The 68,697-nt window shown below is 38.7% G+C and overlaps 4 protein-coding genes across 7 annotated transcripts; 1 reads left to right on the forward strand and 3 right to left on the reverse strand.

The window, feature by feature from the left end:
- Window positions 1-4,867: 4,867 nt before the first annotated feature.
- On the reverse strand, window positions 4,868-11,545 carry smg9 (SMG9 nonsense mediated mRNA decay factor). Of its 3 annotated transcripts, none has more exons than XM_008432374.3 (14): window positions 11,407-11,545; window positions 9,669-9,820; window positions 9,505-9,579; window positions 9,130-9,364; window positions 8,339-8,436; window positions 7,957-8,069; window positions 7,017-7,128; window positions 6,818-6,913; window positions 6,596-6,681; window positions 6,313-6,419; window positions 6,097-6,204; window positions 5,749-5,874; window positions 5,520-5,664; window positions 4,868-5,182 (listed from the first exon to the last, which is right to left on the reverse strand). In XM_008432374.3, exons 2-14 carry the CDS (start codon window positions 9,810-9,812, stop codon window positions 5,104-5,106), a joined length of 1,524 nt encoding a protein of 507 aa, XP_008430596.1. In that variant the 5' UTR covers window positions 9,813-9,820; window positions 11,407-11,545; the 3' UTR covers window positions 4,868-5,103. The 3 variants fall into 3 exon arrangements, with proteins under 3 accessions (XP_008430596.1, XP_008430597.1, XP_008430595.1); XM_008432375.3 differs by having other exon boundaries at window positions 9,669-9,805; window positions 11,407-11,542; XM_008432373.3 differs by having other exon boundaries at window positions 9,669-9,838; window positions 11,407-11,504.
- On the forward strand, window positions 10,360-14,483 carry LOC103478484 (uncharacterized). The gene is made up of 2 exons (XM_008432376.3): window positions 10,360-10,722; window positions 12,582-14,483. The coding sequence occupies exon 2, from the start codon at window positions 13,014-13,016 to the stop codon at window positions 14,172-14,174; it is 1,161 nt and encodes a 386-aa protein (XP_008430598.1). The 5' UTR covers window positions 10,360-10,722; window positions 12,582-13,013; the 3' UTR covers window positions 14,175-14,483.
- A 691-nt stretch (window positions 14,484-15,174) lies between these two features.
- kcnn4 (potassium intermediate/small conductance calcium-activated channel, subfamily N, member 4) lies at window positions 15,175-42,722 on the reverse strand. 2 transcript variants are annotated; one of them, XM_081616963.1, is made up of 9 exons: window positions 42,040-42,721; window positions 33,252-33,347; window positions 30,698-31,134; window positions 27,795-27,933; window positions 22,434-22,544; window positions 19,351-19,472; window positions 18,175-18,244; window positions 15,613-15,779; window positions 15,175-15,464 (listed from the first exon to the last, which is right to left on the reverse strand). In XM_081616963.1, exons 1-9 carry the CDS (start codon window positions 42,433-42,435, stop codon window positions 15,461-15,463), a joined length of 1,542 nt encoding a protein of 513 aa, XP_081473089.1. In that variant the 5' UTR covers window positions 42,436-42,721; the 3' UTR covers window positions 15,175-15,460. The 2 variants fall into 2 exon arrangements, with proteins under 2 accessions (XP_081473089.1, XP_081473090.1); XM_081616964.1 differs by lacking the exon at window positions 15,175-15,464 and having other exon boundaries at window positions 15,609-15,779; window positions 42,040-42,722.
- A 963-nt stretch (window positions 42,723-43,685) lies between these two features.
- On the reverse strand, window positions 43,686-50,314 carry LOC103478479 (maternal B9.15 protein). The gene is made up of 5 exons (XM_008432371.3): window positions 50,171-50,314; window positions 46,601-46,783; window positions 46,356-46,493; window positions 45,897-46,224; window positions 43,686-44,784 (listed from the first exon to the last, which is right to left on the reverse strand). Exons 2-5 carry the CDS (start codon window positions 46,771-46,773, stop codon window positions 44,572-44,574), a joined length of 852 nt encoding a protein of 283 aa, XP_008430593.1. The 5' UTR covers window positions 46,774-46,783; window positions 50,171-50,314; the 3' UTR covers window positions 43,686-44,571.
- Between the last annotated feature and the right edge of the window lie 18,383 nt (window positions 50,315-68,697).

Raw genomic sequence — 68,697 nt, forward strand, 5'->3', positions numbered from 1 at the left:
AATGCTAGACCTCATGTGGCTGGAGTGTGTCAGCAGTTCCTGCAAGATGAAGGCATTGAAGCTATGGACTGGCCCGCCCGTTCCCCAGACCTGAATCCGATTGAGCACATCTGGGACATCATGTCTCGCTCCATCCATCAATGTCACATTGCACCACAGACTGTCCAGGAGTTGGCGGATGCTTTAGTCCAGGTCTGGGAGGAGATCCCTCAGGAGACCATCCGCCACCTCATCAGGAGCATGCCCAGGCGTTGTAGGGAGGTCATACAGGCACGTGGAGGCCACACACAATACTGAGCCTCATTTTGACTTGTTTTAAGGACATTACATTAAAGTTGGATCAGCCTGTAGTGTGTTTTTTCACTTTCATTTTGTGTGTGGTTCCAAATCCAGGCCTCCATTGGTTAATAAATTTGATTTCCATTGAAGATTTTTGTGTGATTTTGTTGTCAGCACATTCAACTTTGTACAGAACAAAGTATTCAATGAGAATATTTAATTCATTCAGATCTAGGATGTGTTATTTGAGTGTTCCCTTTATTTTTTTGAGCAGTGTATTACTGACGATTAGACAGACATCGCCTTCCGCTCAGAGGAAACCACTGCATGTCTTGGAGCTCCGCGTGCGAGTAAAGGGGGAAGCGATAGGTGACAACAGACACGTAAGTCACGTTATTGCTCGGATTTTACGGCGCCACCTTAAGTCCCTGAACTTCACATTTTAATGGACAAAAAGAGCAACGCGACTTGGATGTAACGAGTAACGCAACACTTTTGTAGAAATGTAGTGAAGTAGAAAGTACAGATACTTACTGTAAAATGTAGTGGAGTAAAAGTAGAAAGTACCCATTATTAAACCTACTTAATTAAAGTACAGAAAAAAAAAATTGTACTTAAGTACAGTAACGAAGTACTTGTACTTCGTTACTTCCCACCACTGAAGAGAAGCGATAGTATTAAATAACACTTTTGGGTTGTTTCTGCTTTGGTGAATTATATTTCTAAAATAAGATAATCTGGCATCAGTTCTGCCTGTTGCCAGATCCGTATTATCTTTAAAAAAGACTTCTCTTATAATCTCGAGGATTTACTGTTATTTCTATGAGTTTGGATCTCCCGGTAAATAATTTATTTAGATTCTGTAAACCCAAATTCATGCTGGAGTTGTACGTTAATAGTGAGTGCTTGTAGGACGCAGGATTTAGGACCAATGTAGGTCAACTATTCACACCAATCTACAGAAACCCTGTGTTCGTGTCTGTTCATGGTCAGACATGAACCATGTGGAGAAATAGTCACAGCTCACTGTGACTGTAAGGCTGCATAGGCTCTTTTTATTAGCTTTTTTTTGCATTAAAGTCCCACTGAATAAACACTGATTGAAAGGGAAAAATGTTATGTCCCTCCAACCTATCTCAACTGGCAGAGTTCTGCAAGGAGGAGTGGACAAAAATCTCAAACAGATGTGAGACACTCTGACAATGTCGGTTCCTTCCGGTACGTGACTCTAGAGGTGAACAGTAACTGGGGTCATCCGTACTACACCTGCCTCTATAACTTCAGAGTGCATGGGGAGCTCTCTAAAGTTATAGTGAAGATGACTAAAGGCTCAGCGTGGTGGTAAAAGATACAGTCCTGCTCACCATTATTGGCACCCATGAAGTTTAAGTAAATATAATGGAATATTTACTGAAGGAAATGCATCCTTTCGGTTGGTGAGCCCTTTCTTGGCTGATAATGTTGGTTCCTTCCGGTACATGACTCTAAAGGTGAACAGTAACTGGGGTCATCCGGACTACACCTGCCTCTATAACTTCAGAGTGCATGGGGAGCTCTGTAAAGTTTTAGAGAGAAGATGACAAAAAGGGGAAAGTGGTGGTAAAAGAAACAGTCCAGCTCACCATTATTGGCACTAGAGGTGTGCCGATCAATCGGCCACCAATCATAATCGGCCGATTTCCGATCACAGTCTCTTGTTGCCGATCACACAAACCGATCACCTGCATCTAATATGGCATAAAAACAATGACATACTTGACGGAGTTTGGCTTCATCGAGGCTCACTGCAGTAAAAATGACATCAGATAGCAGGTAAAGCAGATAGCAGGTAAAGCAGCGCACAGCTACAAACACTCACCAGGATTAGCATGACGGTCAGAAAGCTAAACAAATAACCCGCAAAATTATTTGTCTTGGAGCTGCGATGTAAGACGCTGGTTCTGCTCTCGCTGTTGAACCGCTGCTACGCGCTACAGGTAGTAATATTTCATGGACGGCGCACCGCTTCTGCTCCACCTGGTAGTGACTCTCACACCGAACCTTTGCTTAAAGCTGCAGCATCTAACTTAAAAAAATTCATTTTACATACGTATTAAAACTTTTGCTGTCCTAACATGAGACAGATAATCTCTGAAAAAATAGATCTCTTCTCTGTTCTGCATAATTACTCCGCTCAGTCAGAAACAGCCAAACAGAACTAGCAGTAATCAGTTAGCCGCCATGCTATCAGGAAGTTTTTATTCAGTAAATCAGGATTGTTTATTATAATGGATCCTGTATTTGCCTTTGAATGTTAAGTTTTATACTTGAACTTTTTCAATAATGTTGAGAGGTTTTATTTTGACTCTTTGCATTCTTTAGTCTCTTCAGAGCCTTCATATGTTTTAAGTCTGTTAAAGATAGTATTACAGATAGCAGTACAATTTGCACAATGCCTGTTGTTAAAAACAAGTTTTTGTCTAAATTAAGGTGAATTTATGGTTCCTTTTTCCATATAATGTAACCGGTAGTGCTTATGATTAAAATAATAATAATTATGTGATCGGTTTCGGTGATTGGTATCGGTGATCGGCCCTCATGGGTGATCGGAATCGGAATTGACAGGAAAAAACCTGATCGGCACATCTCTAATTGGCACCCATGAAGTTTAAGTACATATAATGGAATATTTACTGAAGGAAATTCATCCTTTCGGCTGGCGAGCCCTTTCTTGGCTGATAATGTTGGTTCCTTCCAGTATGTGACTTTAGAGGTGAACAGTAACTGGGCTTCAGAGTGACTGGGGAGCTCTCTAAAGTTATAGAGTGAAGATGACAAAAGGGGGAAAGTGGTGGTAAAAGATACAGTCCTGCTCAACATTATTGGCACCCATGAAGTTTAAGTACAGGTCCTTCTCAAAAAATTAACATATTGTGATAAAGTTTATTATTTTCCATAATGTAATGATAAAAATGAGACTGTCATATATTTTAGATTCATTGCACACCAACTGAAATATTTCCGGTCTTTTATTGTTTTAATACTGATGATTTTGGCATGAAAACCCAAAATCCTTGTCTCAAAAAAATTGCATATTTCATCCAACCAATAAAATAAATGTGTTTTAATACCAAAAAAATCAACCTTCAAATAATTATGTTCAGTTATGCACTCAATACTTGGAGGCAATCAGCCTGTGGCACTGCTGAAGTTTTATGGAGCCCAAGATGCTTCGATAGCCTTAAGCTCACCTGGAGTTTTGGGTCTTGCGTTTCTCAACTTTCTCTTCACAATATCCCACAGATTCTCTATGGGGTTCAGGTCAGGAGAGTTGGCAGGCCAATTGAGCACAGTAATACCATGGTCAGTAATACCAGTGGTTTTATCACTGTGAGCAGATGCCAGGTAGTGCTGAAAAATGACATCTTCATCTCCATAAAGCTTTTCAGCAGATGGAAGCATGAAGTGCTCCAAAATCTCCTGATAGCTGCTGCATTGACCAACACCAGCAGCTGACATGGCTCCCCAGACCATCACTGACTGTGGCTACTTGACACTGGACTTCTGACATTTTGGCATTTCCTTCACCCCAGTCTTCCTCCAGACTCTGGCACCTTGATTTCTGAATGACATGCAAAATCTGCTCTCATCCGAAAAAAGTACTTTGGACCACTGAGCAACAGTCCAGTGCTGCTTCTCTGTAGCCCAGGTCAGGCGCTTCTGCCGCTGTTTCTGGTTCAAAAGTGGCTTGACCTGGAGAATGCGGCACCTGTAGCCCATTTCCTGCACACGCCTGAGCACGGTGGCTCTGGATGTTTCTACTCCAGACTCAGTCCACTGCTTCCTCAGGTCCCCCAAGGTCTGGAATCGGTCCTTCTCCACAATATATATATATATAATGTTTACTGTATTTATTCTAACAAAATAAGAAGTGAAGTCGGTAGTAAACATCAGTCCAACAGCTTCTGCAACACTCTTAAAAAACAGAAAAATGTGAGGGCTGGTTGCTATGGTAACCACTAACTAAAGAACAGCATACAGAACTTAATACATACATCAATAAAAAATATCTGGAGAAACAGCTTATTAAATAAAATTAAAAGAAATAAACAATTTTGACAAACTTCATCTCTATATTAAAATAAAACTTTGCTGTTCATATGAGATATATATATATATATATATATATATATATGTATGTAGCTCCGTCCCTGTAACATTTTGATTGTTTAAATAAGTCCTTTTTTGACCACTAAAATATAAGCTGTGATATGTTCAAATTCAGATATTTTCTATCCTTTTGTGCCACTTAAAAAAGTAAGGGTATCTCTAATAACAGTTAAGGTTGTACAGATGATCGTGTCAATCATAGACAAGGCACAATAAATTAAGCTTGAATAAAACTGAACTACACAATCACTGTCATTACACCTGAGAAAACAAAAAATAAATTAACTTTACATTTGAATTTTTAAAAGCCCCACATCGTGCATAAAGCGTGTACGAACACCTGAAGACTTTATTTACAATTCACCGTAGATTTAGTCAACATTACAGTAAGCATAGTAACGTAACAGTCTTCTATCTTAATAAAGACACATTAAATGGGTTTAATTCAACATTTTTTTTATTTTGTGTTTTTCTTAAAATAGAATTTACAAATTGTTTATTTTACTACAGACACTGTGCTCCACAAGTATTGTCTTCCAACATTCACCACTGTGCTGTGTGGAGCAAGTTAAACTGTTCAGTGCATCATTTGAGTGAATGAGTCCCTCTCTTCAGGCAAGCATTGTTATTTATGTAACTTATTATCAATATAAAATTATTCTGAAGATCCAAAATTTAGCAGAGGAGGCGGCTGTACTCTGAGAGGGCCGATGACTTTTTAACACCATCCCAGATACGTGCAGCATAGTGAAACCTGGAAAGAAAAGCATAAAAATAAAGATGGTGGAAATTAGATTTAAAAAAAAGATGAGGATACAAAGCTCTGCAAGTCCATGCTGACACTTAATGTGGTTATAATTGCAACTGTACTGAAATTATTACGGTTTAACAGATGCAGTAAAGAATACTCAGTTTTTGAGAGGCTATAATGCTTATTAAAATCCAAACCTATTGGGAAATACTCTACACCTTGAAAACAATGTGCTTTTTTGAGATTCCTCTGCTTTTACATTGTGGTATAGGAAAAAAAAAAATCAATGATGGCTAACATAGAAAAACAGAAACACTGAAACACAGTGGGAGATATTTACCAGTTTTTCTCAGTGAGAATGGTGTGAGACAGCTGGCAGCGAGGCATGGCCAGGATCTGACTGCGGAGCTTGGAGACCATGATGGAAAAGGTAGGGTGACCTCTGTAACCCGGCAGCAGAGAGAACAGTGGATATGTTCCTGCTCCTAAACACAGTGGGAAAAAGAAATTAAATCAGTGACAGAAGACAAAATGTTCCCTTTCTGATGTGTGTTTTTTTTTTTATCAACCTGTTTTGTTCAAGTTATCCTCTCCATCATTTTCTTGGACCGGAAGCAGAAACATGTTGACTTCAGTATCAAGGTATTCCTGTGCCAGACCAGGAAAAATGTTGCAATCCAACATAGACAATGTGCCTGTGAAGAACACCAAATATTGGTTGAGAAAATACCTAAGTTTATGCTTTTTATCCTGAAGCATATGTGACGTTGAATCTCATATTACAACAACTGCTTTACTCTGAATAATAAAGACTCAACTGCTATATATCGTCAACAGTTGAGCTTAAAGTGGATATTTCGGAATACTTCTCTTTTAGAAGCAGACATTTTTAGAAAAATATTTGTGGAGTTTTGCACCTTTGTATTTAAGATGAGAATATGCCATCAATTTGTCCACCACAGTATGCATGTTCTTAACATTTCTCGGACAGAAATCCTCTCGTCTGGACTTATTCTGGAGAAAAACTGGATGAAGGGGTGGGGGCGGGGGAAAGTGGAGACATTCTTATTTTCAAAATGAATAAATCTGGTTGATATGGAACAGTGCCTCTGTGGCTCCAGAAGAACACCCACCAATATGAGGATAGTACTCTGCACCATCGTCGCTGCCGGAGGAGCCGGTGCTGTCATGACTTGCAGATGGGGTGGAAGGTTTCAACATCTCAGCAGTCTGCAGAAACCTACCAACAAACAACATTACACAACATCCATTGTACAGAATCATGACTCAAAAGACATAAATTACATACTTTGCATTGCTTTAGAAAGGGGTGTTCTGGCTGTAGTCGGAATCACTCTGTCTTGTATTTTCTTGTAAGCTTAAGCAATCAAAAAGAACACAAAAACACGTGCTTACCTGTACAGGTTTATGTCGGTAAACCAATCTTGAACCACTATAACTACATGGCACACAGTAAACAGGAAGGCGGCGATCTGAAGAGACTGTTGGCAGATTTAAAAGGAATAAATGAGTCAACCTGTTTGTGACTTTCATTCAAGAATGAATTAAAGGGTTTGATGTAAAGATTCATACTGCATACCCCATAGCCTACTGACCTTCTGCGGGACAAATACAAACCTGCATTTCCACATATGTGTGAGGAAGGTTGTACTCTGGGGGCAGCTTTCTGTCGTTGTTGATAACGTGGTCAAGTATAAACGGGCTGAGAATAGGCTAAAAAAAAACAAACAAAAAAAGAATTGGTGGATTTACAAAAAATAAAGCTCCCACTCAGTTCTGAATCCTGAATAAGAGTGTGCGCAAACAAACATCTTACTTGTGTATCCAAAAAGATGACTCTCTCCTGAGTGATGAAGAAATCTATACCTGTGCTCTGATTGCCTCCCCTTTCCTTAATTTCTTGACTCTGGGGTCTAAAGACATAACTCCTGCACAGAAGAAAATATTATTCCACCAGCAGTACACAACTATTTTTATGTAATAAGTAGAAGGGACATTGTATTTATATAGAATATTTTTTTGCAGACTTGGAACACATGGACTACAGACACTGTATGTCAAAGTGCATCATTAGGCCAATGTAGTTCTTGCCACCATCCACCTATTGCTGTCTAGCAGCGAGCTGAAAAAAAGGTTGTTACACTTTTACCATTGCTACAAAAACACAGATTTTTATTTTTTGGTTGAAAATATTTCTGCTTATGAACAAGTGACAGTCATAGTGTTAAACCTGCCACATTAAATATTCATTTTTGATGCTTTAGACTTAGTTTGTGGGAAAACTAATTTCAGGAGAGTTTAACAAAAACGAAAATTCTTATATTTCTGAAACAATACATATTTCACAGTCTTATATGCTGAGATGGTGTTGAGAAAAGAGTCTAGTTTTAGTCTTGCATATCAGTTGAGATAAACTGAGATTCCACAATGCATATTCAATTTTTTCAAAATGCATTGCATCAGAAGCTTTACACACAAGCATGAGTACTTAAACTCCCTATTAATCTAGAGCTACACTGTATAAAGTGACAAAAATAGAGTTAAACATATATACAGTTAATGATAATCCAGAATTAAAATCAAGAGTAAAACATTAGTCATTATGCATCTAACGGAGGTGGATTTCACTCTACAACTATCATTTAACTTATATAAAAGTATAATTTAAATGATTTGATAAGTTAAATTACATCAAATTAATGAAATTGAGAACAGTGTAAGGTTTGTCTTATACTAGGTGCTAACACCAAGCTTACCTTTGATCTTCCTCTGGTGTGTTGGCAGATAGCAGTGACATAATGGTTGATTTCCCAGTTCCCTGTAGGCCAATGACTCCCACCACCAACATGTCTGTCTGGTCCCTCAGATACTGCAGCACATCACAGCAAAACACAACTTTCTCTCAGTTCATTCTGCACACTTTAAATCAGAATGAATTAAAGTTACTACATGTAACTTTAATTCATTCAAGTTACTACATGTTACTACATGTAGTAACATTAGTTACTACATGTAGTAACTAATGTAGTAACATTAGTTACTACATGTAGTAACTAATGTAGTAACATTAGTTACTACATTTAACTAATGTAGATTAGTTAAATGTAGTAAAAAAAAAAAAAAAAAAACATCACTCACCTCCATGGCACTGTCACACCAATTCATCTGATCATCCACCAGCTTTATGCTGTGCTTCATTTTCTCTGGATGAAGGAGTTTAGACTGACCTACCATGGCTGAAAATCACAAACAAAGAAGTAATTTTCCCTTCTATTACACAACACTCAGCTGGGTTTAGTTTTAGATTATATTCATACAATGACAATAAATACATAACTAGAAGGTGCAGTAGAGTAATAGGAAGCCATTGTCTCAACTGCTGGTCAATAGCTGTGACAAGCATCCTTCTGATTGTTTCGATGAAAGGACTCAATTCCAATGAAGAGCAATTTGGAGTTCAGCCATTGAGGTTGGAGGCTGAAAATTTGGTTACAGTGCAAGGCTCTCTGAAATGCTCAGTAAATCAGGTATCAAATATTTTAAACTGCAAATCGGAAAACTTCCATTTAAATAGATTGAATACTAGCCAAAAGGGATGCCTCAACAAATAACCAGGTCCATGGTGATCAAAGTCTATAGTTGTCCGTGAGAAATGTAAAAAAAAAAAAAGTGGTTAAGCAACTAAATATCAGTTAAGAAATTTACAAGAAAAAGAAAATCTTGAAACATTTTTTTCTAAGTTTATACAGTAAATGTTTAAGTGTTAAATTAATGAATATACAGACACTGCTAGTTTAATAGCTTTGTATTCTGTTTTCCTCACTTTCTGTAGAGTGAAGACCTTTTTTTGGAGGGGAGATAAAATAAATTATAAGGACTTTAAACACCACTGAAAAAGAAAAGAAGGTTTTAAAGCTATATTGACTTACGGTCCACAGCACTGCCAGATGCAGAAGCCCCCATTCCTCGGTTTTGGATCTGATAAACAGGTTGTGTGGGTCTCTGACCTTCCCTTTCTACCTTGGAAGGTCCAGGACCAGAGGACTGAGCTGCTGCCTCAGGAGGTGTCCCTGGCTTCCCTCCATCATCCCTGGCTTTCATTAGCATGATGGGCTTTTCCAGGAGTGGCGCTCCACTAACGGGTGCATTCTGTGATGGTTTGGCCTTAGAAAAATATCCCAAAGCAAAAACGTGAAATGATCACGTGGTATTAGGGTAAGAAACCCTAATAGCCTTGTCATAGACACAAGGTTATGACACAAGGCTTTTCTAAAAAGCAGCTAAATAAAAACAAACTGACCTACCCTTTCACTTGGAGGCTTTGCGAGAATAATGGGTGTTTTTTGGATGAGGGGGCCTGGTGGATCCTCACTTCCATCCTAACCACAAATTTGCACACACACATATGTTTACAGTTTATCTTATAAGCAGGACGTGGTTCCTACTTTAAAGTGTGTGTTGGTATTACCCTTCGTTCTCTCGGCTGGTATTCCCGATCGCGGCTAGGACCAGACAGATTTTGTCCAGGGGGTCCATCTCTCTCTCCCCGGCGTCGCCTCCTTCTCCTCCCTTGTCCGTACATCCCGGGCTGGCTGTGACCGGACTCTGACATATTAGCAGCTGTCAAATATACAACATCTAACAATGGGAAATCAGTTAAACAAATTACTAAATAGTTTCAAGCAATGTCGATCTGTATACCCGACTTGTAAACAAATGTAGCTAGCACTTCCGGGTGGAATGCTGGTTTATCAATCTGATGTTCACCGTGACAGTACGCAGGGGCGGTAATAGTTAAGAACCATGTAACTCCGCTCGCGTGTAAATCGCTTTGCAATTAAACAAGCAGCCTCTTCCGTCTACCAAACAAGCTCGTACTAAAATGTGCATTTTATAATTAGTTCCGCTCACTATGAGTCGCGACACATCGGTTTTGTTTGGATATGTTCTATTTGTAGCAACCGCTGGTTCTACTTACCCCGTGAGAATTTACTCACGGGATAAGTACAAATACTTTTCTAAATTTTCGGATTTTCATTTGGAAATACTTTTTAATCCTTGTACTTTCCCCTTCAACTTCAAAATAATGCACTGTTTTAATTGTTGGCCTATCACATAAATCTCAACAAAATACATTAAAGCATATTAAAGTCAAAACTGTAAATTTTAATGGCGGTCGAATACATTGTCAAGTCAGATTTCAAGTACTCTGAACATAATTATGCATTGTGATAGTTGTACGCTCTCCTCTTCCGGTCTAAACAGGATGTGGGTGGAACCGGTATGTCCTCGGACGCCATCAAGAAATTTCCCCCCAGTTTGAAAATATCTGAGTTTTTAAAAAATATATATTCATTGTCCGTTTTGATGTTAAGTTCAATACTTATAATATTACTTAAACCACAGCCTCTGACGCACGCCAAAAATGTCTTTTTCAAAGTGTGAAATGTTTGTTATTTAAATCTACCTCATGTGAGGAATTATATTTTTTGTGCTCACCCTTGACCAAGAGAAAACGGTTGGTAAGTACACAGTACCTGTTCAGGTAGTTAGATATACTGCGGATTTACCTAGCAACATTGATGTAAATAGAAATACTTTTTAACATTCGGTTCAGTATTTACACGTCGTTGAGAGAAAATTATGGACAATTAGTGTTGACATAGTACGTGTTGGTCTTTTTAGGATTATTTAATAATTTGTAAATTGATAGACACCACATATCAGATTCTTGGGAGCGAAGGTGTATCACTTTAAAAGCATATGGACAGAAAGTGTGAAAAATCTGTATTAAGTAGACGCTAACCACGCTGTAAGGCTACACACATATGAAAAGTTAACTCGTTAATGATAACTTTTAATGTTTAAACCGAACTTAGCTTGGACATGAACAACACTGTTCCTTATAAGAGAATAAAATTAGATTCACAATGGTGAGAATATACTCTTACGTACTTCATATTAAGAACGCGAGAGTGAGACGTGTTCAAATGCTATTTAGCTAAGTAAAGAAAAGCGATACGAACATAAAGAGTGATATATTTAAACCATTTACTCCTGTTAATTTAGATAATTATTTACAACAAATGAAAACCAAAATTTCAAAAAATTGGAATATTATGTAAGACCAATAATACATTTATTAAAAAATATATATATATTATTATTAAATAATACGTGTTACGGCCTCCTTTTATAATACTTACTGCATCAATATAGCATGGCTTTTCAGGTTACTTTAATAGCAGACCTTAACTTTTCTGATGACTTTCACCTTCCTCCTAATAATGGCACCTAGTTAAGGTAAGCCTGCTAGCCAATCATGCATTATAATTCCCTGGTTTTTAAATAATTGGTACTTTTAGGGGTGTATTCAGGTACCAAGTGCTGTTGGGAAATAAAATCAGCATCTTTATAAAGCTCTAGATCAAGGGTGTCCAAAGTCGGTCCTTGAGGGCCGGCATCCTGCACATTTTAGTTCTCTCCCTGGTGGTAGTAACAACCTTTTCAGCTTGTCAGTGTTCCTCTTAGGCCTTCTAATGAGCCATCATTTGATCCAGGTGTGTTAAACCAGCTAGAGTACTAAAACATGCAGGATGCCGGCCCTCGAGGACCGACTTTAGGCACCCCTGCTCTAGATGAAATGTACATTTTTCTTGTAGATGGCTAAAAGGACTTTGGAAGACACAATGAACTAAGATCCACAGATGGCATTGTCCCCAAATCATCATAATTTTGTTTACAAAAACTTTAACGTTGATGTTATTTGTTGTTTCCATTGTTTTGATTATTTATTTTGGATATTTAAAATGTCCACCACTTTTAGTGTTAAATGTTTATTACAATTTAAGGTTTATTGATCTTTGCAAATTAGTTTTTGCATTTTTATGCCATTGCCATCATATTACTTGAAAATGGTCTCAAAACAACAATTTTATCGTTTAACGCAATAACTCCTGGGACGATTTATTGTCCAGCAAAATTGTTTTTTTTTTACTTGCTTGTGCTTGGATACAGCACACTGTGAATAGTCAGACTCTTTAGCAATAACTTTACCGTACGTCCCAAGGCCATCAGCGGCAGGTGGCTGGAGGTCTTACACAAAGTTGTTAAGAGATTGTCATAATATCACTCTTCTGTAGTTCATAGCACATTTAAAAAAATATAATACATTTTGCTTTTAATTTCACTTCATTGAAATTAACAGAAATAATTGAAATATATTGTTCTGTGTGCAATAAATCTGTATAATATTTTTTACAATTTTATTACTTAGATAAAATAATTGTTCCGTTATGTAATTTTTGAGGTACACATATGTATGCTACACATGTTTAAATTCTAATTGGAACTGACAAAACCTTCTCTACTTAATTTCCAGGGAGCCAGAGGCTGCCCTGGGCAGCTCCGTGTGTCTGATGCCGCTGGTGAGCAGTGGGTAAATCTACATAATCACAGGTGAATCGTGAACACTCAGACACCAAATGTTTGGCAAGTGGCTAAACAAATCTGCAGCTTGATGTTGCACTTTCAGAACTGCAAAATCCAAACCCTCTGCCAGATCTGGAGAAATGTTTTCAATGCTTGAAGGCTTACACCATGCCACTGGATAATGCAGCCGTATGACTGTTGTCCTATCGGTCTTTTTCTACCTACTGAAAACTTTGGGGGCATGCAAAGAGCTTCGCTGCAGCCTTTTCCTCATTTCTAAATTGTGTTCTCTTATGGTCGAGCATTTCTAGTCATATCATTGTGCAACAAAGCACAAAATCTGATCGCTATTGCTCAGTATCAAATCTTAAGTACTTATTAAATGTTGGAGATGTATCCCAAGGCATCGGAATACACTGTGGAATACGAAGTTGGTGAAGATGATGAGGGGACTGCCACCCAAAGTGACTCTGATGAGAAGACGTCCGATTCTTGTGAAACCTCTGAAAACTCTGATTCTGAGGAAACTGCTCTACCTCCCCCCATCAAAAATGGAGAAACCTGCAGCAAGTGCGGTCGGGGACCTTTCAGGTCGGTGAAGCGCCATTTGCTTTACTGCCGTGGGGTGAAGGACAAGTTTCAGTGCGTTTTGTGCAAGCACTACTTTTTTACAGAGGACGCTCTACAGGAACATCACATGCCTCTGTATTTGTGTCACAGCTGTGGCCAGGTTCTCCCCACCAAGAACTCATTCAGCCGCCACCCGTGTCCCAGGGGAGTCAAATCCACTTTGGTGCTCTTCTGCTCCGAGTCGATGCCGAAAGCATGCAAAATATGCAAATCCTTCTTCTCATCTGATAAAGCTTTGTCAATCCATCTGACCAACGTTCACGCATCTGAAATCAGCACCAAACAGTACATCGTTGCTGATTCATCTTTGCTGGCAGGAGCCACGAGCGTCCAAACCCAGGCTGCTAAGAGGAATCTATGTGTTGGTCAGGCTCGTGTAGATCCCACCACCCCGACTCCAGACGCTCAGGGCTCCGAGGCAGTACCTTCTTCAACGCTCTCCATTCTAGCCCTGTTTGAGAACGAGAGCCACGAATGGGCTCTGATGAAGCGGATGAACACAGGTTGGCGCTCTAAAACGCCCTGCCGCTGCAGGCAGTGTGGTGCCGTCTTCCGACAACCTTCCTTCGCCATCAGCCACCGCTACCTCCATCGAGGCCAGCGCTCCTACCTCTGCCAGTGTGGCCGCGCGTTCAGGCACCAGCTGCACCTCCTGCGACACTGCGTTCAGCACGCTGAGGCCTTGAGCTACATCTGCGTCGGCTGCGGTGACACTTTCTCTGGAGCAAAACTTCTAACGCGCCACATAAACGGTAAACCATGGAGAGGAAATCAACGTGGACAGACAGTGAAAGAAAGTGAGAATAAAAAGTGTAGGATGCCCTTGATGTGTGACTGTGGACTGCTGTTTTTAAGGCCTTCGGCCTACATATGGCACCAACTTAAAAACAGAACTATAAGGAAGAACCTTTGAAGAAGTGCAAGGTCTGTGCATGTTTTGGTTTATTTAGGCCAGTGATGAAAAACCAAAAACCTATAGCATTTTTTATTTTCAATTGAAGATGCAAAAATCTTGAATAACAGTTGTCTATTTGATTTTCAATTGAAAATACTAAATCCGTTTTTGTTCATTTGTTTCTCCAAATTTAGAATATAAAATCTTCAGGCTACAGAAATAAAAATAGGAGCCTGATTTTTCTACTGTTCTGACACACTTTCAAACACAATGCCACGTAGGTTTGGATTTTGTTTCTTGTACATAATAAACTCTCTATAAACCCCACCGTTTTCACTTTCTTTTTTTTTATCTTTGTCTAATATTCACACTTGTTTAAGTAACTCGATGGCTCCACTAGATGGAGCCATCGAGTTACTCAGGCAGTTCTAAGCCAAGCTTCTCATCAAGATAATATTAGTATTATATGTTCCTACTGATTTATGTCAAAAATAATAAATATTTTCTCCTAAGTCTTGGTGATTAATCTTGCATTTTGTGTCCTGGAATGCATATTTTAGAGCAGGGGTTCCCAAAGTTGGTCCTCGAGGGCCGGCATCCTACATGTTTTAGTTCTCTCCCTGGTTTAACGCACCTGGATCAAATGATGGCTCATTAGAGACCTAAGGAGAACATTGACTTGCTGAGAAGATTGTTACAACCACCAGGGAGAGAACTAAAACATGCAGGATGCCAGACATTTGGCTCTGGATCACCGGAGCAAGGAAAAAATAATAAGACCATAGCACATGTTAAAAATTATGTCAAAATTTAAGTGTTTGCAAACAGAAAGAACTGAAATAACCAGTAAACAACAAGAAAGAAAAAAGCAATTTGAGGTTTTCCTAAAACCAATAGAGAATTATATAGAAATTACCACAAAATAATAAAATAGAACTAAAAATATCTCAAATTCCACAGGAATAATGTAGTAATAAGTATTCATAAAAAAAGTCAGTTTAGACAAACTTTGATGATATAAAGTAATCTACAGTTCATTTAGATCAGTTATTTGTGCACAATCACAAATACATTTGCCACACAGCACAGCAGACTTCCCAAAAAACTGACAGTCCCACTTTCTGAAGATGTAAATCGTCTGTAACTTTACAGAATGAGTCACTGAGCGTCCACCGCCGAGCCAGTGGATGAGATGTTTGCTGAAGCAGTTCTCCAGCAGCTCTGGGCAGCCAGGATTTGAAGGCGCTGCAGACGGAAATGCTGCAGACACCGACATGTAGGGAAAAAAAGTGCTTGCAGCCATGTCACCTGCAAAAGGAGGAAATACTGTGAAAAAAACCTTCTACTTTCTACCAAAGCTGGAACATTTCACTTCAGCTCGGCTACCACATCCTGCCGTCTGTGTATCAGCAGATCAGCAGCATCATCACAAGCTGTTGCTGTAAGTGCTGTTTACCTGATCTCAGGGTTTCGGTGACGTAGGACCTCAAATAGTAGCTCTGAGGTCTGCTGGAAGCAGCGAGTCAGCTCGTCCAGCTTCTGCTCCATGAAGAGAATCCTCTGCTCCAGCTCTCGATAGGAGTTGTTCCAGTTGGCGCTGAGGTCACACATGATCATCTGCATCTGATGGAGACCAGTGCACAAAGCAAATTCACATATTTTTATTTTATTTTCAAATAAAACAAAAAGAACAATAATATAATATAAAACTTCAGTGCTTCACTCTCTCCACATTTTGTTATTCCAAAATGGAGTAAATTCAACCCCACCTAAAGAGAATGTAATTTCTTTTTTGCAATTAGATGTTTCTAAAACTTAATTCAATTGCTTCAAAAGGATTTTGAAGAGCATCCACACGTTTGTTGAATGAGTCATGTAAGCAACGATCAAACTACGACAAACTCAGTGGGAAGACTAATCGCTTGAGAGTTGCAAATAGACCCAGTGACAAATGACCACTGCTAAAGAAGGTGGCTGTATACAGAGGACTGTATTCAAGCATGTTCATAGAAAGCTGAGTGGAGGAAAAATAAGTTTCACAAGCAACTATGACAACCTTTATGGAGATGCTAACTTTTTCTCCATCACAATCTGCTACCTGCCATAGATATTAACTAGCTGGTTTCATGTTTTAATGACCAAAAAGCAATCCACCTGTCAGTCCTGGTAGAGCGTCCAGACAAATGCCACTCCTTCATAAACGGCACATGGCTGTCCAGCTGGAGTTTTTAAAAATACCTGAAGGATTATCAGGCCACGAGATATAACTTTCTGGTCTGATTAGAAAAAAATTTAACTCTTTGGCATAAACACCAGACTTTATTTGTTTGTTTTTTTCTAATCTTGTCATTTGTAAGAGCTAAACCTGAGGCATCATATACAAGAAGACAAGAGAATGTAAATGCTGCAAAAGTATTATGTAAATGAATGTGATTTCTGAGCTTAGAATTTTAAATATATTTACGAAAATGTCACGTTGACCTAATGAAGTATGTGGAGTTTTAATGGGTGCGGGGGAGAAGGATGAATTTAATTAATTTTGGAAGAGAGTTGTAACATGAAAGGTTGAAACATTAACGCATCTCCATCTCATTAAATTGGAATTTGATAAAAAAAAAAGTTGATTTACTTCAGTTTTAAAAGTGAAGCTCATATTCTGTAGTTTACACAGCATGAGATATTTTCTGTTTTTACTTCTGTTCATGTTGATCGTTCTAGCTTAAATCTAGATGATCAAAAACCTAAAATTGAATTTATTAGAATTGTTGATATTACAGAAATGTTTTAGCTAACTTGGCAATTGTCCAGCAGACAGACACAGAGTCCTTCAGAAGGAAAGTAAGCTTTGAAAGATCACTGTTAAAGGAGCTTGCTACTTGCAGAGAGCTTTATCCAAGCATGTCAATAAATAATTCGGTGGAAGGAAGAAGTTTAGGACAAAAGGGTGAAAAAGCAGCAGAGATAACTGCAGCCTTAAAATAATTGTGCAGCAACGTCCATTTAAGAGTTTGGAAGAAACAAAGAAGTTTTGCACTGCGGCTGGAGTGGTGACAGACAGCCACCACACAGACGTATCCAAGACATGGACCGGAGTGTTTCATGCTTCCCCCTGCTGATAAGTTTTATGGAGATGCTAATTTTGTTTTCCAGCAGGACTTGGCACATGCCCACTCTGCCAAAAGTACCGATAGCTGGTTAAATTACCACCGTATCACAGTGCTTGACTGAAAAGCACCCACACAGACCACAAGGAAGAAACATCAGATTCAACAATGCTGATGAGCTGAGGTCCAGGTTGCTATGACAACCTGGACTTCCTTAACACCTCAGCTGAGCTACAGACTGATCTCCTTCCTGCCAAGCTGCACTGATGCAGTAATTCATACAAAATGAGCCTCAACTAAATACTAGGTCCATTATATACTACAAAGTACATTCATACTTTTCATACTTTTTTTCTTTGATCTTACACAATATTCATTTCGGAAGCAGAATTTCAAGAACACAACACAAAAATATGCTTGCAATATAACTTTGTGTGCAATGGGTCTGTGTTTTAATGTTTTTTAACTGAATAACTGAAACACCCTTTCAATTAAATTTTAATTTAATGAGATCCACCTACTTATTTTTGCAGTCAGGTTGTAATGTTTTCTTTCTGTGCCTTATTCTTGAGGTTGTTTTAGTATTTTCCTCTGGTTCTGTACTTTGAATGAATGATAAGCAGGTTTCAGGGAGTAAAGAATACAGTGAGCTGATTTCACTGAATATCTTCCATAGAGCTAAACAGCCAGCTGCAGACTGAATTACAAGTTTCCATTCTTGTGGACTGTTTAACCCTCTGCTTATTTTCCATGTAACTCAATCAAATGCACTGTATACAACTCTACATTATTAGTGTTTCTCTGTTTTAGATAATTTCCCCAAAAAGGATCTGAACCCTAATTAGAATTAAAGAAAAGTAGTTTCTTATATCTTTGATGTGAAACAGTTACTGAATGTTCCAGCTGGCCTTTACCTTTGGGAGGTCCACCATCTCACTGACATAGTCTCTCAGTTTTCTTTGTTTGAGGCGTAAATGTCGAAATCTGTAGAGGAATAATAATCATAAAAACCATGTTTGTTAGACATCAGTCATGTAGAGGTATTTGAAACATAAGCACTTTTGCATTTTATGATTTCATGTGCTGCACATAGAGACAGAAGTGGATCAAATTAGTCATTTCTATGGCACAAAAAAATTCTTTTGGATTCAAAGTCCTTATCTAAAGCCAATTATATCATGTTTTGGGTCTAAAAGCTCCAGTCAGTGATTTAGATTGCTCATCTAAAGACACAGCGTCCCAATTTTGGACAAATATACCAGTCCTGGCACAAGACAGTCCGGTTTGGGGAAAAGAATATGCTGACGAGTATTCCACTAATCAGCGCGGAGAGGGTCATGCTGAGTTTGTTAAACAGCTGTAAAACATTGCCAGGGGTGGAAAACGGATAAATTTAGCTCCACAGATGGACGAAAGCAGAAGTACAAAGAAAACAAATTTATGGAAACCAATATTGCGATCGGTGCTTGGCGGCCGAGAACATAATGAGGTGATGGAGTCTCATTACAGTAGACAGTAATTCCCGAGGTGTGGAGGTTCCTCCCGCTCTCATACTTTCCACAGGGTGTTTATTTGTAATGGTTCAGCCCAGTTTGAAACAGGAAGCACAGGCCCTTCCATGCAGGCTAACGCAGAGCGCCCTCACACATGTATTCTTGTTGACAGAATAATGGAGCTCTTAATCACACTTCTGAACTTACTGGCTTGTGCAATCCACTTGTTCTTGGAGTTCTGGGATTCCATATTTACAAGAAATACAAAACTTTGAAGTCGTCTCAACATAGCGAATTGTGTTCAGTGTGTTATTGATTAGTGGATCTTTAGGGACAAATGTTTTACCGATAACGATTTTAATTGGTCACTTGCTAGCAGGAACTTTGACTTGGGCACAAAAGAAGAGTGTGTTCCTGTTCACACATGTCCCGCTAACACCAGACTTGCAAGTCAATCTCATTGGTAATCTAAATTAGCCATTGCAGTTGGGGACTGCAATGGCTAATGACACAAAGTTAATGGTCCATAAAGTACACACTGCAAGGCATACAAATGCCACCATCCTGTAGCTCCTGCCCAGGTTTAAACACACTCACACTCTGATGGCTTCCAGAAGACATCGCTGGTGTCGTCGATGCTCGTCCCGGCTGCCCTTCGCTGGGCTAGCACGGTGCAGCAGCCAGCATTCTCTCAGAACATTAGCGGCGGCATGCCGGATCTGTATTAGAACGCAGAGACGAAATGATAAGATCGCCAAGACAACATCAGTCCATCTTTAACATGTTGCACAACACATTTAAACCACTTTAACTGTCCCACATTTGTAAGTGTCGATCACAAACCTCAATATATTCAGTGGGACCAACACAATGTAGTGCATAATTGTGAACAGTGAAGAAGGAAAGCGATACACAATTTTCCCATTTGTTTATAAATAAACGTGATTCAAAAAGTATGTATATGTTCACTAGAAAGTAATTTTTTTCCCCCCTCTGCTCTTCGCAAAGTAGTTTAAGCTCAGTGAGACTGGACACAGAAGCAATTTTCAGATCTTACCAAACGTTCAGACTGGATTTAGATCTAAGCTACTTTAATTCATGAATATGATTTCATCCACACAAGAAGTTCTTCAGTCCCCGACAGTCAGTCCTCTATAGCCTTATGGTTTTAGCACACCTAAATCATATTATTAGTTCTTTAATAGGAACTTGCAGAAAATCACAACCTAATGAGGAAGAAAACTGTTTGACTCAGTTTTGTCAGAACAGGGACACACCTAGAAATTGTAGGACATCAACACTTGAGGACTAAAACTTTGTCCCGAGTCTTTCGCAGCCTCAGGATATAGTTACCTTCATCCATTAATGACAACAGATTCTGGGCTTTGGGTTTCTGCAGCTCCTTCAAAGCTACCATTTAGCTGCTCCTCTATTTAATACTCTCCCTTATCTGTAGAGAATCTGAAAACCATAAATAATTTTCCGTCTATTTCCCCACTAAGCACTACTTTGTTACAGTCTATGACATAAAATGTCAACACCATCATGTAGTTCTATTATGACTTTTACGAAACACTCTGTTGGCCAATACGCTAAGCAGTTTCCTCATATCTTTTAGAAAGGACATGAAAGCATCTAACGCAGCTGATTAAATTCAGATAGTCTTTCCTGTTTCACACTTTCTCTCTTTGGTGAACATTTCAGAACCATAACTTAAACTTCTTAATGTCACAAGACCCAACGGCCCGCATTCGGGTCTTGCAGCATTCTTCCCTGTGATTCTATTTGCGTCCAGCTTGTTTTCCGGCACAAATTGCTACAACTGCCCTGTTGTGATGTCACTCCGGCCCTGCTGCAGTGGTTATTAATATAGCCTGTCAGTGTCCGCATCCGGATGTCTTCCCTTGTTCCCTTTAGTGATAGCTCTGAAGGATGCATGCGCACGCACAGAGATGCACCTAGAGACAGGATGCAGCCACGAGAGGAGAGGAAATGGTTCTAGTCTCCAAACAGTGCTGCTACTGCATGTGGCGAGGAGAAATAGCTCTCCTTAGAAAGCCTAAGCAGATGCTAACACTATGATGTCATAAATCTGCATTTTCTTCAACTTGGAGTCTTAAATAAGTCCCTTTGAATTAAAACTCTGATTTCTAACCAAGCAACAATTTAAAGTACAGGCTTCCACTTTTCAAATTCCTCTGCAGGCCACGTTTAACAGAAACACCAGAGTAAGCTAAGTTTCCTGTCCGTCCTGCTCCGAACTGAACTAACTGAAGCTTCTTTCCTGTCAGAGATAAGATTATTTCCTCTGTTTGACGCCTTGAAAGAGCTCTAAAGAACTTGGCAGGCCTCATCTTCCTCCCTTACCCCCCCTCACACTGTCCTGTTATCAATTGTGTATCAATTAGGGAATAGAAAAGTTACGAAAGCAGAATTAGTAGAATGATAACGCATACTTCCCGAAACTTTAATATATTAGTGTAAAATGATCCTAATGGGTGTAGGATTATTTTAGGGGTCTTGTATTTTTTAATAACTAATTAGCTTTTAAAGAATCAACACCTTTGGTCAAAATTATTTAAACACATTTTATAGTTCAGAGCCGTTTTGTAGATTAAGAGTTGTTGGAGGATTTTCGTACATTTTTTGGCGACTGAATCTATTCCTATCAAATGAACAGATGCGTTTGTGCTTTAGCTGAATCAGTCTTTTCTTGTTAAAATCATTGCCTTGTAAATAAAAAAGTTCAGGACGAACTTATCTGGATTTACAGTAGCATTAAAACACAATGTTCCCGTGATGCTGACAACAACTAAAAAGACAGACACAATGTTCCTTTTAGTGCATTATCTCTACTTATGTTTTGGATACATAAGTTTTGGGTAGGTTACATATCTTCTCCTCATTGGGAAGATAAAGAGATAAAGAAAACGGTAGATTAAATGATGAGCAGAAGAAGAAAAACAATAATTATTGGTTTTAATAAATGTGGAAAGGGGAACCTGCTACTTTCATTAAATTAACTTTGAATAGTATGAATAGGGGTGAAATTAACATGAAATTAATTCAATCTTTAAATTATGACTCACACATTTTCTATCTTAATTATGTATTAAACAATGCTTAAAAATGTAAAAATTCCTTATACATGTATTTAATGTATTCCAATATTATTTATATATTTATCGTAGTGGAAAATTTTAAGATTAAGAAACGATTATGAGGAAAACGACGCATAACAATAAAGGAAAACATGTCTGAATGTGTGAAGGAAAGAAGCATTTTTTTCTTCACACACACACACACACAACACATCACAGTCCGAACCGGTTCTGACCACTGAAAACAATCAGTAGCCGCATTTATGAGATAATGAGAAAGAAAATATGGGTCCAAATGTTTGTAATGTATTAATTACGAGGTGGAACATTTTGGTTTTTCTAAAACAGGAAGTTTTTAAGGATCATGAAACATTTTGTTCTTAATAACCTAATAATAATTTACAGTGTCATTTAAATTAAAAGCAACCCTCCGGGCTCCAACACCACGCTATGCCCTCCCACTGCTGCAGTAGCACCGCTGGCTCTCAGCGTTTTGTTTTCTTTCTTTTGCTGCTGCTTTATTATACACTCAGTGTTTGAGGTATTGAACACATTTGCTGAAGGAGAGTTACAACCGACCCTTTTAGAAATCTGGATGTCCATCATGAAGAAGTGCACATGCTTCTCTCCTTTGTTCAGCGCCAGCTTCTCGGTAACGATGGCCACCAGCATAGCAGTGCAGGCAACACCCTGAAACCCAGAAAAGGTAAACAAAAGCATTTAGCGCTGGTTTCACTGCAGACCTTCAGTTAATAATTTAAGATTTGTCAGAACACCAAGCCATTAAAATGATGGTAACTTTACCATGTTAGTATTTGGGATGCAACCCTCAAAGGAAATGAGCTAGTCATTGAAGTTGATGTTGATCCTCGTATCTTAATGGTTACTACTAATAAATCAAGTTACATTTATGAAAAGAGGAGTTCTGTAGGTAAACAAAAGACTCCATAATTGTGTGGTTTCCTCTGAGAATAACTTGCTATTATTGGACAAGGATCTGCAGTTTTCCAAAAATCCATTCACAAACACAACACAATAAGATGTAAAACAGAACAGAGACACACAGCAATGCACTGAGCTCATGTCCACAATAGTTAGTAGGAGTTAACCAGTTTTTACCTGGTGTTCTGCTTTTTGGCTTGCAACAGAGAGAGAGAGAGAAGGACAGACAAAGCATGATCATAAGAAACGTTCAGGCAGAGTTTTGAAAGATGTTTATTCTTTACTTCAGCAGCCACCAAACATCCATCATTACATCGTTTGCGAAACCCCGGAGGTAAAAGCTCTTTCATCGGATCCGTCTACACACAGCGATGGACTGTACACACAGTTGTCAACCCCTGGAAACAGCTGCAGTCCGATCTTATGCAGGAGTGCTGAGCAGAGTAGCTTCCAGCCATGTTACAGGTGTGAGCATCACTACCTATAACTCCCAGGACTTTCCCACTGGGAGTCGGAAATTGTTTTTTTTTTTTCTAACTGTGGGCACAGGTTTGCACACCCTCCTGCTGTAGCGGTGCCAAATGCAATAAACCTGGTAAAAATGGATATGGTGGAAAGTTTTCTCTTTTAGGGGAAACTTATAAAACAAGGCAGATGGAGAAATATGAGATACAGAGTGGTTGTTTTCCACTCTGTCACAAAGGTGTCTAAACACAACCAGAACCACCACAGGGATTCTGATCTGGTTTGGCTTGAATTCAGGGTGGCAGAGAAGTGTGTCGCTTTTTCAGAATCCGCCACACCTCATCGTCAGTGACTTAATGTTTGTCTTGCTGTACCGTCTTCTTGTTTTATTACACATATGTATTTAATCTTTAACTTTGTTCCTGACCTTTCTGAACACCTGCTGTCATAGGAACATTGGCTTTAGTTCTCTTTGTATAAAAGAAAAACAAACAAACAAAAAACACATTAATCCCACCCCTTTAACCTTTGCACGTTTTGTCAAGTTACAGCTACAGTCTTCAAAGTTAGTTGGGATTTTATGTGATATACATGAGAATACATAGCCTTGCCTGATTTGGAAGAACATATATGAGGAATTTTTGGAATATTTTACAAATAAAAACCTGAAAAGTGTGGTGTGGACAGTCTGTCAGCCCCTTCTACTCTGCAACCCCAGATCTATTGCAACTCCCTCCTTCAGAATCCAGGTGTGCGCAATGTGATTTGAATAAATCCAGCTGCTAATGGCTAAGAGGTTTGTTAGACAGCATCAGTGAACAAACATGTCCACAGAAACCAAAGAGCACAGCAGACAGGGAAGAGATAAAAGTTGATCTAAACATATTTAGACTACAAAACAACATCCAAACCACTGAGGGTCTCACAGAGCGCTGTTCAACCCGCCATCTGCTAACTGAAAAGGTGTGGCACTACCCAAACTTATGAAGCTATCCTCATGTAAACCAAATAGACAAGACAGCGTACATCTTCTGTCAGCAACCCGAAGGTCCAGATTAACAACTCTGGAGGAGCCGCCATGTTCCCGTGGAAGAATCTGTTAACAGGACTACTGTTAGGAAACTTCATAAATCTGACCTTTTCAGAAAAATAGCAGGCATAAATCTTATATTGGTGGAAAGCTAAAAGACATCCTATTCCAAGTTTGGCTGAAGCCATGTAAGGGACGCCACAACAATCATGGAAGAAGCTGCTCTGCTCAGATTAGTAAAACAAAAAACCTTCCCGTCTCCATATAAATTGTTATGCGTGGCACCAAACTAACATGTGACATCAGTCCGAACGCAAAATCTTAACTACAAAACATGATAACCGAAAGATCATGATGTGGGGGATGCTTCCCTTTAACGAGGACAGGGAAGCTCGTCAGAGTTGCTGACGGATGAATGAGGATAAATACGAAGTCATTCTGGAAGAAAACCTGGCGTAGAAGGACAGCAAGCTTGGGGAAGAAGTTCGACAGTCCACTTACAGCCAGAACCACAGAGAAATTATTTACATCAAAGTACATTCTTGCGTTAGAATGGTCCAGTCAAAATCCAGACCTAAGTATAATGGATAATTTATAGCAGGATTTGGAAATATGATGTTAAATACATAAAACTCTGACTAAGGTTGACTTCTATAATTAGATAAGCAAAGATTTTTGACAATAGAAGCAAATGGTGCTTCTAGAAAGTACTGTCTCACCCAGCAAATCATGTTTTTATGAGTAAAATCATAGATTATTTTACTTCCACTTCAAAATCATACTTCTTTCATTGTAAACTCCTTTTAAGATTTTACCGAGAATTTGTGGATGTGACATGACAAAATGTGAAAATGTTTAAGAATAAGATCATATAGTATTAACAAACATTGAAGCTGCATTGCTTTGTAAGATTTCTCACTGGGACCCTTTTAATTTGTTTCCTCGGATAAGAAAAAGAGAGCTAACTGTAGACCATGTGTGGAGCAAAGCTACAATACTTCATATGTTTGGTGTCCTCCTCCACAGTGAGCTAACTTACTGCTGGGAAGCGTGCTGCAGCAAATGCATTCATGGCAGAAGCCAAACGTATCCAAGAAAAGTGGTTTCCAAGCACAGAATAAATACACTGCCAAAAGAAAGACATTCAAAGACCAATTCCAAATGAAATAGGAAAAATCCGACAGAAAAAGGGGGGAAATGTTCTGTAACGGAGCAAGGAAGGAGTGAAACAAAACAGAGAAGAATAAATCTAAGAAACCTGGAACAAAGCTGAAAATATTTAGTCTGAGTCCCAGCAAAAGAGATGAAAGGATGTATTGCAAAAACTGAACGAGGAGGTAAAACATACATATCTATATCGCAAAACTGTCACATTAATTATGTTAATTAATTTAACACATTTGCGAGTTTCAGTATGGCAGAGTTTTATACTCTAATGCCAGACAAAAACTACAAGGTGAAAAGTGAAGAGGACATGCAGTTAAAACTTTTCAAAGAGGAAATTGTGGTAACACTTTATTTGAAGGGGGGTGAATAAGACTGTCATGACACTTTCATAAAACATGACATAACACCTGTAATGAACATGAATAAGCCTTCATGAATATTTATGACTGTTGTCATAAAGCATCATTCGGTAAATTATGACACTTTTAATACAAAGTTGACATTATTCAAAATGTCTTTGTTATGACAACTTGACATTAACCAATAAATCATTACTGTTTAAACTTTACCTTTAATAACATAAAGTTACCTAATTTTTAAAGTGCAATCAGTATTACTTTTATAACAAATTTATATCGGTAATGATTTCTTGGTTAATGTCAAGTTGTGATAACAAAGACATTTTGAATAATGTCAACTTTGTATTAAAAGTGTCATAATTTACCGAATGATGCTTTATGACAACAGTCATAAATATTCATGAAGGCTTATTCATGTTCATGTTTATGACATGTTTATGAAAGTGTCATGATGGTCTTATTCACCCCCCCCTTCAAATAAAGCGTTACCGAAATGGTTTTATGTACATTTCTAAAGCTGGTCAGTACAGCAGCCTCTGCAATGCTTGGATAAATCTGAATGATTGGTTTGGCCTTCCAGGCTGTTTTTCAGGTTGTGTTGCAGAGTCTTTGCAATACATTTAGCCTGAGTATAGCTTGATAAATGCCATATCAAGAAAGCAATAAAGGAATCAGAATTTTTTTTATTTTAATCTCTATTAATTATTTGTGTCTTACATAACATAACAATTCAGAGGAAGAAGGTAATTCATCTGTCTTACTAATCGTATAGTGACTAAAAAAAATTCCCTTCTGCTTTAGAAAATGATGTTACATTTTCTGCCCCGGTGGAAAAAGGATATCCCTTATTGCTAATTAAAAGAGTCATTATTGGTGAAGAATAAATTCAACAAAACTGAATTAATGCAAAATAGAATTGTGATGATTTTGTAAAAACAATGACTTCATACTGTGGATGGTTCTTTTACTGAGTAAAATCACTTCAAACGAAGGTTTTTCTTTATTTGTGAATGTCTACTGCAGAAGTTCCTCCACTTTTTTCCGTACCACTTAACTACTTCTGCATACCTGGTGCTATTCCAGCCATTCAACTTTAACCCTGTTCTGCTCATTCAGGACATCACTGCTATGTCTTTAGATATTGATATCTACCATGGTTTGTGTAATAATCAGCTTTTTGTCGTCACCTTGAGCCCCCTTGAAATGAATGGAAAATCCCATAATTTCAGAAAAAAATCTGCAAAAAAACTTGCACACTTTCACAGCTTAATACTTCCACATACTTTCAGTGAGAAACACTATTACGCTCAAATGTAGTCATAGCCTTCAACTACTTCTGTTTATTTCATCTTTTCATATTTTTTACAGATCTCATAAAAAATCCCTCTTTACGGTTTTGCTCGCATTATGTTCAGCATTCAGAAAAAAAACTTGTTACTGCAGCTAAACTCTTTCTACACATCCTACTTTCAACGAGCTTCTGACACAACATGCTCACATCTTTCACAACTAAATGCATCGCTGACTAAATTGGATCCATCGACTCTTTTCTCTAACATTTTAACATAAAATTTAAATGTTAGAAAATGTGTATAAAATTAGCAAAATGTCACTGGTTAGATTAACCAGTGTGGCTGTATGGTGTTTTTTTTTTTTCAATGGGCTCATGCAAAAGCAAAGGAAGTTGACGAAAGATGGCTGGAGAAGTGCAGCATGACCAACTGAATCAGCACATTGATAACTATCAGGCTAGATATCAACGCAAATCGGAAGCTGGAAGTGGTTTTATTTTTAATAAACAGAGAAGTGAAACAAAGATAAGACATCGCCACGCCCCAACCTCAAGCATCACTTTAGCTCTACTGTAACAAATATAACAACCCGTGGACGAGAACCACAGTACTGCATTTTAATCATTTTAAGCCTCTTGTATTTATCATACGCCACATTATCTCAAGAAGAAATGAATCTATTTACCATGACACCGGTAAAGAGACACACCCCCTTGCCACAGCTGGTCTTGGGTGCAACGTCTCCGTAGCCCACAGTGAGGAAGGTGATGGCGATGAGCCACAAGGCAGTGTCCATTTGGCCCGTCGTCAGCGACTCGGACCGCCTGCAGATGAGAGGATGGAGAGACGGAGAGAGGAGGAGGCGAGACTGACAGATGAGATGGAGGGCTCACCTTAAAATGTATTTTCTATCATCATCATTTTTGCTTATAATCGCCAATCATATTTTCACAGTTGTCTTCTTTTTCATGTCACGTATCTATAAATTCCTAAAAAAAAAAATCCTTCCATCACAAGGAAACGTGTAATTTTGGATGTAATAAAAATAAAAACTATCAACTGAGTTTTACGCATCTATAAGAAGAATTTATGGATGTAGACTTCTGTGAATTTGTCAGCTGACCAATTTCTCTGATAAAATATCTAAAGAGAAAAAAAAAACAAGTTTAAGACCTCTAGAAGAGATGCACTTTAAAAAAAAGTAAACCAGGTTAAACTATTGAGTCAATCTCGAACCAAATGAAAATACAGACCTGATGAATATTTACAGAATGCTCAGTAATGCTATATGATAATATAATCCTGTTTATTGTCTCCGTTTGAGTTGGACTCACATTAAGGAACATTTGCATGAATGAAATTAATCGGAAAATAACAGAATCGATCGGAATCCATCACTTTCTGTGTGCGTGTGTTCATGTTAGAGCAAACAGAATTCTGTATGTTGAATAAAGGCAGGGTTCACTAATCAAACTCTCTTATCAGTGAAGGAAGGGAACGATTACCATCATAAACTAGTAAGACATTGTAAAGAACAAGTGCACATACCTTAAGAATTATGAAAAATGCAAAGTATAATGGCGACAGAGAGAAAAAGAAAGTTACTGTCCATACAGTCATAGGTAAGAAAAAACTAAGTACACCCCTGTTTCTACCACAGGATTAACTGATCATCAGTAATTGGGACTATCTGTATAAAAGCATGTTTTCTGTCTGTTTTTTTTTTTAGTTTGGGTTGGTCTCAGCCTAGGCACGGGTTGTATGGCAATTTACAAACAATCTGATGACTACTATCCAAATGACAAATTTGAAAAGGAGAAGGGAAAAAAAATTTCCTGCGTTGTCATGTGCTTGGAAATGTTCAAGTCCACATAAATTTGAAGGAAAAGTATGCATGACACTGTGTTTGTCTCCTGTAAGTGGCAGGTAGCAGCAGGTGTGGGGAACATTTGGCAAAGCGGTTCATTATAAAACGATTTAGAGGTCAACGCACCTATTATTTTCAGCTCTAATGTTACTTTTGACAAGCAAAACAAGTATTGGTTTGGGTAAGACCTCTCATTAAGCTTTAAATATACAAATGACCTCACACCATGACAGCCAGAGGATTACCTAGGCTTTTTAACTCACACAGAAAAGAATATTCTTAGAAGAACAGAACAGAAAACAACAACGGAATTACTAATTATAATGAATAAGGAACTGAAGTTCACTGCATTGGCTCAATTATGTGACCAAAGATGATACCATTTTCTATAAACTACTGCTACAGGAAACTGCTTAATTAAAATTTTATTTGTCCTTCAAATGAAGTCAAATCTAAAAATCAAGTCCAATCTGTGATCCCATACAGGTAAATACAGAACATTATGAACTGTTCCACATATTAGTACCACAAAGCAGAAATCTAGAAACAAATTATATTAGTTAAACAATTGAATTAATTAAAATATTTAACTCTAGACCTAACAGCTTTGAATTTTGGGAGAATTTTTCATTAAACTTCGTAGGAGAGATCTGTTTTTCAGACATAGTATTTGCTTTAGATTAGATACTTAAGAACAATCTTGAAGTACTCAGCTGGACTCGAGCCGGGTCGGTTCATCTTCAGCCAAATATCAGCAACGCATTTCCCCTAAGATGCAACCCTAAAGCTCTGTGCATCAAACAGCCATGCAGCAGGGATCCTGAGATACGGAGTTGCTGCAAGTCAGTATATGACATTTAAATCTGCAAGTGCTCCAATTTCCAGGAGTGAAAAAGAATTTGACAGCTTAACTTTGGTAATGGACTGGAGATGAAGAATTAGTCTAGTAAAAATATTCTAACACTTTAAGTTTCTTTTACATCTCATAAAATTGCACCCGAATGTGTGAGTAATGTAACAAGAAATTATCTTACTTTGCTCTTATTATGTGTTGTACTATCGACACAAAGTGGTGCCATTTTTATTTGTAAAAGATTTTTTAAAAGCATGCATTACTTTCCTTCTATGTGACATTTATGTGACATAGTCTATGTCTATGTCTGTCATAAATCCAAATAAAATGCATAAATGAATATTTGTAATGAAACAATGTAGGAAAGTTCAACAAATGCAACAAAAATAATTTTGCCCCTTTTAAATAATAGATATTTGTATTTTGATAGTATCACAGATTTTTGAGGTGCTCTCAGTTCATCACAAACCTTTGTAGTTCGGCTTTATCATAGCAGAATCTATGGTGTGTGGTTTTGCAGGCTTGAGGTTAGATTTGCATAATGTTAGAACTTGATAAAGAAGAGATCATTTGCATGTTAAAACATTAGTGTTGGAAGAGGCACTTCTTCCTTTTGATCAATGAAAAATAATCACAAGTTTCTTAAATGCATAGAAGACTAAGAATAAACCTGAATAAAGTTTACCATTACGTTTTATTTCCTGCTACAAAACACAGCCATGCTTTTGTTCGTTTCCCCAAATCTACTCACACACACACACACACACACACACACACACACACACACACACACACACACACACACACACACACACACACACACACACACACACACACACACACACACACACACACTCATCTCTCTTACCTCTCGCACAGCGTCAGCATCCACGACGCTGTGAGCCAGAAAAGCAGGATAAACACCAGCAGCGTTCGCGCCGGGTGTTTGTTCATCAGTACCTTGAGAACAAAGCGAAAGGTGAAGTTGATGTTGTTGAGCGAGCCTATGCTCCTGTAGGAGGCGCTCAGGAGCACTTTGCTGTGCAGCAGGATGGCTCTGTGGACCAGGTAGAGGCGCAGGAACATGAGCATGGACAGCAGCAGCTCCATGTCCAGCAGGGCCTTATCGTGGTGACTGGAAATGCAGAGAGGAGCGGCGGAGGAGGAGTTGGCGTAGAGGTCCACCTCCCAGTACGAGCCAACTGGATGGATGACACAAACCAACAGCTCCAGGGTGATGACAAGAACCCTGTGGCTTGTTATAGCTATTCTCCAGTCCACCTCCTTGTGATCAATGATGAACAGCTAGAAGGAGGAACAGACGGAGAAAGAAACTGGTGAAAATCACACAAATTCACAACACTTCAGATGTTTTGCTCATATTTGATCCATGAGTCTCTATCTACTTGTGATCCTGCAAGCAGCCATGAAGTCAGTCATTTAAGAGAAATGAGTGTTTTTAGTGTTTCTGAAACACTACAATGAACTTACTGATCTGTGTGTGTAATTTACTGTTACATTATAGAATGCTGCTATAATAACTAACATGCAAATTATTAGTTTGCATTTTTAGAAGAAATTTAAGGCCATATAAAGAAAAAAAGGTCACTCAGAAATTAATAAAAATGTTTTGCTTTTGCAGAACATGCAAAAGTCTACAGCATAACATACAAAGTCTAAAATATTTTGTCATCTCTTAGTATTTTGCTTTCAGGCAGGATCTTTTATAATCTTTTACAGCAGTCATGATCCAAACTTCCTCACTTTCTGAAGGTCTTTGGGACCTTGTGGCTTGTTATAGCCACAAGCAACCTCTTTTTTTAAATATTTTTTTTAGATTTTAGCAGCCTCCTAATACATTTAATTTCAGTCCCTAACTATATTTAAAATAATTTGTTTTTTCCTGTCAAATTATGATTCATTCAGTTTAAAAAAAGACTTGTAACTCAAGTCTTTTGTCTCTTTATCAAAGAAACTTTTCCAAACGGACTTTAGGGGTTTCAGGAAAAAGAATTCAACGAACGAACGAACGAACTCACTCACTGACTGACTAACTAAACAGAAAAATCTGAATAACAAAGTAACAAAATACAGTAAAAAAGGTATCAGCAAAGCAAAGAAACAAAACAAACTACAGTAGCAGTAACTAGAAAAAAACAAAGGAAGGAAAAATCAACCATAAAAGAAGCAAAATAACTTCAAATGAGGGGTAATTTAAAACTTTTAACAAATACTGTATTTTTAAACAGTATCATGCCTATTTTGTTGTAGAACGTGTAGCAAAGGAATCCGATGTGCTGCCGTAATTTTATCTATAAAGTGGGAAAAAGTTGTTCGTTCAGGGATCACAAACATCCATCTGAGTTTTTCTGTTTAATATAGGAAGAGAAACACACAATCATAACGTGTTTATGGCGGAGGAGGAAAGACGTCACAGCTGTGCTATTATTGTGGATTTTTCTTCATCTTAATTCAACTTTTGCTTTTGCTTAACCACAGTCCTGCTGTGGTTCTTTGCTTTTTTACTGTGACTAATGAGGTTTGTTTCATTTTTATTCTCCTCTGTTATAAGATTACATCCAGCCTCCTACTTCAAATTATGATTCATTCAGTTTAAAAAAAGACTTGTAACTCAAGTCTTTTGTCTCTTTATCAAAAAAACTTTTGGGGCTTCAGCCTCCTACTTCATATCTGATTTCAGTTCTCTCCTTTTTCTTCGTCTTTATTTTATTTTGCTTTGTGTTGCGTTTCATGATTTTCCTCTTTAAATTATTGCCTCACCTTCACTAACGCCTACATTTCTGGATTTGTCCTCAGTAACGTCTCTAAAACGGTTTGTTCTACTGGCATAAGCCTTACTAAAGCTTTCCAAATTAAATGTTGCTTTGCATTTCAAAGGGTTACGTCTCCACCCTCAACCTTCCCTCCCTTATCTCCTCCTCACACTTTGCCTCGCGTTTATCAGGCAGATGCAAGCGAGAATACGAAACCAGCCGGCTGCTAACAAACTCAGTCCAAAAAGGGAAACGCAGCGTTTGCCTTTAAAAGTTCTCCACTGAACAAGCATGCTGCAACTGTTTAAGGACAAAGACTAAAATGTTGTCTCAGCTTAACCTCAGTCAAATCCCTTTATGTACACTGACTAAACAAACTGCGACAGCAAGCCATGTGGACCGGAACGACATCACAGCATGGACGCAATGCTCCTCCGTGCCGGGTTGTGTTCCCATCCAGACTCTTTTTATCCATACGGCAGAGGAAGTGCAGCTAAACACTGTTGAGGCTATCACCAGTGGACCAAAAGCTCCTTAAAAACAATTGTCATGAGGGATCTCAAACAAAACAAGCTAATTTGGAACAAACATTAAAAAAGTGAACATTCATTACAAAGCAACCAGCGAGAGGAAACGAGGGGAACTCACCCTGATGTCCTTATAGTGGAAGGCTATGATGAGGATTAGGAGACACCCAGTGGACAGGCTTATGGAGCAGTTGATTACCAAGGACACTTTTGAGCCCTAAAAAGACAACACAACAGAACAAGATTAAGCAAAGACAGAAGAGAAGACATTTAGTTTATTTCCCTTAATGTTTTTGTTACGCAGTTATTAGTGCCGTATATTATTCGATTAACAAACACACACTGATAACAAAAGCAGATTTCCACTGCAGTCGAAATAAGTGGCAATCAAGCTTTGAGTTTATTAAGGTTGGTGACATCGCAAGAGGCGCCGACTGTGGAAGGGATTTTCATGTTTTGAGACAGATTCTGTCTCAAAACATGAAACATGTTCAGCCTTATGCGTTTGAGTCCACTGATGCCCAAGTTATTGGTTATTGGTCCAATGGCTATAAATATTATTGCAAAGCTTTGTTTAGAACAAAGTATTTATTATATTGCATTGCCATATTCCAGGTGTGAAGGGTTCGCTCTGGATGGAGGAACACGTCATAGCCAAAGAGTCTGGATGAGACATATTTGATGCTGCTGTGGATGACGGCCATCATCACCAGATCACTTGTCTGAATATTTCCACCTGATTGGTGCCTGTGCATATTTGTTGCTGGTAAAATGAGTGAATTCTCCATGCATCACCTTGAATAGTTAACTGGTGATCTTCCAGCCACTTTTGTCCAAACAACTTCTCTCCGACAGCCAAAAACTTGGTACTTTTTTCTTATGTTTCTCTTGATGTCAATTGGAATGATGGCCGTCGTTTATTCTGCACTGGGCTCGTTATACTTTGTACTTTTGCCTGAAAATAACTTGGCAAAAGTAGCGCGTAATTGTGGAGACATTGAACACATCAATCAGGTGACTTGGTTTTTGTAACAACCGAATGAAATCGGACCATTCCAGTCGGTCTTGGTCCTTTTTTGCAAACCACTTCCATTTGTTTTACTGTTGTCAATGTTCTTAAACTTCATGCAGATTTATCATGTATAACTCCACTATTTTGCTGCTGAATACAAGTAAACGCTATTGTAGAAGGAATTTAACAAGCAAATAATTAGAATAAAAACGGAAAATGCAACTGGACCAGCTCAAAAGAGCGCTGATGTCAACAGAGGTATATGGACTTTGAAAGTTGGGATTGTACGCTGAAAAGAATTTCCACTTTGCAACAAAATAGCAAAAGAAATGATTCATATTTTACTTCCCCTTTGTTCTAATTTTCGACATTACCGTTGAATTCTTGATATAAATCATAAGAGCTTTGTGTGCTTAAGCACCTTTATCATGTTTAAAGCCTCGAACCTCCAAAACCCAGAGCGATTGTTCTAATTTCCTTGTTTTTGTTTTGCTTTGATTTTTACTGCTAACTGGGCGTGTTAATGTCTTTAAAAAGCAGCCAAAACCGTATAGGTCAAGTTAACCTTCCCGTTTGTGATTTTATCGCTTTCCCTACCATGGCTCTGATGTGCGTGGAAAAAGAGGGAAAAGCAGGTCTTAGAGCTTTATATATTGCATTTCGAAGGCTGAGGTTGCCTGTGATGGAGGCTGATAATTTTTTTATTTTTTTATTTTTTTTAAGACAGACAGAAAACATGACCTAACATATGGTTACTGTTAAGCTGTTTGGTGCTTCAACTGTTTGCACATGTCTGGAAAATTGTACGATTTGTAATAAAAGCCCGCGTGTCCCGGTGGCAGCACGTTGCAGTGTGTATCTAAAGATATCACATACTTAGAAATTAACGTGTCAGTCGACCCAAACGGCCCATTAGCATTGTTGAAAACAATATGCAGCAAGGAGGAAATTATTAACTTCTTTCATCTGACAATCTGGAGTTACTGTTTGCCAAGAGGGAATGTAGACAAACAGAAGGAAAAGTTCTTAGAGTGCAGAAAGGACAGCTTTCCAACGAAGAAGCGTAAACCTGAAGCATCCCTGCAAAAGGGATAACTTAATTAAATCTAACATCAGAAAGTAAGACAATCGCTCCACATGTCCAGAAACCAACACAATTCAGCTTCATTTTACAGTATCGAAGATAAATTGACGTTAATCGTCCCCAGCAGAATCTGTAGCGGAAGACAAAATATGGTTTTCTTATCCACATCAGTGTTTTTTTTTTGTTAGATAAAAACACTGACTGGAAGAAAATACTGAAAAACCGAATAAAATATCCAGTAAAAGGACCAGAAGCTTCTGCGTTCCTCAGCAGCAATCAGCTTCGCCACTGGGCCAGACGAGACGCCAATCAAAATGTTAGGATGTTTAAAACTCTGGAGCTATTTTTGTTTTCAATCCTTCAAATTTAAACATCAAAAGCTTCCAGACCAAATGTCGAAATAGCATCACAATAACATCAGATTACTGTCTCCTGTTTTCCTGCAGTTTAGTTTACAATTAGTAAAATGATGTCCAACTCGGTCCTTTAACTCTGTCAGCTTTTTATCTTTACGCGGTGTTAATACATTTTGCTCTGAAAGCTGTGCTCAGCTCCTGTTTTTAATGATTTAAACTGATCAGCACTGATTGTAGAGCCTTATTCCTGAACAGAGCTGGTGATATTAATAGAGCTACTGAAATAAATGGTATTATTTCTGGCGATAAATTTTCTCCATGCACTGCAAACCTTGACAAAAACACTGGGCAAAACACTGGGCAAAACACTGGGGAGAATTAAGCAATGAATAAATGAATTGTTGATAATGACTTAACGACGTGGCTGTGTCTTGGCTCTCAAGTGGTGGAAAAGCAAACCGGTTCTTTTACAGAACTGGCTCCAGCATCAGTCATAGTTAAAAACTGGAACATCTCCGGTGGAAAAGTTCTAATCGTTAATAAATAGTTTCAAATGAATTAAATCAATTAAAATGCCTCACAGAGGATATATTCTTTGGAAACTTAACTCCGAAGACATAAATTGTGTTTTCAAAACATTTTCTTTTTTAAAAAAAGTGTTCAATTTGGCTACTTCCTATAGGTAAAGCCTTGCTAAACTCCACCTCTGCCTGTACAATGCAAGAATTGATCTGTTTTATGGATCATTGCTCTGCATTACTGGTATTTATGCTCGTATTATCTACCTGTACTATCTGAAAGCTTCACAAAAGAGCAAGTTGAGCTGATCGTTCTTCTGTTTCTGCTCAGAGGATGCAACAGGAGCCATTATGATCGTCGTCTTTCCACATGAAGCTTGAGCAGAGATTTACAATAATTGTGTCTAATGAAAAAAAGGAATAAATGATTGTATAATGAACTGAACTGCTGAAACCAGCATGCTTGTAATGGAATACTTTCCACAGCAGGAAGCTGACAGCTGGAGGCACAGATGCACACGCTAAGGTCGGTTCGCGAGCCGAAGGAGGAGCCGAGCAGCGATTCGCCGCACTGCTTCATGACAGCAGGTTAAACGGCACCTTTACCCGTGAGTCATGCATCCCAAAGCAGAGGATGAAACTTCGGTGGAAGATTTAAACAGGATGTGGTTTGCGCTTAAAAAGAAAATTGCAAACTTTCAAACTCTGTGAAGCCAGAGAGTGTTGGTGGTAGTGTGTGACGTCCATTGGCAAGGCACGTTGTTTTCCACAGCTTCTGCAGTAGCATCCACGTCGTCTCTGCGTCTCATCCAGAACTAATTAGGAGATTTCACAAAAGCTCAACATTTCACCAAGTGTCGGCAAACACTTTGCTGAGTTTCTTTAAATGTTTTCTTTTAGAAAAACAATTTGTTTTTAATGAGTAAAGCAAATTTGGGTTAACCGTGAAAGGCATTAAGACAAACCACTGCAAGCAGGAATGGCCACCCATCACGTGACTTTAAAAGAAAAATGAAATCAAACCACTAAAAGCAGAACAAACAAGTGTAAACAGTGATATCTGAAATATCAACTCCCAAAACCGACTGTCCTTTTCAGGATATTTTTTAAGATTAATTATCATGCACATTATTTTAGATTTTTATAATTCATGTTCAAGAGAGTTCTTGACTATCAACATAGTAATGCAAAGAGGCAAGAAAATAAAAAAAAACTCTTCAAAGTTTTTTTCTGTCCTACACCCTGGCTCCCCAAAAGTCTAATTCAAAACTCAAACATAGCTTGGTGCTGCAGACGCCTACAGTAAACACCGTAGGAGTTAACCCGTAACAGAAGTCTAACGCTGTTCAGAGCTTCAGGCATGTGCTTTGTTTTTATGAACACAAATGAGCGCTGCAGCTCATTTGAATAAATTCTGCACTTTGCTTTGAGATGCAGTTCAGCAAAATCTCCCTGACGGCTGTCCACATGTGGGACAGGTCTGACTCACGGCCCTGTTCTGGTTGTTCTGTGCCACTAAAGAACAGACTCATCTGTAATAAGGGGGACACAAAGTTACACAATGGTCTGGGATTCGCTAATTTTGCAAAATGTTTTCACACTGAATGACATTATGGTTTTAAAAACTGTGGGTGTATTACAAAAGAGTCAACATTGACCTACATTTTCTAACCATAACTAAAAAGCTCCAAAATCTTGCAAAAAGAAAAAAAAACATTTTTCTAAAAATAAATAAAACTTTTACATTGATTTAATAAACTTTGCAATGGACAGCGTCCCAGAAAACCTTGTTTTTGCATCACAGGCTGTAAAGCAGCTGCTTCATGCAATATGGAAGAAAAGGTGTCAGCAGACATGAAGACACATTGGATGACAACTTGATGAATTCTGCTGTTGACTATCGAACAGCATAATATTCTCCCCATCATTGAGATGATGTTCTTGGTAATGTGTGAATTTACAGTTTAGTTGTGCGTATCGTAGTACTTTTGTCAGACCTAATGTGAGCCCACACATTCATGATTCACCACAGGTTGCGTTTGCAACCTTTGATTACAGTGTTTTTGAAAAATTGCGGTTCCGTCACCTTGAACTTTTTGTGTTTCCTGACATCACAGCCACAACCTTTGTGACAGATAAGCACACTGTAGTGCACAACTTGGAAGTGATACATGGCTATGTGATGATAGCCCTAAATACAATATTGCTAAATGCTTTGAAAAGTATGCTATTTAGCAGATAGAAGTAACCTGTAGGTAGCAATTTGCTACAGGAGAGAGTTCTATAGGGAAGCTAAATAAATATGCATGCCACGTGTTTCAGACTTTCTTTGCAGAAGTATGGAAAATCTTTTTCAATATAATCGTGGATTACATTGTGTTGCTCTATCACGTAAAATCTCAACAAATTACATTAAAGCTTGTGGGTGTAACGTGAAAAAAATGTGAGAAGGTTCAAGTGGTACATGGATTATTCTGGCAAAGCGTTGTAAACAGCGTGTCACGTCTGCCTCGGACATTGTTGCAGCTGTCGCATGTTTTCAACATCTGAAGCGGTTGATTTTGGTTTCCGCCTTAATTTTCATTTTCTTCAGGACCGTGAGTCGACACGTCTGGAATCACAAGTGCCTGAGTCAAAATGATCCACTTTCCCTGTGAAACGTGTCAGGTCTGCTCGGCCAGTCAGTCGCGGTGGAGTCTAAAACCGTAAAAAGGCTTTTCAAAGGAAACCAGACAAAAAGATGACACGAGGTCACAAACAGGAGCACACGCTCATTGTGAGACGCACAGCCAAAGTCAGGATGGAGAGAGACTGTTCAGACTGGTCATACAAACACCATAATTATAAACTAAATGATGTGGAAAGATAGCCTGGAGTGCTGTTAACAATCTTGCTGCAGGGGAAGAGGTAAAATGTGGAAAAATGTGACTTAAATAGACCTGTTTTCATGCAAAACCATGTAAAAGTATGCTCAAATATAACTTTGAGGGCTGCTGATATCTTTGAAAAAACAGTCCCAAATCTGCTGCGGCAGACTTAGAAATGAGGTTGTATGCTTTATAGAAAATAAGACTAAGACACTGCAAATCTGTTGCGTTGTGAAGTAGTTGCTGCTGACAAAGAGCCATGGCAGTCAAGCTCTCAGTCATGACTTGGATATCATATAATGTATTAAGATGAAGGATAACAATGGTTATATAAGCCATTCAAATCAGTTGTGCCGAGTCTCCAAAATAGTACATTTTAACTGTGCAACAGAGCACTTTTCCAGTGCATCAACATTTCCATGGCACCGCAGTTTTATGACTGTTTTTCAGAAATGATTGGATAACACCTGTTCTCTGTCCATATTGAACTGGAAAAGAAAAAAAGCCTGAGTTTTTTTTTTTTTTTTTGCCAGTCACGTCTCCAGCTCCAAACTCCCCCAACGAATGCATCAGGTGCGTACGAGGGGTCCCCACTTCCTCCGAGTCGCTCAAAGACGTGTGGCTGATGTTTGCTGGAAACGTGAGGCCCTTCGACACTGTAATCAATCACCGCCACTTCGCGGGACGAAAGGGGTCGGATGCTCTGCGGCTCGCATGAGAACTTTTTTCCACATGTTGAGCTGGCGTGTTGCTGCTAAGAAGGTGGAGGGTGGAGGACGGGGCAGAACGGGGGGAGTTAATAATTGGTTGATTGTGTGGCCTGGCATTGTTATCCAATGAGATCTGCATGTTAATGTCAGGCTGAGCTACCAAAGTGGAGATCTGGAAACAGACTCACTAATCAGTGGGTCAGAGGGGGTCAAAGCCCAGGTGCAGAGTCTGTTGCCGAGCTGCATGGGGTTTATGTTGCCTGCTGATCAGGAAACCCCTTATGACAGCAGGAACAAAAAAAAAGTTACTGTGGATTTTCAGGAGTTTATTTATTTATTTATTTATTTATTTATTTATTTATTTATTTATTTATTTTTCATTGAACATAATCTTTGGAACTGAAACTTGTCAATAAAAAAAAAATCAAAGTCTCTCGACTTGAAGCGGACCAAGTCAGAAAGCTTTTCCTCTCTGAAAGTTACAGAGAGAAGACTCTGATCCTGTTCTCAAGATTTTTAACGCTGTTTTTGTCTGTGATTACTGTTTTTTTTCCCACATATTCACATGAAACTTTGGCATATGAAAAAATACAGAAAAAATGATGTTTGAACCTATAATTCTTTGGCTGATTAATCATATGGTGAACTCAAATATATCTCCTACAATCTGAGACTCATTTTGTCTAAAAGTTGCCAGTATGATGGGTTTAATTAATGGTCCTCCATTCTGTTGCTGTCGATGTATCACAACTTTTAATCGTCTATAGCGGAAAACTTTGGGAATATTGAACACTTTACCTGATATTTGCTTTCTGTTTCTCTTTATTGTCCTCTGGACCTCATTCCCTTCTGTCCTCTGTCTACTTGTTCTACCTCTTACCATCTTAACTTTTCTGGGTTTTTTTTGTTTTTTTTACCATCGTTGCACTTTATTCCTACAACTGATATTGTCTGTCCAGGATGATATCTTATTATTTAGTAATTAGGGAAAGCAAGACTGAAATAAATACTTTCATAATCAAACAACACGTCTGTTTCGGTTAGGGGACGGCAATTGTCACATTTTCTATTTTGAGTGTGAAAAATATACAGTGAAAAGAATAAAACTAAATGACAATTTTCCCAAACCACTAAAACTGAGCTTGCTGAGTTTACTGCAAGCTTTACTGTTAGTCCGTGGTTTCCTGAGATAATCAGTATTGTGTTGACATTTCAAAATAGGCTTAAAAACAACTACAGTATTCAGCAGCACAGTTAAAATACCGATTGAAGCAAATCCTCAGACGTCCAAACCCCATAAATCCTCTGATGGCTCCACCTCATACAAAATTATTTACCAACAGCAAAAAACCTATGGACAATGGTGATAAATTAAACAATGTATCAGTGCTATTGGATGTTATGTGCAAAACGTTCAATTCTAAGAGCAACTAACAGTACCTATAAAAAATACAGTTCATTTAATCATTAATTTCTTTCAATTCTCAGCTACTTTATATTTTGTTTTAATTCCCATATAAATTACGGTACAAATGAAAAGGAACCATTATAATTTCACTGAACTATGAAACTTGACAAAGTCTGATCTATTCTAATGGAGTAACCAGATTGGGTGGTTTAGTTTTTGTCTTTTTGAACAGTATTTGTTTTCTGCAGGTGGTTTGATAGGCTTATTTCCAAAAACAACAGGCTTCCTAATAACTATTGTCATTACTTTTTATTGTGACCGCAATAAACGCAACTAATTATTTGTGACACATTTTTAATTCCATATTGACCATCCCTGTATTTCAAGTCAAAAACAGAATGTAATACTGAACGCAATAGGGAAAGTGGAGCATTCACCCATTGCACATTGTTTGTTTTTGCTTTTTCTGTTTTCTTGACAACTCCTTAGCCGTGAGAGTCAAAATATATCCACATTTACAAAACTCTTATCTTAAGAACCCGAATATTTGAACTGCACAAGTCATTCAGATTTTATAATGTTATGTTTTTCTCCCTGAATCAGTGTACTTCCTCTGGATTTCAGAGATCAAATGTCTGTTTGATGTCACCTAAAGTTCACGCAAATGTAGCATCATTAGCTTCCCAACATGTTCAAGGCAGGGTGGACATTCTTTTATTGTTTCCTAATATACATGAGTTCAACATACTGAGTAAAGGAAAAGTCGGGGCAAAAAGAATGGAAGTAATGTCAGATCCAAACTAGGAAAATAAGCAAATGATTAGAAATGGGAGATTTTGTCATATAGAAGTTTGTCTACATCTGATAGTAGTGGAGTGTGTGTGTGTGTGTGTGCGTGTGTGTGTGTGTGTGTGTGTGTGTGTGTGTGTGTGTGTGCGCGCGCGTGCAACCTACCGGTTCGTAAACATAGGGGCATATTTCGGCGTGGATTATCATCAGCAAGATCCCCACCAGAGCGGTGCCCAAAGCCAGCGCGCAGAGGCGTTTCTTGTCCTCTATCAGAAACTTTCTGTCTATCAGCCTGCACAGGTCGTCTCCCTCCATGTGAGTCACCCGCTTCCCCAGGGGAGACAGCGGCACTGAAACTTCTGGGGAGTCCGCGCAGTTTCGATTGATCAGCTCGTCGCAGCTGACGCAGTCCATCTTGCTCGACAGGCTGCGGTTCGTCAGCTCCATCTCCAGGGCGCACACCAGACCTCGGCCGTCCCCTCCTCGGCTCTCAGCTGGAGCCGCTCCGTCCTCCGCCCGGCAGCTCCCCGCTGCTGTGTCCTCCCGAGTAGGGGAAGGCATAGCCCGGTGGGAGAGCTGCGCATGGGACCTTCTCCTGTTTGTTGCTCGCTGGAGTTACGGAGTGACAGAAACGCCTGGTCTCCTCTGTGATGCTGGAGGTACCCGGCGACGCGCGGTTACACTCACTGATGCCATCTGCACACAGTTCGCGGCTGCGCGCACTTATTTGCTTATTATTCCAAGACCGTGCGTCAGCACGTGCTGGTGCGCTCGAGGGTGTAAGCTTCATGCGTGATGTATTCTGTAGGTTTCCTACGCCCCTTTACACGAAGACCCAAAAAGGCAGCAAACTTTTTTTCTTTTTTTTTTTTTTTTAAATTACAACCAACTGCAACGTGTTTTATTTTGACTAATGGACATAAAACACATAGTAATTTTTTAAGTGGAAGTAAAAAGTTTTTGGAGATAAAACTTTTCAAGGGGTGTTTATTTGTTTTTGGTCCAGTTTATATTACAAGAAACACACCAGACCGCTGGGAATAAAATCGAAACAATTTTAAAGTTAAGAGACTAAATATTATCCCAGGCACTATGAATGTGGCTAGCTGGAGTGTAGAACAACTCCAAAGATAACAAAACCATTGTCGTCCACCCACCATATTTTAGACAAACACAGCATCAGTTTGAGAAGCTCCAGAGACCCACAGCTCAGGTAGGAGCTTTGGCCTTCATGCGAAAAGCTACATGTCAGGGAAAAGTCACATTCAAAACACCATCTCCGTGTTAAAACAGGGTGGTGAAAGTATTATGCTGCAGGCATGTGAAAAAAAATTCATTAGGGGTTGAAATATATTTAAGGCAGCCTTAAAACCCATCAGAGAACAGTCCGGTGAGCACAACAAATCTGTTTATTGTTTGTTCTCTAATGGAAACAGAGAATACAGTTTCAAAGTGCAGATTGCCAATTACTTCAACTTCCATTATTTACTTGTAGAATATTCCAGAAATATATCAATTTATCTACTGATGTAGTCAATTATTTATTCATAGCACAAATTTTGGAGTCAAGCCCTCCATGAGATAAACAAGGAAGAATAACGTCATGGCCTTGGCTTGACACGCCAAACACACAGGAGTCTTTCCCCTGCAGCATCCTGCTTCTGATGAAAACGTCTACAACACAGGATGAGTTTAAGTCGAGTTCAAACCAACAGGTGTTCCCCTTGCAAAATACTTGAGGAAGAAAACACACAAACTCGCCTTTATACAGGAAACATTCACACGAGAAAGAAGAGCCACAGGCTGAAGAGTAGAGTAAAAAATTAGTTTAATCTGCAGTAAAAGTTTACTGCAAACGGTAAAAACAAATCAAACACACAAGCTTAAAACTTTTGAAACAGTGAATAAATATTCATCCAAATCACAGAATTGGTGAGGAAAGCATGGATTTGAATCTGTCTTCTATACAGCGGCAGCAGATCATAACAAGGATTATTTACAATAATGTAGGAAGCAGCCAGGGAGCAAGAGGCTTTGTGAAGTTAGATTTGCGATGTACAGAGGCTCCATTTCATAAAAAAAAAAAATAAAAAATCAACTTGATGCCACTTGAGCACCACCTGCTGGTGGTCAAATAAATTACAACAAACTAGAAAGATCAGAAAGTGTGGATATGCATTGTTAAATATATACAACCAGTTAAGTAAAAATAATTATCTTGATATACAGATATTCTTGCTGTAGTTAAAATACGTAAAGAAACTGAATTGTACTTTACAGAGGTTAGCAGTAATTTGTGCACAGAGAACTATGTTTGTTTATGATTATTACAAAATAACTTCTTTTGGCAAAAAGAATATTGCTGAAAGTTCCTGAGTTGGTCCAGTCACCCAGTGATTGAAGTCATTCTAATAAATACAGTACATTAAAAAAACAAAAACAAAAAAAACAAATGCAGTACAGAGACACAAGGAGATTAAAATACTTTAGCTCAAGTTCATTGTATTGCTGTGCTGTGTGTAAAAGACCCCCGACAAGTCCGCAGGAAAGTTAAAGATTGTGCAAGAAGTAGCTTTAGAAATTACAATTTTTAAAACATTACTCATTTTGGCCCAAATGCAGCCACACTCAAAGACTCGTCACTACATGGCTCAGTTAAAGGAGAAGCATAATGCTCCGCCCGGCTTCACGGATGCTCTAACCCTTCACTGCCCCCCACGGCTGCAGGGCGGCCTGAGGCAGGATGAACTGTGGAGACGGCTGTGGTACGAGGTAGTAACCAAAAACCTGCTGCGGCGGAGGAGGCGGCGCGGGGGACGCACACACAGTGGTGAGGAACACCGGAGTCCCCTTCTTGTACTGGGACCACACCGGTGTCGGATGGTAGAAGTACTGAAGGTTGGCGGGAATCTGAGCAATAAAAGAGATTGGAGAGAGCACAAGATATCAGCAAAGATGCAGAAATTATTTTTCCTTCCTTTTCAAAAAGAAATAAAGAAAAAATAAAGAAGAAATAATGAGGAATCATCATGAGAGTCTGACTTAGCAGCTGACACACTTAAAGACAGAGCATCTCTTTATTTCCTTTTAAGGACTTGTAAAGTTTTAATTAAGAAGAATAACTCATTCTACCATTTTTTAAAATTAAAACAAAACCTTTGCCATGACACTGTCAACAGATAAGTCCTTGAATGCATTAAACTTGATGCAATTATTCAATCTTGAGGGGGAAAATATGACCACAGATGGGCTGCAACACAACATGTCATGTTCCTTCATAATCTCCATGGTTTCACTATGAGCCACACTGGGAAACCAAACACCAGAACAGAATTTCAGGAGTTTTATTAAGAAATATTGGTGTTGAAATTCAGGTCTAATAAAAATATAGAATCTTTGTAAACAAGCTGGTAGTCCAAGTTCCTATTTTCAAGCTTGTGTTTTTATACACTAGCAGATTTTAGAGAACTGAAACTCTAAATCTGATCTTGAGTCATTTGAGGACAGGACCAGGAGTGGAATGCATATTTTAAAACGGACATGAAGGATCAATTACACAAAGTGAGTTTCTTTTTTTGTTTTTTTTTAGAAACAATAATATAAACAGAGGGATGAATAAATAATTGCCGCAAGTGGTCCCCCTCTCAAATTCATGCTGAAAAAATGTTACCACCACTGCTAAACTAACTCTTGGCGCCACCAATGAACATTTACATTTAAAAACACAGTTTATTTGTTCCTGAAGATTGTTTAAATGCCTTATCCAGTTCTTGCATCATACACAAGTGTGATGGGATACTAGAATGGGATGCATCATAGTTGAACCCGTGTCATAAAATACGCCAACAAGTATTTATGGCATCTGGATGTGCATGTATGAGTCAAATTACAGCGCCTACGTTTGTGGTGATGAGAGAATGTGTTGTTCATAGCGTGTCTGTAGCTTATCAGCCTGAGTTTTTCAAACAATAAAGCTCTAATAACTCAAATGACCCCATCAAGTGACAGAATCAGTAACACACCTTGTTCTTTCTGACGTATCTGACTTTATTTAGTGCGTCTCCGTTCCCTTTCCGGATTCTGGGTACCATCGTCACTGTGTAGGCGTTGCCGTCTGCTGCCTCCTTCTTCTCATGCTCCTCCAGATTCTTGTTCTCCTCCACCTCTCCGTCTTTGGCCTCCTCCTCTGTGTCGCTGGACGAGGCAGAGCCGCAGTCTGATGAGGTGGCAGAGTGGTAATCTGACGTGTCCAGGTTGACGGAGGAGTCATCCCGGTCCCCCTTTACGCGCCCGTCTTCCTCTTCTTCACGGAAGCGAGCTATTGTAAAAGGTCTGCCGTTTTCCCCAGACCTGCGAGTGAGAAATTGAGTAATTGTAAATGCTGGGCCAGGGAAAGTCACTCATAGTTCTACTTTAGTGAATCACTGACTCATGCAGCTGTAACGCGTCTGTGTGTTGAAACAAGCCGTCAGGTGACTCACCTTGCACACACCTCCAGTGGGTCGATCCACAGAGTTATCTCAGGTGGGAGTCCCAGCTCACTAACCGTGAGCTCGCTCTCCTCACAGGCCTTCAGCACCACCGCATCGCAAGGGCCGTCTTTATTTATCCGGATACACCTGTCAACGTTTGCGTTCAAGTTAGGAGAGAAATCTAGAAACTTTGGATGGAATCAGATGCATTCATCCATCAAAAGTTGGACCGAAGGCCATGCACTGATACCTACCTGTATGCCTGGCCTTTGCTGGGGCTGTCAGGGTACCAGTGGTCGCAGTATTTGTCGCACAGAAGTTTCTGCAGCTTCTCCTCAAACAGCTCTGCTTTGGCTTCATCCAGCTTCCCTCTGGCCACCACCAGGCGCTTCAGGAAGTCGACTCCAGCTTTTACCTCCCTCTTCATTTTTTTTTTTTCTGTAAATAACACAATAAAAAGTTACTGTTGCTGCCAATTATCTCCACATATCTGCTTATGTGCTTCAACTTCCCTTTATCGGGATCAGGAGGATTAGGAACTTCAGGGGCAGAGATAAAAATACTTCCCTAAGCCTCCCCCCTCAAATCCCCCCATACCTTTATTTAAATAGCAGAAAGGGCAAGTGGAAAACTGTGAGGAATTTACAGATGCTTGACACGGCTCCGAAGTGGAAAACACCCACGGTTTTTACACAGGCAAACAAGATGCAAACTAGCTGCTGCTGCTGCCGTGTTGCCAAGTGAATGTAAATACGCTGCTCGCTCTGCGGTGTTTATCTTCCGATAGAGTGGCTGTTTGGAGCAGGTTGACCAAAGAGGCCAAGGCAGCCGAGAGCGTGCAGCTGCTCTAACCTAACGCCACGCGTGCTCACATCCTGAGGCCCCGGCGGAAGACTCGCACCTTGAACCTTTGCGGTGCAGACGGCTGTTTGTTATCGCGACTTCACTCTTGAGTGAGGTGTTCTGACGGAAAATTGTTATTTGTTCTGAGAAGCGCAGAGACGGCCTCTCCCTCAAGAGTGGCAAAGAGAGACACAACAAGCCAGCGGCTTCAGATCCCTGACAAATGATCGGGCCGTTACGTGAGAGCAAACACGCGCCACCCAGCCTTGTGTTTAGACAGCAAAACAGCAGCTGTAGCACAAGTCAATAAGTGTCCAAAGAAAATAACATGCTTTCTATTTAAAGATGTTTTCAGTTTCCATTTGCCCTGTGAGTTCAATGTTGTGCTGACCTAAACAGGTAAAAATACAATGAAAAGATGCGACCTTGGCAGGTAACAATCATTTTTATTGAATGATTTATTCTAAAAATCACAGAGAATCCAGCTAATAATGTGCTAACATGAAACAACAATTATCACTGAAATCCATAACAAGGTTTATAAAATGACTAATTTAAGATTCAAAGTCATTTCAGTAAGAGCAAATTTTGCTGAGCACTGCTCTTCAGCTGGCTGAAAGAAGCTACTGCACTTTCACCATGCTGATTGGAAAAGGATTAAATTCAGGCTCTTACGTACGTGAAAACTAACTAACTAACAAGGGTAAAATAAAAGACATTTTCATTTTATTTTCACAATAACATTTTTTTTTCTGTTTTAATCATAAAATTCATTGCACGTTTTGTTTCAAGTTTTACATCGACAGACTTTGAGGTTGTCAGATGCACAAGTGAGAATCTTAAAGTAGTTCATGTAGGTGAAATGAACTACTAAGATACTGTGGGTTCATTGTCAACATAACTTTGTCAAACTTAAATTTTAACAAAGTTTTTCTTAGCATTAACAATCCTATAAAGCACACAAACTGGAACCAGTTATTCCTAGCAATTCGACTGGAACTGTTGCCAGTAAAATCTGTGGATTACATAATTATATACACTTAAAAACTATTTTATAGCTAAAAAAATTAATCCTGGATGATTTTTTGGAGAAATGCGTCACTTTATTGCTATCCTTTACACTAGACATGAGCCGGTAATTGTATCCAGTTTGAGGATTTGAAATGCTAAGATTGCTAAAATTTTCTGCGACTCTGGAAAATCTGCATAAATTTCTTTTATTGAGATGTCAATAAAATAAAGATGAGCAGACATCTATCTCACATGGAGCATGAAGGTGAGATTAACTACCAACATATTAGCAGTTAGTATTTTAATATTGGTATTGACTAATATGAGTATTAACTATAGTATTAGTTAGTATTAATATTAAGTGTAATATTTTCTGTAATTAAAATAACTGTTGTAAAATCCACATTTTCAGCGGCATTAATGCAACATTAATGCTGCTGCCGGTCAGCTGGCTGAAAGAAAGCTACTACACTTTTATCCTCCTTACAAAGCAGTTAAACTTTACTCCAAATATTTGTATACATACATTAACAAAAAAAAACTGGAAATCTTTCGCATAACGCTGTGATAAAACCACAAGCCAACAACCGAGATGTGGCTGCAGGCTTTGCAAAAAGCCAGAATAATAAGCAAATAGTATCAACTTTGTTTACACAAAAATCACAAAAGGTCAAAGGGTATAATATTCAGCTCAATAAGCACATCTACCTGAAAACTCGACTATGTATAAATCAATATGCTGTGGTCTTACCGTTTTCAATAAAAGCACCGTGATCACGCAAAACATTTCTGTTTTAAATTTTTTGCTTAAAATTAAAACAAACGTCCTCCTGATACCAGTCCACGTCTTCCTTCAATAATAAACTGTTAGCAGTGTATCAGCGACGTCAGATTTTCACCATTCCTTCTGATTATTAAATGTAGTTCTTGTCTTTGATGTCAGGTTTCAAATAAGAACATCCTAAGACATACAACTACTTATTCAGTGCTCTCCTAATGGCTTTCATTGAACAAATGAATCACAATGCTGAGCAACCATAGGACAGCCTGATTGCTCGTCGTTTTCTGAATTGATACTTCAAAATTGATCTAACAGCTCAGACATACTCCTTAAAGAAAAGCCCCCATAGCTCAGAGGTCTTTAAACAGCGTCTGCTCCCAGTCCTCACAAATGGTTTATTCTGAAACACTCTGGTTAGGTTTCCAGACAGAGATAGCGAGTTTCGTTGTTTTAAAATATCCTGGGGTATGAATCTCTCTTCTAGCGTGATAAAATAAAGTAAGCACAAAGTTATCTGTAAATGTGCTTCGCAAAAAAGATGGAAAAACACTGCGTGCCCCCTTTAGTCGTTTTGCTTTCGTTATAATAAATTGTTATATCCAAATAAATTGGATCCTCCTCGTGGGACAATGAGAAGACAAAGCACACATGTCCACAACGTGATACGCAGCATGGACACGTGTTAGTGTGTGGCTGTCGGGTGATAATATTCGTCATAATTGAAATAATTGTTACAAAATCAACATTTTCATTCTTTTTTTTTAATGATACTTTTTTTTTTACTGTAAAAGGAAACTTCACTCTACAGACAGGAAAAAAACACGTTCGGGGTTTTTTTTTTTTTTGTTTTGTTTGACGGAGCGGAAAGCCCCAAGTGGAAACTCAGAAAGTTGGCAGAAACCAGCCTACGAAGCGTAATTTCAGCGCAAGAGTTAACATTTTGAACTTAACCGAAAACACCCAATATTAATTTTGAAGTCCGGTTTATATATAGGCTATATATATATATATATATATATATATAAAGTTTTAAGCTGCTATAAATTAATTAAAACTTATAAATGTAAAAAACCAATCCATTCTATAAAATACAACTAGAGAGAAATGTATTTTAATTTTTTTTTTTTTTAAATGCCTCGCTTTTGATTCAAAAACATTAAAAGTTAAGTAGAAGAGGTAAAACACTCACATTTGTTAGTAAAGTATCCTTTTAGTGGGAACCCCGTGAATCTATCCGCTTTCCTCTCGTCGTACCTGCCCGTCCGCCTGCTCTGAGTGTTGTTGGAGTTATTATGGTTCGCACATGTTGCTTCCTTGTTCTCTTCCTCTGCTGCTGCAACAAGGACGTAACGTTACCGTAAGCGTGACTCACTTCCTGTGAGTATGCGCTGACGGGCTGCCTCCCAGACCGACGCCCCAAATATGGTCAATTCAGATAAACAGCTGAACAGGGAGTTTTCTTTCTGACACCCAGTGGTTGTTCTACTACCTTGGTGATGAAATATGAAGTAATAAGAATGTCCCGTAACTTTCTAATAAACGAGGTCTCTGTTTACGGAGGCAAAAACATCCGGTGCCACGTTGTTCAGAATCCTGTCACAATAATACAATTTATCAGTTACCATTAGTATTACTTATCAAAAAGACTGAACAAAAGCTCCCAACACATTTTATGAACACCAGTTTAAAAAAGTTTAAAACTGCTGCGGTTTAAGTCATTTTGTGATGCCAGAAAATCTGTTTTTCTGCCTGAATGAAACATGAAGTATAACGAATCAACACACATCACCTGTTGCTGCACACTGCCAGTCAGCTGCCTGAACGGAGGCCAATGCTGCTTACAAGAAAGACAAAACTGGTCCATTTGGAATTAAGAAATATCTGTTACTGTACCTTGAAAAGTGCTGCGTTTTATATTTTTAAGGCTGAGCAAAATGGCAAATAACAATATTTAGTACTATAAATAACACAAAAAAATATTTATTAAAAACTAATATCTTGCATTATTATTTTTGGCAGCTGCGAGAATAATTGCTTTGGGATTTATGCCTGAATTTAAAGAAGTTAGAAAATAATTTAGGTTTTCAAAAAATAATTTGTAAAAAAAAAAAAAACTGAAATATTGTGAAATGTGGTGTTTTTAGGTAAGATTAATACCCAAAAACTGATTCTCACACAGGACCATGACTTTGAGTTATTAAGTTAAAAAGAACTGAGATGAAGGAGTCCAAAAACTATGTTGAGATTATTCAAAATCAATAAAAAGTATGGAAGAACAAGAAAAACGTATACAGAAAAACAATCTGTCATTTAACAAAGTCCCAAACAAACTGTATTTGGGCTGTCTGGTTTCGTAATGATAGGCTGCATGTCAAGCACAAAAATGACAAATTAGAAAACAAACAACTGAATAAATTGTCATGAAGTGTAAAGTATAAATATGGAAATGCAATTAAAGAAAAATAAGAAAATGCAAAAACAGTCAAACAGGCTCTTTTCCATAGAGCCTGTTTTTGTGTTCAGTACAGGAAATGTGTGTGTAACACTTCCTGTTCTATGTCCCTACCACAGTTACATGACATTCATTGTTTAGAAATTTGATTCGCATGCAGACACTTGTAGTATTTATTCCCTTAGTAAAAAAAAAACAACCTTTATGATGATGCATGTTAATCCTAAGTTTTAAATAAATGTCCTCAACAAACCAAAAACTGAACAGAATAATTGTAAAGTGCTATTGTGCTAACCAGGTTCTAATTTTTGAAAAAGGCAATAGTGGAAATTAAAAGATGAAATAATACCTTACCAGATCAGAATTGATGCAGATTAAATGTTTCAGATCCGAAAAACTTCTGACAGTTTCACATTTTCACATGATTAATAAGATAAATTTGAACAATCAGCACTCCACAGTGTTTGTCCCCAATTCTATCTCCTTTGATTGTTCACGAAAATAAGGAACAGAAAATGTCAGGTCATGTCAACCTGGACAGAAAGCCACAAATAAATTGAAATGACTTCAGTAAGTAAACAAGACGGATTAAACTCAATTGTTTATTTTTCTCTGTTATTTTCTTTCTGTCATGTTATAAAATGCTAACATTTCTTTTGATCTTTTTTTTAAAATTATTATTATTATTGCTATCAGTAGCATCTGAATAAGATAAACATGTTGGGTTGTACTTTGTTGCGCAGTGGTTAAGCTGCTATATCCGTCTTCTACCACAAGGCGGAGCTGTAACCCTGGCTGTGCTCATGTCTCGCTCTAAAAAACACGTGTTTACTCAAGGTGAACAAAAAAGCCCCGCAGCAGCTGAAAAGAAAGTTGTCCAGACGTGATCCCTCAACAATACATCAGTGATACAGGTGAGTTATGCGTGTCAGCTTCTTTCTCCTGCAGTAGGAGGTTTTATATGATTTTTTTTAAAAATCAGAGATACAAGACATTTCAGCCACACCCTTATACAGCATTGTTATTTCCTCCAGGCTACCTGAAGGCTGAGATCTTTTTTCTTTGAACTATGTTGTTTTAGGCAGAAAACTACACAACAACAATGCAATTATCACTGTAAAATCTAATGAATTCATTCAATCCAGTTTCAATGTTGAAGGCAATCAGGAATCACAACAAAATCATGTAATGTTTTGTACAATGACTCATGGCCAAACTGTGAAAATGAGAGGAAAGCTTTCATTTTGAAACATTAAAAATGGTTTCCAAAAATAATATCAATATGAGACAAAATTGCTGTAAAATTACTCAAAGTGTGAGGACACTCACAGGCTACATTATTAGGCACACCTTTCTGTTACCAGGTTGAACCCCATTCGGCCTTCAGAACTGCTTAATTGTTTCTGGCGTAGATTCAACACGGTGTGTAAAGAATTCCTCCAATACTTTTGATCCATAACAACATGTGAGTATCACACAGTTACCACAGATTTTCCAGCAGCACATGCATGATGCACATCAGCCATCCCACGTCCTAAATGAGATCCACTGGAGGGCAATGAACTCATTGACATGTATAGGGGACCAGTTTAAACAAGTTTGATTTGAGTTTTGTGAGATGATGCATTATCCTACTGAATGTAGTCATCAGGAGACGGGTACACTGTGGGATTCTCAGCGACAGTGCTCAGTTGGTGCAAAGCAACCCAAGGTCTGCCAATGCAATATTTCCCATACCATCAAGCTACCACCACCACTCAAATTCTGAAAATACTTTTATCGTTGTCCATTTTTGTTCCACTTATGTGAATTGGATCCCTATTTTTCTGTTCTTGTTGAACAGGATTGAGACTTATTGTGAACTTCTGTGTGTAGATTTAGGCCATCTGCTTTCAGAAATGGTATTTCTGAAAGCTTTATTTGACCTACATTTGCTTTTTTACAATGCTCATCTGAGCTCTCACGTAAGGTATTTTTACCTCTATTTCTTAACTTATTTTATTCCCGCTAAATAAATGTACCCAAAATAATAATACTCGGAGTACGATTATATCAATCAATATGGAAAGTGTACTTAAAACAGCTTTTATAGTAAGAGTAATAAAACTACTATCAGTTTTAATGGTTTTTTTTAGCATCACAAATATAAAAGTCTTATTTTACAGGAGTGTTAATGATACATCTCTCATTTAGCTTCCTCTGTTTTTAGTTTTAGGTAATAGTCAACAGTAAGCAGTGTTTCTGTGAGATAGACTCGGTCTTCTTTCGACCACAGACCTCTAGCCACAACAAGGAATGAGTCACTGGGTTTCAGATCAATACTGCACCCATAAATACCAGCAATAGCAGCAACACAGACTCAGAGACTGAAGGTCTGACACAGTGAAATCATATCATATTAATAATACAGCCATGGGAGTGTTTGTTCTCCTCATACTCCCTCTTTTTGTTTTTTATCAGTCTAGATTGGTGTTAAAATGTTCTACGTGATAATTTGGCTATGCTATGTTCTTACTTACTTTTTAAAGAAAAGACTAAATAAAAATGTCCAAATTCTTACTCCTTTGTGTGCAGTTGAAGAAGTTCAGCAAAGTATCCTAAAACACTGTAAAAATGTTGAGGACAGAAAGAAAGTAAGAAAAGTGTAAGCACTTTATAACCTCTGTGAATGCACACAGACTGAAAACTATAATCTCTTTCATAACTCACTTGTACGGCATTTATGTTCCCCAATAACATATAACATCATTATTTTTGTTGTTTTGAAAACAGTGTAAAGGCTTAAAGCTTTGTTTAATTTTACCCACATTATATTTATACAGATACAATTTCCTTATTTGTTTTTGAAAAACATTTGTCCTATTAAATCTTTCTTCTGTTTTACTTTTTCATCATAATCTATTTCAGATCATCAAACAAATTTTCAAAACTGGACAAAAATAACAGATTTTTTTTTTAAATCTATAATTTATTGAGGGAAATTAAACTGAATAACAAAAGTTATATGAGCAAAACAGTTCATGCTATAAATGTCACAACAGATGCAAATGGTGCTATGCAAATATAAAAACTATACCTTGGTTTTTGATGGTGTATGTTCTGTTGTTATGCACCTGTTCAATTATTTACTAGTATTGCTGGTACTTAACTCAATATACTCAAGCCATACATTGTTTGTTTGTGGATCAAGAGGGAAAAGATTTTTGTTTCGCCCATTTTCCATTAGTTCATGTTTGTCACCACTAGAGGGCAGACTCGTGTCTGTTCTGAATTAGCCGTTCCTGATTCTGTAGCATAAAAACCACATTGGAAGCATCAGGACCATTAGAAGCTGTTTTTGTATCCGAGAACCTCTTGTCCTCAACCTTTATGTTATCTATTCTCAACAGCAGGATGATGGTTGTTGGATGTCATTAGGTAAATGTTATGGTGATGCCACTTGCCTGGGATCACATGCCAGAGTTGTATCATCCAGCACACTTGAAGGCACTTTTCTTTTTATGGAGGGCTCCAACTCTCCACTCTGCCTCGTCTCTCACTCCAGCCTCACACGTGACTCTCTGGCACCTTTAGGTTGCCGCGTTGTGCGAGAACTTAGGGAAAGTGTGTTAGATCTGTGCAGAGATGTCTTATCACCCCTGGCTCGACTGGATCAAACTCACTGGCCCAGATGCCAACTCAAGAGTGAATTATCGCTGAGAGGGTGCCTGAGAGAGATGGAAATAGACAGAGAGGAAAGAGGGGGGAGGTGAGAGGTAGAAATGTGTTTTATAGAGTGGGTGCCCTTTTTGTATTGATTAGCATTGTTTTGGCTACAGATGGAAATTAAATTGCTTTCTCTCTCCTTTGTTTCCCTCCTGACTTGCTTCTTTTTTTTACTCTTTTCACTTGTTGACCTCCTTCCCACTCATTTTTCTCCTGAGCTGAACCTGTGTAGGCAATCTTCATCACTAGCTGTAAGACTGATTGCTTTACTCTCTCCTCAATCAATTACTTTTTTTTCGAAAAGTCACAGGTAAGTTTTGCTCATTAGATTTTCTATTCATTAACTAATCCTGACGCAGCCCTCCAGATCTCACCTATGCCTCTGCAAAGTTCTTCTTAAAACAATTGATTTCCCCCCCCCCCCAAACTCTTTATCTGCTCAAATGCTGGTCTAATATTCTTCTATGATAATAGGAACCCAGACAGAGATGCGTAATCCACAAACGTGCAATCTTTCCAGTCTCATGCGTCTCACAGGTGTCATGATTTTGCAGATAAGTATTGGAAATGAGACCACTTGACCTCGAAACGTGATAGCGCTTTTGCAGTAGCGGCTCCTTTTCTGAACGCGTCTGGCTGTATCAATGGAGCCCACACGCATGCACCGCATGCAGCCCGCTTCGCCTTTAAAAACATATTGATTTCTCTCTTTCACGGGGAGCTTAACGCGATCGATTGCAGGGGCCCTTTCAAGATCAGCGCCAGTATAAGCATCTCTTCCCCTAACGCACATGCTGCCTTTTCCCCTCAGGTAATGATTGTCCTTGGTCTGGGGGAATAGTTTGTCTGCATTTAGAAGAAGTGTTTCTCTTTTCATCCAATCTATCTCCCTCCTCCTTGTGTTGCCAACGCTGTGGTTAGGTATGGAACTTGAATTTATTTCCTGAACAAAAAAACCCAAAAAACGAATCAAATGCAGAGCACACCTTCTTTGACCTTTTATTATTAAACAGATTTAGCACCTCCTTTTTCCACCTGTTAGTGGTTCCACATCTTTGTGCATCTGCATACCAGCACAACCAAACGTGTACTCCACATTCTCTAAGGTTTTTATGCAGACTTTTCCCACTTTAGATGAAATAAGATGCTTCTTGTAGTGACCTGCCAGTTTTTGACGTCAGTCTGAGTAAAGTATGACCCACACTTCATTTTCGTCTGAGTTGCTTGACAGCTTTCATGTCTGCTTGTTTCAAGTGGCCAAACAACATCTAAATGAGATCAAGATCTGGACTTTGACTAAATCTAGGACTTTATATCTAATGATTCTCAGCAAGCCCCTGTTGGATTTATTGGCATGTTTTGGGTTATTGTCAGGCTGCAGGTTCTCGTTCTTTTTTTTTTTCATTCAGATTTTCAAGCTTTCTTCAGGAACGGTAGATTCATAGCAGATTCTGTGATGGCACACGGCCAGCGAATCTTCTCCAAACCACGACACTTCCAGCCCTGAGCTTCACAGTTGGTATGCGGTTGTGTTCTTGAATTACTATTTCCACATTTATTCAAAACATGACCTCTCTTAGCGTCCAAATAATTAAATTTTACTAATTTGTTTAGAAAAAAAAAACCCATTCCAGAAGTCCTGGTCTCTCTATCAAACATTAGTCTGATCTTCATGTTGATGATTGAGTGTAAAGATTTCTTTGCTCCTCTCATTGAAGTTGAACTTTTGCTTTGTCTTTCTGATTGTACAGACATAGTTTCATATCAACACTATGAAGAAAGAGCCTGTTGTAGTAAGTGTAGTGTTGTAGTCTTTGGGCTCATGAGGAGCTCTTGCAGCATCATGCAGTCTTCTGTAAGGGTGAACCTTTTCATCAGCTTTATCGCTTTCTGAAATATTCCACATGTGGAGCATAGAGGATTTCTAAAACATTTGTCAAATCTACACTAAGCTATTCTAACATTTCATAAGTTACTGCAAATAAATGCTGGACTGTTTGTGCTTTGAAGAATGACCCCACACTTGATCACTGAGAAGCAACAGCTTGGTTTATTTGTTTCCAACTAAGTTGTCCGGGACCAAAGAATAAAAGTTGATTTATGCCAAAGGCAAGTGAAGTAGTTCTCATTTTCAATGTGTAAAACTTTTTAAATCATCTTCACTGTGACTAAAAGTTGAATTGTTCTGTAAATCTTGTGGATGATGTCATTCCTTCCCTTTTTCTCTATAAATACTGTAAAACTTGGCAACAGCTCCGTTTTTCTCAGCTTTTCTCAACAAGAGTGGAAGCAGCAATACTGTCATTTCCTGCATTTTGATCGCCTTTATTTTAGTTCCTTTATTTTATTCCCTTGACTACGGTCTAAACACAACATCCACTTCTGCTGCAACAATCATTAAAGTATGTTATGATTAACCTTCACAATAAATAAAAAACTATCTAAATTGATAATTGAAAAATGTTTGAAGAGAATAAAGCGATTGTCCTCAGTTTTCTTGCTGAATGAGTTTGTGTTCTTGGTGTCAATGGGGAAAAAAAGTAACTTTCTTGAATCATTTATATGTCCTCCCTGCTCTTTGGAAACTCAGGTATGAACGTGAAACTCTCACTAAAGAGTTTCAAATATTTGTGGTATGAACAGGCTTGAACATTATTAACTCAAATATTTTATATGTATGTAACAGATTTTCTCCCCAGTGCATTCCAAATTAGACAATATCTTGCAAAGTATTCATATTCTTTTAACCGTTTCACATTTTGCTAGATTGCAACTGAAAAACTTCTATGTATTTTAATGGGATTTTGTGTGATAGTCGAACATAAAGCCGAGTGCAGTTGTGAGGTCAAATGGAAAACGATGAATAGTTGCCAATCATTCTACTATAGAGCTGAAAGTATGTCATCATGCCAGAAGGTGAAGCCAGTTTTAAATCTAACGGGTTTGTTCTGTATTCAGCTCTTCCCATCGTCCCATGGACTCAGCGTAGGTAGGCCGCCATGTTTGAACTCTGAATAACTGTATTGATAGTAGAGTAGAAGTGTTTTAACTGGATCTTAATAAAGGTTTAAAATTAAAGGGGTCTGAAAGTAAACAAACACCACAGTTTTAGATTTATTTGTAGAAAATATTTAAAACTTATAATTTTCCTCCACTTCAGTTATGCTCTGATTTGTCTTGATCTTTCACATAATATCCCAAGAAAACCAGGAGACGTACGTGGTTCTAAGGTGACGCAATGTAAAACTGTTCAAGGGGTGTAAATACTTTGGCAAATGTGTAATCCCCTACTGCCTTAACTAAAGTAAATATGCTTTAAATCTCATTTATAATTTCAGTCTCAGCTGAGTATGCCTTGGTTTTGACCATGATTAAGACCTAAGTGTGCAGAGCTATTAATGATTTAATTCAGATGTTTGAGTTTTACAATGATTTAAATTCACATTATTTATCTTGAATCTTGATCCCCAAAGTCAAGTGCTGCATGTGAAACTCCTTGCAACGTGCAGAACAATTAAATCTCTGCCGTGACGAGTGGTGCGTTCTCCTGTGCCCCCACTGGCCTGCTATCGACTCGCAGCTCTCTCTCACACCCCCGCTTCCCCCCTTCCCGCGTCCTGCTGTCTCAACAATTAAATCAGTCAAGGTAAGTAGACTTTCCATTCCTCTACAATAAAAAAAAAGGCAATCGCATTTTTTTTTCTTTGCAAGCAACCTTTTGCAGATTTGTGAGGTTGTGCTGATCTTAAACTTGCACCCTTCTGACTTCATGCGTTCATGATGTCATCCTGTAAGTTCATATTTCAAAGGCAGTCTGTTTTAGAGTAGTTCTGCTGCAAACTTGGTGACATCCACCGGCATCCACCGTGAAAAAAAAAACAGATTTTCGCTCTGTTTTGGTCATAGTTTTTCTGTTGTACAACATATGTATTTCTAAAGTTGATCCTCCAGAGCCGTGAATAACCAAACCTTTCCCCCTCCCCCATCTGTATTTCTCTTTCTGCCCCTTTTTGCCCCTCTGTCCTGTTCTGTCTCTCCTGCAAGCTGACTCTCTTTCCTGTGTGCTGGGGGCCAGCAGAGGGGAAGTACACAAGGAAAGAAAAGCACTGCCTGAGTTCAAGTGCACACGCTTTAAAGACACAGCTGGCTTCAGCAAACCGGACCGATCGACGAGGGAAAATCAGCCGTGGAAGAGCAGAATAATAACCCTACTGACAATGTGGTGGTGTACGTGGAGGCGGTATGGGAATTGTCTTATAAAGAGAGGAGATATTTGAAAAAAAGAAAAAAGAAAAAGAAAATCCCAACAGGAAAACTGAGGAAAAATGTCTCCTCCCCCTTTTTTTTTTTTTCTCCATATATACTCCCTCCCACCTTGGGCTCCCTCCCTCGCTCTCTCCTTCGTTTCTATCCTGCATACATATACACACTCCCACAAACACGATGACTGATGTCTTTCCCTTCTCCGACCCGCTCTGATTTTCTCAGCAGCCCTTTCTGCAGCTCCAAGACTTTCCATTTGTTCTCGGATGAAGCATCCGGTGGAACTGGTTGTGCAGAGCTCTGGCACATGCTGTCCCAGATACACACTCAGCAGCAGCAGTGGATCAGCGTGCCTCTCACTTTACCGCCTGTGACTTTATCCGCTGCCTTTCCCCTCCAGCGCTCCTCCTCGCAGGACCGACTTCCTTTGTCCATAAGGCATGTTTTCCTTTCAAAGTGCTGAATGCCAAGGGATGAAGAACAGACAAATGGTGCTTGGAGAGAAGATGGGGAGGCATCAGTGGATAAAATCTGACACTACTGGAGTGCCGTGGAGATGCCAGAGTGCAAAACGACTTAAAAAAAAACACACATACAAATGAGACTAAGAATGAGGGAACGGAGAGGAAGAATCAGATTGGAATCGGGAAAGAAGAAACTTTGGAAAAAAAGGTAAAAAAAAAAAGAATAAATTAACTAATAATTTATTGTGAGCTTTTTCTGCGTTTTCTGGTTTTTGCTGTGTGTGTTTTTGTGTTCTCGGCTCTGTTTGGTTTTGTCCTTTTCCTCCCTCCCGCCTTGCGACGTTTTCCCACCAGCCCCAGCTGTTATCTCTTAGCTGAAAAGGCATGTTTGCCTAAAGAAAACTTGTATGAAATAAGTTCAGTTCTAGCTGATGGCTTGGTGTTGGTGCTGGGGCCCAAACAGGAACGATGAAGGAGAAGGAAGAGTGAAATTTTGCCGCTCTGTTATTCTTTCCCTTGTAAATTGTTACTCCGCTATCTCGGTGTCCTGTGAGTGGTTTTGGACTTGGGTTACTTATTCTACTTTCTGCTGATATGAATCTGAAGAATGACACAAAGTATTCGAATCATTCGTCCGTCATCCTCCCCGCCTCGGAATCGACGTGGCCCACCCCTCTATTTCCCGTCTCTGTTTGTTTTCGGTCTCAGTATGCATTCCCCGTTATACGGCTAGAAACTAAACATCATCTCTGTTCTTCTAAACATCCACAAACACTGAAAGTAGCAGCCTGAGTCCCCCAACGCTTTGCGCCCGAGCCTACACATGACATGATGAAGCGTGTTTGCAAACCTCCCTCCATTGTTTCATAGGGACAGACGTTTTTGAGGAAACCTTCTCATCTTCGTTGATGCTCCTCATAAGATTGCCCATCTTCATCTACAAATGTGACAAGTTCTCGCTCTATATTCGAACTCGAATTATTACTGCTCTGCCATCTACCGCCATTTGGCAAAGAGCAAGTGTGGGGTGTGTTCTGATCAGTGGATCAAAAATTATCAAGTAGCGTTAGCTTGATGATTTCAATAGACGGTGCTAACAAGATCAAACTCTAGCCGAAAATAATGAAATAAAGTAGACATTGTTACAACGATCTAACATTAAACTTTGGTATTTGTCTCTTTTTCAACTGTATGCATATTTTGTACAAAAATTATCTTAAAATGGAAAATAGAACTCAAGCAATGAGCTTTTATTTTGTTCATGTGAACTGACTGATTTAAACTAGAGATGCAACAATCTGTCTCACAAATTAACCCTTGAAGGGCTCTGATCAACGATCATATCATTTGTCATTTGTTTTTTCCCTTTTCAAGAAACGCATCAAAGCTAAGAACGTTCACCAGTTACAATCTGTGAACTTTTCAACTAACAGCTAAATTTGATGAGCTTTTATTATTACAAAAAGCCAAATAAAGATAAGTGGCAAATGTAGATCCATTATTTTCTGTTTGTTTTGAAACTACTATCTTAATTAAGGAGCAAGCAGCACATTTTCTGAGAACTATAAAAAATGGAATCAGTCAAAATCGGAATTGGTCGGTGAGTCCAGTGTGAAAACCTGAAATCGGTGGAGGCAGGGAAGGGTCCGATTTCTGCTGGGTAAAAGTTCATTACACACTCAATCAGCTCTCACTTTATTAACAATGAAAAATATGTTTCTGGACATGACATTTATGTGCTGGGTTTTCTCAAATTTTCACTTTTTGAACATGGGAAAGGTTTAATCAGACAAATTAAAACACCCGAGTTAGTGAGTGGAGTGGTGTCGGCCACAGATAAAAAATATATATGTGTAGATATATTTATACCATTTAAAAATGTCAAAGTTTCTTTAATGAAATGCCAGAGAACATGCTGGAGAAGTTTCTCCAGATTTAACACAGTATGGCCCTCCTGTACTTAATGCTGCTGGTCAGCTTCCTCCTCTAGTTTTTGATTCTATATATATTAAAAAATAAATGTAGCTTTTTGGTAACATTTTTTGTTTTACATATTGTGAACAGTCACAGTTTGTAAACTGAAGGAGTGTCACCCATTACTCTGATTAAGGTAGCGATTCTTTAAAACTACAGGTGGCAAGCTACAAGCAGTGCACATGTTAATCCAGATACCCAAGCAGCTAGCCTGACTAATTAACCAGATATCAGCTCGTTATGCCTCTGTGACTCTATAAATAGCAAAAAGTATAAGCACTTAGAAAACAAGAACAGAATCTCTATTTTTCATTCAAGTCTCAGCATGAAAACCACAATGACAATAAATGAAATAACAGAAGAAATGAAGTCATCGATATGACGGATTATTTTAGGGAACAATTGTTGCTCCTCTATTTTAAATTAAGATAATTCCTTCATCTTATAATTTTTGTTTTAAATTTCTCTCTCCATACCACGATGCTGGCAGGTTTGCCATGTTGTCTCGCCACGGCAGTGCAAGGTGGCAGGACCTCTGCAGGGATAAAATGTGGTTCCTTTCTCATCCAGCTCTTTGTAAACTTTCATTCTGACCCCAAAACACCTGAGAGTTTACAGGTACATCTAGTTTTTTTTCTTCTAAATATCCTCTTTTATTTTCTTTTTCTATCTCTTTGCTCTCATTCCTTTGTAGGTCTTGACACATGTAAGCAAGTCATGAAGCTGCTTTGACATAAATATCTCGGTTCTGCTAGGTTTGTGAATCAAAAGTTAAATTTCTCCAAAACTACAACAGCAATGAATATGTCAGAGCTATTGAGAGCTGCTCAGAAAGCTTTGATCATGTGATAACACTTGAATTGTAAAAGCTTTTCAGACCTTCAGCTCATCTCAACAGGACTGCTTTCACGCAACAACGCTATACACTCTGGCAGAAATAATGGATTGCCTCGGATCATTTTAGTAAAAAATAAAAAATAAAGAATCCATTGGGTACGTTAAACCTTTTCAACTCCACGCTGCCACTCACTGCTCCCCAGCACATCTAAACATCAGAGTGGACAGAAAGGCATCTATTTGCTTCACTTTCGAAAACACAACTCGCCCTTCGCTATCAATTATGCAGCTCGGGTGTGAAAGGGACGGGAACAGGGCCACACGCAGCAGGCTCCGAGGTCCGGCACGGAGAGAAAGCGCCGCACAATGTGACCGCTGTAGATGTACGCAGCCGCTCTCTCACGGCCTGAGCGAGAGCCGTTCCCTCTGGACTCGGTGTTCCAGTTGCATCAGTGTTTGTCTGCCTTCTCTAGGACACGGGGGCTGAAATGGGGCTGGAGCAGAAAGCTCCATCTGGATACCCAAAGGGCTTCTCTACATTATTAGAACAGCACTAATACTCTTTGTCTCTGTCGTGCTGAGGTCCACTACCAGTTTAAATCTCGTACGTTGTGTTTGGTTCTGATGCAGGAGGTTTATTTGTATTTCTAATTTGCATGTAATTGCACTCATCTGGCAGTTGCAAACAAGTTGCTGCTAACCGTAGTTATTTTGTAAAATGGGAGGAGAGAATTTAGATTTGATAAGCTGGCTATCCAAAGCACACCTGGAAGTCCACACTGCTCAAAAAGAACAAAATTAAAGGTTTTGGAATGGCTTAGTCAAAGTCTTGACTTAAATCTGAATCAGATTCTGTGGTTTAACCTTACACAGAAAAACCATGTTGTGGTTGAATTAAAAATAATTATGAAAATAAGAGCGGGTCAAAATTCCTTCTGAATGACGTGAATGCCAATGTTTGCAAATGCTTGATTGCAGTCGTTGCTGCCAAGGTTGCGCAGCCGGTTATTAGGTTTAGGAGCCAATTACTTTTCACGGGATTGTTGTCTGAGATTAAAGGCAACAATGCTTTGATCTCAGACAACAATTAAGTGTATTAAATGCTGCCTGAGGCTCTTAAGTGTGCCGAAAAAAAAGCAAAACTAAAAGAAATCAGTAAGAAAATGGAAAATTATTCATTCTCTCTGATTCTAAATTAATATCCTATTGATTATTTCAGTTATAACAATGTAATCTCTCGAATTTATTTGTCTTGTTTTCTATACTTGCTCACAGAATAACCCACAAACTTCAGTGTTTTTCTGCTGTTTCTTACTGAGAAGTGAGGGCCGCCGGTAAACCTGCACTCTGCCGTTTCATAGACATGTCGCCCGTTGCTTGCCAGCTGCTGTTTTAAAACCCGCATTAGTTTAAAAACAGGAACAGGGTGGCACTACTTTTCCACAATTGACTGTCTGTATGCTTTACAACTGGAAATATTCCCTCCCTGCCGTATTTGTCAGTCTTATAATTGAGAGAAAAGTGCAGCAGACTGAAGCATTATGCAACAGGTGTGGGAGGGGCAGCGCCGTGTCCTGTGTTCCCTACAGCCGCACAAAACTCTGACCACTTCTGAACTTTACCCGGCACCTGGTAAGGAACTTAGGCAGTGTTAGTGATACGAAGGAAAGGTTGAACATTTAAAATGTATTTTATAAAACCTGCGTTTACTTTTATTCCCCACCGATGCTTAATGTGATCCTCCAGCGTACAACACAGACACCGTTTTAAATTTTCACCTTCAAAACCACTTCTTAAAGCCCAAGTTAGTCTGGACTGGCTCTGTCACGCTGACTATTATATACTATAGTATATAAACTGTATAATACCTGACATATCCCCTTACTTTGTGCTTGTTTTTGTTAGTTTTCCCATTCTAGTACAGTTTCACTGTAACTGAGTAAATCACTTTGTTTCAATTTTTTCATAACTGTTAATGTCTTAATCTCTAATTTTTTATAAGCTAGAGCAAAAGGCCTCAGCCATTATATTAAAGAAGATCATTTCAAGCTGCAATAAAATAAAGACCAAACTACATGGCTGCAAGGGACATTAATCAGCTAACACGTAATTGCAATATGTGAATGCCGAGTGTTCGGTGGTGGTGGAAAAAAAAATAATTTCCCTTCCTTAGTGAGCATTTCAAAAAGGCCTGACAAATAGAAATATTCCTCTCAGCAAGCATTTTTGATTTTTAGATCCTACAATTCAGCTTGACCCAAGAAAACATGAGGAACCTGAGAAAAGGGTGTGTGCCGTTTCAGTGAAAGAGCAAGTCAGAAAATATTTCCTGGTCTTATTTAGACAAATCAGAAATGTTTCGCGAATTATAACTTGTTGATTTTGGTGCCAAAGAAAGAAACCAAAACGGAGAAATTAGCCGATGCAAAAGCAACAATGAGGTAAAGCAGAATTTGTCCCGTATTGGTGCAGAAATGCAACTGCACAAATATAAGTGAGTTAAATTTGAGGATTTCTGTTCTCCACTGACGTGGAGCAGCAAAAACGGGACAAAATGCAAGTTTTGTTTACTTGTATAACAAAAAAAAAATATCATTTTTGAGAAGGGGCTCTAAGAAATCTTCACAGTAAAATGAAAGACAGAAATGTCCATCTTGAGCTAATGGAAGGTCATAGGTCATTCAGAAAACTCACTATGTTAAAGATCTGCCTACACCATGCTTGTACACAAAATGAATAATGAAGGTTTGTTCTAGTTAACTTGACCTTATTGCATATTTCTTATACACTGCGAACACATAACCAGCTCTTTATTTCAAAAGTTTGACGTGGGGAGTCTCTTGAGAGATGTGCAGATTTGTTATATAATTTCCTCCTGCTTCATTTGGAAATTACTTGATATTTATGGCCAGTTGTTCTACATCTAGTTTGATATGATAGAAATGCAGCTGCAGCTTGAACTACCATCTCCAAAATCATAACATATCAAACCTTTAAGCAGCAGAAGGCGACATCCCGTCTTGTCACGGGTTCACCAACATTGGATCGTGACATTGCACAAAACCTTTTTCTGGTCTGATGCATCTCGATTTGAGCTGGAGCATTCAGGGGATAATGCACCATGTCACAAAGCTCAAATCATCTTCAACTGGTTTTGCTAAACATGACCATAACTAAGTGCTCTCCAAAGCCTCTGGATCTCGGAGTAGGAGAGCACTTTTCAGGATGCATGTGGCAGGAGATTTGCGTCATGGATGTGCATCCAAAAAAATGTGCAGCACATGCAAGATGCTGACAAGAGTCTGTAAGAAATGCTTCCAACATCAAGTTAAAAAGAGGTTCAACCCAATACTGGCAAGGTTCACCTAATAAAGTGGCCATTGAGTGCAGATGCAAGACAATCATTCACAATAACACACCTATTGTACAACAAAATCCCACAGATTGCCCTTCTGTGGGTGCGAGTTAATGTTTTCCACAACACCAAACAGCGCTGAAATTATTTCCAGTAGGCGAGTCGATATCAATGAATAGCTTCCCGGTGGATTCGCCAGGTGGCCGCCTCGTGTGCTCAGGAGTAGGCAGAGGCGGCAAGGTGGGGGTTAATATTTGCAGGCTGCAGGAATGTGTTTGGAGTCAGCAGCGAGAATTCCTCAGTTTTGCATTAGTAGGTCACAGTGCTGCCTCTTAGCTCTCCCATATCAATCCCCTCCTGCCTGTCTCCTCTTTCTCTCTGCGCAGCTCTCATCTTTATTGCCACGTTCTTTCCCATCTCATTCTCTATGCACATCTTTTTCTCTTTCTGTGCTCTCTCTGCCTCAACTTTTGATCCTCACCATTTCCCCACTCCTCTCCAGCGCCTTAGATGTGTCAGAGACATCCTTAGAGCCCCAGGAGTTGGGGGTTGGGGGGAGGGGGCGGTTTGGGGGAGAGAAAAAGAGAGAGAGAGATAGAGAAAATGTCTGAGGGTACTAATGTTAGTGCAGGGTCCTCATTTATGATTTATGGGGCAGGTTTCTGACATGCAGCCCTTGTTGATGTTATCAGGTTTCGTCGTTGATTGTTTTCATTTGTGTTTTGCTTTGCTTAAGTAAATTAGGTTTTTAAAATAAGTTTATGTAAAGACGTTAGAATTTCACAGCGAGCTGACTGAAACGACTCATTGACTAGTCTGTATTATAGATTTGTTGCAGAAACCTAATTTTCCTTAAATGAATTTACTCCCATTTATGTGTGTCTCTTGCTTTACGGATATTGACTGGACTAAAATATGTTTCTTGTCTCAAACTAAACAGCAGCATAAATTAATCCCCTTGAATATATACGTTTTAATTACTTTACATAAGGTTGGGTGATGTAGAATTTAATCCAGTGAGGATTTGGCAGCCCTGCATCATTCACAGGAAGAACGCGCTGCAAATGGCTTTATAGACAAACCCACTGTTATATGAGAGTAATAAACCAGAAATATGTTTAGTATGCTGATGCATTAGGTGCTTACATGTTGTTTCCATTTTATAAATGATGCCGAAGTTGATGAGTGCGGTATCAAAAATAGATGAAGGGTCAATGAAATATTAAAGAAGCCTTTTTTAGAACATCTCCTTTGGTTTGTAGTTGGATATGACTGAAAATGCTTCCTCATCTGACATAAAAATCTGACATCTCCCTCAGACCAGGTCCCACAGTAATTAAACCGTGTGCATCCATTTACCGCTGGTTAAATCTAGAAAATCATTTCAGAAAGGAGCATCGCATTGACAGTCTGACTAGGTGATGGTCGTTTGATGGTCTGGAACTGTTTTACTGCTTCGATTCTCAACACCCCCCCTCCCCAAAAAAAAACAAATTCTGGATTGGTCTAGTCACAGTCCAGAGTTAAATCTGATTGAGATGTTGCTGTATCACCTTAACCAGGTCATTTACGTATGAAATGCCTCCAGTGCAGCTGAATTAAAACGACTCTGCAAAGAAGAAGATGTCAAAATGTGTTCTTCAGACTTATTGCCAGTTTTGACTGCTAAGAGTAGAGCAGCCTGTTATGTTTGCACAGCTTTTTTTCCTCGTAGATGACACGATCTGAAAACTATTTCTTGCTTTGGTCATCACGGACTGATACACAATGTATAATCTGAAGACAAAAAAGCAAGATCTGAAAAATGTGAAAGGGGGCAGATACTTCTTCAAGGGCCGACACAGCTAGCCTCGACAAAATGTACGAATGCTACTCGTCACATTGAGCCTTCTCGTTTTTATGTCACTGCTGATAAAACTCCAACTCTGTTGTTATAATTTGAAAAACATCAATGCCACAGAATGCTGAATGTTTTTTCAAGAAACTGAGAATCTCCACTTTTTTTTCTTTTTACAACGGAAAAAGGGTTTTAAAAATCACAGCTGTCCTAATGCCAAACACACATTAAAGCACTCTTTTGTGTTTTCTTTGCAATAAGAACAAACTGTTGATGAAGCCCTGATTTTGAGCTGCTGGAAATTGTTCTTTATTTTTGTGTTGGTAAAGGATTGTAGCCTTGGTGTTGTCAGTCGCCTGCAGGACAAAATACTTCTGGTTTGTCACTCAGTTTTTTTTTTTTTTTTTTTATTGGGTGCCAAACATGTTGCCATGAAAACAATTTAAAAGTGGTGGCATCATCTTTGAAATGCTTGAATAAATGTCGTCAGCCAGCAAGCGTTACTTCACTCAGTCAAGACAGACAATAGGTGTTGCTTTCATTTTTTACTTTAAAATACGAGTCTCTAATACGAATCTGGGTTTTTACAAGGTCTTAAAAAAGTCTTAAAATTGATCAAGTAAACTTGAGGCCTTATAAGCTTTTAAATATGCCTAGATTTTTAATACTAACACTAACACTTAATTCATTGCTTCTTTCCTTTTTTTAACTTTCAATTAAATGTATTTGTTTTGTGCGATATTTGCTTATTCTGTATGTGTTGCTGTGGAGGAATTTGTGTACAAAATTAGTCCATGATGCAATAAGGCAGAGCCTAACCAAATCATGT

Source organism: Poecilia reticulata, chromosome 16 (genome assembly GCF_904066995.2).
Source record: "Poecilia reticulata chromosome 16, P_reticulata-male-v2, whole genome shotgun sequence".
NCBI lineage: Eukaryota > Metazoa > Chordata > Actinopteri > Cyprinodontiformes > Poeciliidae > Poecilia > Poecilia reticulata.

What these genes read in the sequence shown, in the direction of transcription:
- smg9 (XM_008432374.3), bottom strand. Translation starts at nt 9,812, where the DNA reads ATGTCAGAGTCCGGTCACAGCCAGCCCGGGATGTACGGACAAGGGAGG. An exon ending in CAAAGCCTCCAAGTGAAAGG is followed by an intron (nt 9,365 to 9,504) that starts GTAGGTCAGTTT and finishes TATTTTTCTAAG; the next exon opens with GCCAAACCATCACAGAATGC. An exon ending in TCATCTTTTTGGATACACAA is followed by an intron (nt 6,914 to 7,016) that starts GTAAGATGTTTG and finishes GTTTTTTTTTAG; the next exon opens with CCTATTCTCAGCCCGTTTAT.
- LOC103478484 (XM_008432376.3), top strand. Translation starts at nt 13,014, where the DNA reads ATGTTGGAGATGTATCCCAAGGCATCGGAATACACTGTGGAATACGAA.
- kcnn4 (XM_081616963.1), bottom strand. Translation starts at nt 42,435, where the DNA reads ATGCCTTCCCCTACTCGGGAGGACACAGCAGCGGGGAGCTGCCGGGCG. An exon ending in TCCACTATAAGGACATCAGG is followed by an intron (nt 31,135 to 33,251) that starts GTGAGTTCCCCT and finishes TCCTCCTTCTAG; the next exon opens with CTGTTCATCATTGATCACAA. An exon ending in CTTCTGGAAGCCATCAGAGT is followed by an intron (nt 18,245 to 19,350) that starts GTGAGTGTGTTT and finishes ATTCCTCTACAG; the next exon opens with ATTTCGACATTTACGCCTCA.
- LOC103478479 (XM_008432371.3), bottom strand. Translation starts at nt 46,773, where the DNA reads ATGAAGAGGGAGGTAAAAGCTGGAGTCGACTTCCTGAAGCGCCTGGTG. An exon ending in CCACTGGAGGTGTGTGCAAG is followed by an intron (nt 46,225 to 46,355) that starts GTGAGTCACCTG and finishes TCTCACTCGCAG; the next exon opens with GTCTGGGGAAAACGGCAGAC. An exon ending in GATACGTCAGAAAGAACAAG is followed by an intron (nt 44,785 to 45,896) that starts GTGTGTTACTGA and finishes TTTATTGCTCAG; the next exon opens with ATTCCCGCCAACCTTCAGTA.